Below are 72,089 nucleotides of genomic sequence, written 5' to 3' on the forward strand. Positions count from 1 at the left end.
AGTTTAATATTAATATATTTTTCTCTAATGGTCTGTTTGGAAACACATAAATGACTTATGAAAGTCATTTTTTGAATTTTTTCGTGCTAGGTTATTCATATAAAATAAAGTTAAAGAAAAATATTCGTTCTAGTCAACTGAAAGAATGTTCAAAGTGACAAAAAATGTCATCTTAAATTTTTAGTTCAAAGATATTTCCGTATTCTATATTTTCCTGTATTTCTCATCCCTCTAAGCTAATTTCCAAATCATTATCATCACCACCTATTATTATTATTATTATTATTTCCAAATCATTGTCATCACCACCTATTATTATTATTATTATTAAATACATCTCTATAAACTAATTTCCAAATCATTGTCATCACCACCTACTACTATTATTATTATTATTATTATTATTATTATTATTATTATTATTATTATTTCCAAATCATTGTCATCACCACCTATTATAACAAACACTGTTCCTACGGAGACTCGAATTCAAGACTTCTCATTTGAAAAAGTCACTTTGTGACACACCACAAGGTTAGTAATTTAGAGATACTTTAAGTAACGTTATTTTAGTTTTAATTTATTTAATAATTGATTTTTGTCAAAAAAAAAAAACATACTTTTTTTTTTTGAAAGAACCAAACTCAATTAATCAATTGAGAAATACAATGAGGGGGACACCTAACCAACTATGAAGATCAGTGTACGAACGTGCAGTCCGGGCTAAAGTGTGAGCACACACATTCACTGATCTATTGATATGATATAGCTAATGCCAAAAGTCTGGAAAAAAAAAAGAAGAGATCAAATATACTAAAAGTATATTAATTTTGTACTAAATGTACATTATTTAATAGTATACAAAATAATTTACCTTGAATATTTAAATAGTGTACCTTCTGTACAGAAATAATATAACTTTAATATATTAAAAAGAGAAAATGGCATCTTTAGTCCCTGAGTTATAGGGGTAGTGTAGACTCAGTCCCTGAGTTATGGCTGTATGCGAGTTTAGTCCCTCAGTTATTCGCAAAGTGGCGAGTTTAGTCCCTGGCCATTAAATTTGATGAAAAAATTAAAAAATATTCAAAATTTGAGGGGTAAAATAGGAAATTCACATTTTATTATTCTTCTTATATCAAAACCACTTTTACAACATTATTTTTCACTTCTTAGCCTAATTATTTTCAAGATTTTTCATTTTTAAAAGCATTTTAATAACTTTCAAATGACTTGTTAGGAACCTGACTCTCGTATAACACACTTAAAACTTAGCACAAACAAAGAAATGCATGATCATTGTATTTAGGTGTATGAAACACACTATCCTAACAAGTTTTTATCTTTTTACTAAGCAACAAATGTAATAAAATTAAAACTTTTGAGATAGGATAGTGTGTAAAAAAATCTCAAAAGTTTTAATTTTATTACATTTGTTGCTTAGTAAAAAGATAAAAACTTGTTAGGATAGTGTGTTTCATACACCTAAATACAATGATCATGCATTTCTTTGTTTGTGCTAAGTTTTAAGTGTGTTATACGAGAGTCAGGTTCCTAACAAGTCATTTGAAAGTTATTAAAATGTTTTTAAAATTGAAGAATCTTGAAAATAATTAGGATAAGAAGTGAAAAATAATATTGTAAAAGTGGTTTTGATATAAGAAGAAGAATAAAATGTGAATTTCCTATTTTATCCCTCAAATTTTGAATATTTTTTAATTTTTTCGTCAAATTTAATGGTCAGGGACTAAACTCGCCACTTCGCGAATAACTGAGGGACTAAACTCGCATACACCCATAACTCAGGGACTGAGTTTACACTACCCCTATAACTCAGGGACTAAAGATGCCATTTTCCCTATTAAAAATGTATCTTCTATTCAGGTCCACATAACTATACGGAGCATGGTAAATAGAATAATGATTCTTCGAAAGATGGTTTGTCCGTTTCTCACAATTTGGCGATAATGCTTCTTTTACTTTCAAGTCTTTTTGAATGGAGTCTTTCCCTGTCTTTCTTAAGGTATACTTTAATGAAGTGCTAGCTAATCTAATCTAAAAAAAAAAACCATATAAGAGTGAATTTATATTAGTGCTCATGATTTATGTTTATACTCCTATGTTTATTGAGTTGTATATTACAATACATATATTTGATTATTATTTTTATCAGACAAAATTACTTTAGCTTACATTGTCAAACTTCCATTAGTATATACTAAATGCTACTATAATTATATTTAATGAACATTTATTTTTACACATTGTGCATATAAAAAGTAGTTAAATAAATAAAAGTATTTGGATATATTGAAATAATTTCATTTATAAATTAGCAGAGTATTTGATTTTTCAGCTTATATTAGACTAATTCCCTTCAAAACTTCTATCCAATAGCTGTTTAAGGAAGTAAAATCGCAAGTCCATCACCTCGTTAATCCCCAAGTTCTCACCCTTTGACCTACACTTCTTAATTATATGGACAACTATAATTTAAACCATTTTACTTCAGTAACAATTTGTTAACAGGCCCATTTACTCTATTTCTTTAATTTTAGCTTCTCTAGTTTTATAACTGTCCAATTATTCTTTTGAAAGATTCATTTTCGAAACTCAAATTTTGAGAAAATAATGTTATAAATTATAATCATAAATTTGATATGCTAATATTAATTATTCTTAATTTCAGTCCCTTCGATCCAAATTTTCTCAATATCAATCCCTTCGGTCAAATTACCAGAGAGAAGTAATCGGAAATTTTTAATGGCTAAAATAATGAGATCAAATTTGTCGTTTACTTCTATTATACGGAGTATTTCTTTTCCATTTTCTCTTTTGGTATTTGTGAAGTGGCCAAAACTTTCCATTGTCTTTTACGCCCAAATGCTAACTCCTCTCAGAATCAAATCCATTTTCTACTTCACCACCTCACAAATTTTTATGCATGTTTATTATTAATATAGAGCATTTCGCTCTATTCGGACGAATGAACATGTTAGGAACATCAATTGGAAGCAATGCAAAGTATGCATGAAAATTGAATTAAAGTTTTAGTGTGATATTTTGAATTTTAATAAATTGTTTAAATTACTAAAATATATATGTACTTTGTAGTGCTTGATACAGCCAGGAGGTGTTGAGTGTGGATATTATGTCATGCGATACATGTTTGACATCATGATAAAATATTCATATGTTGATTGTTTCGATAATGTAAGTGAATTTAAACAGAACTATGTATAGTTAAATTATATTTTTTTAATTAACATATTTAATAATTTTATTAATTAAATTATTTTGTAGGCATTTGAAAGCAATATCCGTACTCTATCAACGAAATATATGAAATTCGAGAACTATGGGTAAAATACTTCTTGGAAGAGTGCGTGTAAGTTGTAACTTTTGTTTTAGATTAAATATTATCTTGTGTTGATAACTTATTATTGTGTTGAAAGTACTGTATTAACTATATTATGGTTTTGAAAGTGTATTGATAATATTGTGTTAGTTAATTTGTATTCCATATGTTGATAGTATTTGTGTTGATAATATTGTTTTGTTAGATAAATTATATTGTGTTGATATATAGTGTGTTGATAAATAAATTATATTGTGTTGATATATAGTTTATTGATAGTTATTAGTATATAGCATGCGTTGATATGGATTTTGAGTAGTACAAGAATTTAAAAAATTAGGAGTACGGTTTTAAAATAAATAAAATATTTTTTAAAAAACATCCGTGTCTGTTCTTCATCAAGAACAGACGCTGATGAGATAAACAATTTTTAACATTTTTTGCGACCGTTCTATGTGAAGAACAGCCGCGGAAAGTGAAGCAAAAAAATAATCCCCAACCGTTCTGTACTAGGAACGATCGTGGAAAGTCACAAATAAAAAAAAATAATTTGCAACCGTTCTTCTCAAAGAATGGCCGCGAATGCTCAACATTCCGCGATTGTTTAACAATATTCGCAGAAAGTCCAAGGCTTTCCTCGACCCTAGTACTGCGACTGTTGTATAATAGTTGCAAAAATCCCTTCACAACAGTCACATATTAGCTGTTATTGGTGTATGTTTTATTGAAGGAAAGATTGGGTGAAGGCATAAACGAGCATGGAAGAAGAAGACTTGTATAAGATAATGCGGCAACGAGGTGCAAAACAGAGACAGGAGAGCATCACAAGGATCAAGGGGAAGACGGAATCCGAATTTTATTTTGGGGGTGGCCGTGAGTCCCACCATGACATCGTAGTGCAGGTTTCATGCCTTTGAAGCCACGGCGGTACTTACGTCATGACCACCAGCGTGAGGTCCAAAGACAAAAAACTTAGTCCTATCACTCACGGTTGATCTCATGCCATGAGGTCCATCGTGAGGTGCTAGACCAGGTCGCAGATCCTGGGGGTCACGCTGGCAGTCACGTCGTGAATGCCAGTGTGAACCCCTGGATCTAAGGTCTAGTCTAGGAGGTCACGCCGTGAGGTCAATCGCGAACTCCTATGCTCCTTCGCCTACTGATGATGGTCGCAATGGCAGTAACGACATGACCCCATCGTGACAACACATCTAGTACTGAACTTGAGTTGGGGATTCAACCTTTTGGAAGAAGAGTTAGTTATATATTGACGGGCCATTCGAGTTGTGTACTTTGCTTTATTGCTTTAACTAAATTTATTTATATATTTAATTTAATCTTTATTTTCTTTGATAAGAAAAGCTTTTGTGAGTCATTTTAAATTTTTTAAAATTAGCACTTTAATATGCCAATCTGTATTTCTTCTTTAGTTGTTTGAATGACCTTTATCTCAATCAGGCTTTCATCTGAAATAGTGTGGCATTCATATATACATGCACATGCTATATAAGACTTAGCATCTTCCTTTGGCACACCACATCGCACCATACTAATAATGGCTTTTCCCACTCTTTATTTCTTTTCCACTAAGACTATCCTTTCTTTGTGTTTCTTCACTTTCTTGGTTCTAGCATCTCCCTTCATTTCATCGGCCTCCAAGCTACCGGGGGTAATGAAACAGACAAAGTTTCACTTCTTGAATTCAAAAAAATGATCAAAGATGATCCATTTGGTGTGATGGCCTCTTGGAATGAAACCATCCATTTCTGTGAATGGCATGGTGTTTTGTGTAGCCGCCGCCACAGGAGAGTCAGGTCCATAAACCTCACCTCCTTGAAATTGGTGGGATCAGTGTCTTCTCACATTGGAAACTTGAGCTTTCTCAAGGCTTTGGATCTCCGAAACAATAGTTTTTCAGGTGACATCCCGCAAAACATTGGTCATTTATTACAAATTTTGCATTTGAACAATAATTCATTTAATGGGTTTATACCGTCAAATATTTCTGCATGTAAAAACTTACAACTTATAGATTTTTCATATATTGAGGGCAATATTCCACTCGAGCTTGGCACCCTAACTAATCTTCGTGCCCTTTCTTTTCATCACAACAACCTTAGTGGTAAAATTCCCCATTCTCTTGGAAATCTTTCATTGCTTAATCATTTTGATGTCTCCATTAACAACTTATTTGGAAAAATACCTTACTCTCTAGGTAGATTATGTGAACTACAATACCTTTTAGTTAACCTAAATAATTTGAGTGGCACTATAGCCCCTTCTCTGATCTATTCAACCTTTCATCCATGTTGGCTATTAATGTGGCTGCAAAGTCCCACCAACGATCATTCTTTTTTGAATGAACCTTTTTCTAGTTATAGTGATCGGAATTCTAGCTATCTGACTAATGTATTTACGAGTGAAGATCCCTACTATAATCGTTATATGTATGATGCTCAATATAGTTGGAATAATCATATTAATGGTTGCATTGACAGTTATCTTCAGTCGCAAATCTGTATAGATACTACCACTGTAAGTGGTAGTGATAATGACAGTTACGACATTCATGGGTCCGTATGTGATGGTGAAAGCCGCAATAGTAGCGAAGGCGAGAGTTCCAGTAGACGAACTCATACGAAGGGTGTTGATTTAACTATAAGAGAAAGTTCTAATGAGAATGAAACAGAAAGTTCTAATGAGAATGAAAGCGAAAGTTCTAATGATCTCGATCGAACTAAAAAATATAAGGATTTGTGGGTTCAATGCGAAAAGTGTTATGGATTAAATTATAAGAAATTTTTGAAATCAAAAATGCATATTTGTGAACAATGTGGATATCATTTGAAAATGAGTAGTTCAGATAGAATTGAACTTTTGATCGATCCGGGTACGTGGGAGCCTATGGATGAATACATGGTTTCTCGGGATCCCATTGAATTTGATTCGGAGGGGGAGGAGGAGGAGACTTATAAAGATCGTATTGATTTTTATCAAAGAAAAACAGGATTAACTGAAGCTGTTCAAACAGGCATAGGCCAACTAAACGGTATTCCCGTAGCAATTGGGGTTATGGATTTTCATTTTTTGGGGGGTAGTATGGGATCCGTAGTCGGGGAGAAAATCACCCGTTTGATTGAGCACGCTACCAACAAATTTTTACCTCTTATTATAGTGTGTGCTTCGGGGGGTGCGCGCATGCAAGAAGGAAGTTTGAGCTTGATGCAAATGGCTAAAATATCGTCTGCTTTATATGAGTATCAATTAAATAAAAGGTTATTTTATGTATCAATCCTTACATCTCCTACAACTGGTGGAGTAACAGCCAGTTTTGGTATGTTAGGGGATATTATCATTGTCGAACCCAATGCTTACGTTGCATTTGCGGGTAAAAGAGTCATTGAACAAACATTGAATCAAACAGTACCTTAAGTAATTAAAGATTTAGAATGAAAGATTTAGATTAATTAGTTATTAGACGGAGACGAGATTTTACGAATTTTTTTGTTCTTTGTTCATAGGGGAGAACAAATATCTTTTTCGATGGTGAAACTTTTTCAAAATCTAATGAGCTAATGAGAAAGGGTGGTTTCGCCAGAGTCCTATATAGTGTATACTTATACTGAAGTCTTACCCCCGATTCCCGTAGAACTTTTTTTTTAATACGCACCCCCATTACAATACCCATACCCAAGACTCACACCCTTTAATTAGTTAATAGTCCTAGTGCTTGGATTTCTATGTTTATTCTGATAAGAAACAAGATATTCAAATCATTTTTTTTTTCTAAATTTTTTATTTTAAGATCGAACAACTATTCCATCTATTGTATTTTCTATTGTATTTTCATGCAAATAGGGGCAAGAAAACTCTATGGAAAAGTGGAGGATTTTTTCGTTTCAGAAGGAGTTCAAACGCAGGTGTCGGCTAAATAGCAGTCTTGGTCCTATTGAAACTACCGGTGAAGATCCGAATATAAAAGATACGGTTAAAAACATTCAGAGTTGGGAGGATCGTGACAATTCTAGTTACAGTAATGTTGATCATTTATTCGGCGTTAAAGACAATGAGAATTTCATCTCCGATAACACTTTTGTAGTTTTTGATATTGAAAATCATATTTTTGAGATTGACAACGATCATTCTTTTTTGAATGAACCTTTTTCTAGTTATAGTGATCGGAATTCTAGCTATCTGACTAATGTATTTACGAGTGAAGATCCCTACTATAATCGTTATATGTATGATGCTCAATATAGTTGGAATAATCATATTAATGGTTGCATTGACAGTTATCTTCAGTCGCAAATCTGTATAGATACTACCACTGTAAGTGGTAGTGATAATGACAGTTACGACATTCATGGGTCCGTATGTGATGGTGAAAGCCGCAATAGTAGCGAAGGCGAGAGTTCCAGTACTCAGACATGTTCATCACACTTCCCCATCTTAGTTATTTTGAAATTCATCGGAACAATTTCACAGGAAATATTCCTATTACATTATCCAATGCAACAAACATATTGTTCATCTCTGCAAATATAAATAGACTAACAGGAAAAGTTCCCGACCTTGGAAAGTTGAAAAAACTACAGAAATTTTTGGTGGGAGGTAACCATCTTGGGGAAGGGAATGTTTTTGACTTGAAATTCCTTTATTCATTGGCCAATGCAACCGGTTTAGAGAAATTGGAGCTTGGTGGTAATAATTTTGGAGGTTTCTTGCCTACATCAATCACTAACCTTTCAAGAAACCTTATATATCTTTCCCTTAGGAGCAATAAGATTTCAGGAAACATCCCAAGGGGGATTTCAAATCTCATCAGCTTGCAGACATTGAAATTGTTTGACAATAAAATCAGCGGAGAAATTCCACCTGAGATTGGGCATCTTGGTAATCTGAGAATTTTGATTTTATTTGGAAACAAATTTTTTGGAAAAATTCCATCTTCTTTAGGAAATCTAACCCTTTTATTACACCTTAGTTTTCGAGAAAACTACCTCCATGATACAATTCCTGCAAGTCTGGGAAAATGTCAAAACCTAGAGTCCTTAGATCTTTCTTACAATAACCTTAGTGGTTACATCCCAAAGGAAGTTCTTAGCCTCTCATCTTTGTCAATTGCTTTGGATCTCTCTTACAATCAGTTGGCAGGTTCTATTCCAAAAGAGGTTGGATATTTGAAAAATCTAGGTATCTTGGATCTATCTTATATATAATTCATTGTCAGGCCCTATTCCACCCGAGCTTGGTAGTTGTGTTTACTTGGAAATCTTGAATCTAACAAATAACAATCTTGAAGGCCCAATTCCATGAGCTTTGGCAAATTTGAGGGGTATGCAATTCTTACAACTTTCTCACAACCATTTGATTGGTCAAATCCCAACTTTCTTGAAAGACTTCAAATTTTTACAGAATTTGAATCTTTCATACAATGAGTTTGAAGGAGCAGTACCTACCACAGGAATCTTCAACAACACAAACTTTGTTTCGATTGCAGCAAATAAAAAGCTCTGTGGGGGCATACCTCAGCTCAACCTCCCTAGGTGCAACACTACAAAGTCCATAAAGAAGAATTCAGAAGGTTATTTGAAAATAGTAATTCCTCTGATTTTTGGGATTGGGCTAATCCTTGTTGTGTTTCTTCTATGCCTTAGATGGTTAAGAAGACAAAGAAAGGAATCATTTCCTGATTTGCAAGAAAACTTCACCTTAATAAGGGCGTCTTATCAAACTATCCTCAAGTCCACTAATGGGTTCTCTGCAGAAAATTTACTAGGAGTTGGTGGTTACGGAACTGTATATAAAGGATGTTTTGATCATGATGGAACTGTTTTTGCAGTGAAAGTACTTGATCTTTTACTCCATGGAGCTTCTCAAAGTTTTGTTGCTGAGTGTGAGGTGTTGAAAAACACCCGACACCGCAATCTTGTCAAGGTACTAACTGCTTGCTCAGGATTTGATCTTCAAGGAAATGATTTTAAGGCTATAGTTTACGAATACATGGATAATGGGAACCTTGAGAACTGGTTGCATTTTAGTCCCCAAGAGAATTCCCGGATTGAAGACAATGGGAGGTTAAGTTTAGTTGAAAGGTTAAACATTCTCATTGATGTGGCATGCGCTTTGGATTATCTTCATAATGACTGTGAACCTGCAATAATCCATTGCGATCTCAAGCCGAGTAATGTTCTCCTGGATGAAAGCATGACTGCACACGTAAGTGATTTTGGACTGGCAAGATTTGTACAAAAAAGGATTGAAAGCTCTCAGACAAGCATAGTTTTATAGGAGTACAAGGAACTATTGGATACGCGCCTCTAGGTAAGTTTTATAATTTAAACTAATGCCTAATAAAGACTTCTCCAATCTTCTTTGTACTTTCTAATGCGTTTATTCTTGTAACCTACATTTGGATAGTCACTTTTTTTTTTTTATTTTTTTTTATTTTTTTTTATTATTATTTTCATTTGTGGAGTATGGGAAGCAGGCCATCAAAAGCAGGTGATGTATATAGCTTTGGCATACTAATCTTGGAAATGCTCACTGGGAGGAGACCTACGGATGAATTGTTCAAAGACGGCTTAAACCTTCATAGCTACGCTAAGGCTGGTTTAGCAGACAGAGAAGTAGAGATTGCAGATACAAAAATTCTCCAAGAAAGAGATGAACAAATACAAATGAGGAAGAAGGACAAATTTGATGTGTGCTTAGTTTGTATGATCAAAGTTGGGGTTGCTTGTTCTGTGGAATTCCCAGCCGATAGAATGAAGATTCGTGATGTTGTTGGTGAATTAAATAAAGCAAGGAAATCCTTCTTGAAGTAATCTGTCATGAACTGAAGATTAATCTGGTTAGGTATTCTTGTAGCTAGCAAGCATAGGAGTTTGTTTCATTATATATTTTGTCTTTTCTGTCATTACAATCTGTGTTTGGTGTATTTGAAGAATTATTCTGGATATTGTTTTTAATTCTATTTCTCTATTTCCTTCTCAATTTCTTCTCTTTTTCTGCTTAGCTTCTGCAAATCATCATGCAGACGCCCAGTTCTTTATGCATTTATAATTTCACTTGGATTAGATATCTAGCACTAGGATTTGAAAGAAAACAAGATTTCTGATAAGTTCTCTTATCAAAAAAGTTTATAGATACAAGTCGGCCAAGATTACAACAACAATCTTCTTCATCAAAAATACTTTACAACAAGTGTTAGACCTTGCTCACAACAACCTTAGTGGTTACATCCCAAAGGAAATTCTTCAACTCCCATCCTTATCAATTAGTATGGATCTTTCATACAACCAGTTCACAGGTTCCATACCAAAGGAGGTTTGGTATTTGAAAAATCTGGGCAACTTGGATTTGTCTCATAATTCATTGTCAGGACATATTCCAACAGAGCTTGGTAGTTGTGAGCACTTTTTAATTATTTTAATTTTTTATTTTAATAGTTTATTATTAAAATTATTTTAAAATGTCAATCCACCGTCCACGTAAGCAAGTAACCTGATGAAATGGATGATAACTTGCTATCAGGTGAAATTGCATACATTTGGAGTATTCAATGGCCTAACCGCATTTTTTTTTTTGGTTCAGTGGCTTAATTGCACTTTGAGGTAACATTCAGTGGCTAATTTGGATCTTATTCCTAATAATAATTCATGCACCAACTTACAAAAGAGTGGAGAGCAATGCTGACAGAAAGGGCAGCAAAGAGGAAGGTGAGAAGGCTAAAAAACCATGAATTTCTCTGATAGCCATTGGAAGGGATTTTTATTAGGAAGAAGAAGGTCATATAATGAAAAGACCTATTTACCCCCACATTTAACGCCTAACTAACTGTACATAAACGGAAGGATCATTGCTGGAACAAATTCAATAGTCAAGTGTCTTTTTCGTCCAAATTAAAAGACGAGGACCAATTTTGAAAAATCAACATAGTCGGGGGACCATTGCTGGAATTAACTCGGTTAAGAATGTGGTGAAATATAGTATAAAATAAGAGTCATCAACTATCTATTCAAACATTGATTAAAATACTAGATTGGATTCACAGTTGGTGGTCCCTAGACGTCGTCGATGCTGATTACATCGAATTGGGTCAATAAATTCCGCTGTGTAATGTTTTCTTAAATACTTCTAACATTGACTATTTAGTTAAGTCTTCAACATAACCACCATTGGTTGTGCTAAAAAGTTAACTTACCTAGCCAACTTTTCAAATTTGTTTATACCAAGTTTTTAAAGTTTAAAAAAATCTATTTACCCCTCTAGATTTTTACCTTTCAACTGGGACAATCACTTGTGCTCATTCCTGTTGATGAATAATCACGTCATTATCTTAAATCAAAATGGGATAAATGCAAGTAGGTATTATAAAGCATGAGAAAATTGCATTATTATATTCTTATATACGTAGATAAATCATATAGCACAACTCTAATTGTCTTGACTCTTTATCGAATAGATAAAATTATTAATCAAACAGCAATTTCTCATGATCATTCTTGGTTAATAATCCAGAAAAGTACTCTTTGCTCGCATTACCCTAATATCATATCATTGCTTAAGTTGAACTAATATTGGGCCACCTTATGCTGAGGATACTGCAATTGGACTACGCACAACATGAGCCCCATCACTCCACGAGTACCAACCGAAGGTGAACTCATTTTTCTTTTCAAGTCCATTAACTCTAACGGTTACATGGAAGTTTTGCTTTTCTCCCTGGTTGTTGAACTTTAAGGTCATCGGAGAAATAGTAACGTCATATCCTAACGGCGATGAAATTGTGACATTGTACACTGAGTCGTCTTTTCCAACATTGGTGACTATTCTTTTAATTGTCATGGATTCTTTGAGCATGGCTATTGATAATGATGGATAGTTAAGGTTACTAGCAGAGGGTGTAGTTTCTGGGCACTTGAAAGAACTGAAATTTTTAAGATTGAAATTGCTATTGCAAATGAAGAGAAGATAGTCTTCGTGACTTGCATCATAGACCAGTCCGGGATCTGCTGATTTCGACGGTAAAATATGCCCTGTTCCATATTCAAATGGACTGGCGAGATTTCCCTTTGACTTCTCTATTGGTGCCTCCATCACATTAGTAATAGTTGCTACATACATAAAAAAAAAAAATAATAATAATAATAATAATAAAAAACAAACAAAGATAATTATATATTTAGGTAAATCTTTTATTAATTCAGTGAAAGTTAAACTTTTTTGAATTGAAATAATTGATAATCAAATTTTCTAAAAATCTAGAATCAATTGGTAAATCGAACTTAATTTAGTTTATTATCTATTAGTTGAATTAAATTTCGATTTGAATAGTTAATCAAAACCAGAACACAAACAATCCTACCAATACTAGTAAGGCAAATTATACCATGGACCAGGGCCTACTATATTGTGAATCCTAGTTCAAAATAATCTTCAGATTAATTATGTGCTGCAGTTGACATATTTTGTACCTTCAATTAGAGGCAACAATAGACACATAATTTTTGGTCCAGGGTCCAAATGCAAGATTAACCTTGGTCCATAGTATAACAATTGTACTAGCCCCCACCTCGTAAAGTTAGGAGTATATTAAGGCAAATTATGCTATGGACCTAGGTCCATGTTCACAATTTAAAAACTTTATGTTCACAATTTTAAAACTCTATATTCACAATTTTAAATCCCAATATACAAAATTATATTCCTCAATATTCACAATTTTTAAACTCTATATTAACAATTTTGTTATATAGATTCAAAAATTGTGTTATACTATTTGAATATAAAATTATGAAATTGTGAACATAGAGTTTTGAAATTGTGAATATAGAGTTAAAAAATTATGAACATAGAATTCTAAAATTGTGAACATAGAACTGAGTCCATCTTGCATGGCGAGAACTATGGCATAACAACTATTATATTAAGAAAAGGGCTATTTTTAGTATCAAATAAATTCTTGTGGATTTGGTACAAAACTATACAAATTAAGTAATATGTCAAAACACAAATGCTCAAAGTTTTTATAGTCTAATAAAGCAACGGTAAGATAGTAAAGATAATACTCCGCAACAAAATCAAGAATAGGCAAGCATATAAACCTGTGGTCATTATGGCTGATCTTATGGCTGCACTGCTCCAATCAGGATGAATAGCCTTAAGAAGGGCAGCGACGGCAGAAACGTGTGGGCAAGACATTGAAGTTCCTGATATTATGTTGTACTTCACCCCTCGAGGATCAAATGCCAAATTTGTGGGAGATGTCGCCTCACTCCATGCTGCTAATATGTTTAATCCAGGAGCAGTAATGTCCGGCTGCAAACCACAAAGTAATTTTTTTTTTTTTTTACTTTTTATACAAATAAAACTAATATATATATATAGGCGTCATCATGTGCGGCCTGGTCATTAGGTGTGGTTGTGCGGCCTATTTTCAGATCAGATCAAGTCATCAAATCAACGTGCAATATATATATGTTACAAAACACATCGTTCTATGTACTAAAATGCACCAGAGGACCCATATAACACATCATTTCACACTATAACCAAATGCACCTATTCACTTAAAATGCACCTATAACACATCATAACACATCATTTCACTACCAAATGCACCTATTCACAACACACTTATTAGAAACACATGTGTTAAAATACACATCATTCTATGTATTAAAATACACCAGAGAATGTATTAAAACACACCGTATGTAACATTGATTTTATTTATAAAAAAAATAAAAGAATAATGTGTAAATGATAATAATCATAATATGCAAACTGATGTCGTATCAATACACCTACAATATTGTTATAATAATAAACATACATTTTTTTTTTTGTTAGAACACCAGGTGTCCTGGATAGGCCCTAAGTATTGGTGGCACCTTTAAGTCTCTACCAAATTATAATTCACGATTGCACTGGGTAGGCCTAATTAAGGGGTAAAATGATGGTCATATTAGTTCTCAATTGTTATATCATGGACCAGGGTTCATATTCTATTGTGAACCCTGCTCCAAAGATTATGTGTCCATGCAATTAACATATTATGAGTTTTAATAATTTATATATCTGTAAACAAATTGAAGGCACGTAATATGTTAATTACATATACATAACATGATAATTACAAGCACATAAATTGTTAGCTACAGACACAAAATATGTTAACTACAGACAGATAAGATGTTGACTAACATCTTATGTGTTTGTATTGTAAACAATTTATGTGTATGTAATTTTCATGTTAGGTATATTTAATTACTATGTCATGTCATGTGTCTTTAATTTGTTTACAGGTACATAAACGATTAATTGTAAGTACAAAATGCATGTAAGTGCACATACAGGATATGAAGGGTCAAATAGGCCCGGTCAAATACATATGATATTTTTTTAATTAACGTATGATGCAAGCTAAGGTGACTTATGGTGTATGATACAATTGCCTAGATGTAAGCTAAAGTACTGAACAGTAAAAGAAAACGAAAAGAGTTGAGCAAGAGATATACCTTGAGAATGTTTGGTTCAATACTGTTTGGACCGCGGGAGGTGAAAGGAGCCATGACAGGTGCTGGCTTCACTCCCAGAACCGTCTCTCCCGGAAGAAGAGTAGCCGTCGGATTCTCATCGGTCCTTATGTATTCCAGAATCGCCTCCAACTCGTAACTAAAAACAACAGTTGTCGGATGCAGAAATGCTCGAACTTCTATTTCATTAAAAGGACTAAGTTGTATGGTAGCAACGCCTCCAGCTCTTTGCACCTCTTGCGATGCTAATATGCTGTCGATACTCCGGCAAGCTACAATCCTTCCTCTTACGAGGTTTTCAGAAAGGGTATCAGCTTCGCATAGCCTGCATGCAAGATTACTTGATTCAATACTCAACTTTCCCCACACACACGTACAACATATATATCTATGCAAAATTACACTTTCCATTCCTAACTTATAATGTAGTTGTAAGATTCGTCGTCCATGTTGGTCATGCTCACTTCTAGTTTTAAGTTATAACTGATGTACTAGTATCATCTTTTTTCTAACAAAACATTAGGGATGGAATTCATCTTAGTTATAACTTATGGACAAGAAATATAATGAGCACTACCTGTTAAATAAAAGAGACGAAATTTGGGTAGATTAAGGACAAGAGGTGAACATAGTAGCTCAATGTCAACTCTGTCACTCTTCTAAATAGAAGGTCACAAATTCGAACCCCAGTGAAAATATTATATGGTTGAAAAAATCGCTAGGCGATCCTCGGATGCTCGGGGAGCGCCTACGACGCCTAGGTGTGGATTAATCGGGGCCTAGGCCCTTGTGTATTTTTTTATTTTATTTTTTATTTTTTAAATATTTGTTTAAGTATTTTTAATTTTTAAAGACTAATAATTATAAATTACATAATACTTTAATAGTTAATACTAAAATATTAAATATTAACTTAAAAAATATCTAGAGTTTGTACAATTTAGGTTTATTTCGCTCGAAAAATCCATTAAAAAAGAAGTACAATAGTTAGTCGGCGCCTAGGAGGCCTAGACAGTCATCGCCTAAGCGGCCTAGGCGGTGCTTAGGCGGCCTAGGTGATCGCTTTGTCGGCCAGGCGTCTAGACCACCATTTAAGGTGATACGCTAGGCGGGATCAATCGGCGCCTAGCGCCTAGACGAGGTTAATCGGTGCTTAGGCAGGATTTTTGTAACACTAGGGAATATTGACTCTTTGGGCTTTAATAGGTTGAAAAACTATATATAAATAGATACTACATTATAATAGAGTCAATAGTACTGAAAAATCAATAAATAGGGACAAATTTTACTATTACTTATATCTTATGGACAAAAAGCGCAATTTTGTTTAAAATGAAATATATAGATTATGGATGGATGCATTCTATTTTACCCACTGGTAGTGCTACTGGTCCTTCCAGGAATTTCTACATCGCCAGCGTAAACTAGTGGAAGCATCTCTCCTCTCATATTAATAGGAGTGACTGTTTGCCCCTGTTTGTGAACAGAAACTGTGTTACAAAACATATACTCATATGTAAGTGATATTGTTAGAATTAAGTATTTGTCAATAATTAGATCAAAAGCTATACCTAAGTAGTGGATGTATAATTTTATTTTATTATATTTGCATAGTAAGCTGCGCTAAATTTTAGAAGGAGGATATTGTACCTGATTCTTCATATCTCCACCCAATAATTCACAGTTGTCGGTGCTACTAGACTTGGCCCTTTAGGGCTCCGTCCAACAATTACAAAATTTAAGGATTAAATTCATCAAAAGAAAATATAAAACAGATATTACCTTGTAAAGAAATTATGAGTATTTCAAAAATAAAATTCATGAAAAGAAAAAATAAATGCAAGAACAAAGCTGCAAGTTAGTCAAGTCATCAACTAGTAACAACAAACGACAAACTTACAAGTTCTATCCAAACTAGAGTAGCGGTCTTACCTCAATAATCATGCCGTTTCCTAGCTTTAAAGGTGACAAAAACAATCGATCGGTACTGCTTGCCCCCACCGTGATTATCCAAGGCGCCACATTACCCACCGTGGATTTCTTGGGTCCATCATTTCCGGCACTGCATGACACTACAATGTTGTTCTTCACCGCGTGTAATGCTCCGATGGCTATGGCATTTTGTGTATGATACCCTTCTTTAGGCACGGAACCCAGGGAAACGCTGATTACATGGACGCCATCGGAGATTGCTTGGTCGAATGCTTTAAGAATGTCACCATCGAAGCAAGTTCCGTCATTTTCGTCGGGAAGTCGCCAGCAGACCTTATAGATTGCGAGGCGGACGAGTGGTGCCCCGCCGGAGGCAGTCCCATTGCCGAACCCACCGAAAGCGGCGGCGTTAGCAACTCTCCGACCTCCAATGATTGATGCGGCGTGAGTTCCATGGCCATCAATATCTCTTGCCGATCTGTAGTCTATTTGCTGGTTGAGGGGACCATATGTTTTTTCGTAACTCTCCACAAAATATTGTGCTCCAATTAGTTTCCTGTTATATTATTTATTACTCTAAACATAAAATAAATAAATAAAACAATAGACGATTTGTTGGTGGAGAATTCATTGCAAAAAAGTATGTCAAGATTTCTTATGTTTAAAAAAATAAACTCTTGAGGCAATTCCAGCCAAATTAGTCTTACAATTGGCTTGATAACCACAAGCTAAGGTTACTAACTATAAATAACTTAATTAGATTAGTTTATTTCTTTGTAATTTTTTATCGGATCAATTAGGATAACAAGACAAATTAAGAGCATAAAAGGTAGCCAAAAAGCTGATTATGATTTATGATGCAAAGTAATAACTCCACAAAACAATATAATGGTTATAAGACAAAAATGTAACATCTAATAACATAATTGTACCCAACAGTAAAATTTGCAAGATACTAACGCTCTATTTGGCATACATAACTTATAAGTTAGGTTAAAGTTGAAAGTTTTAAAGTTAGTACTTACTTATTTTGAAATGCTATTTAAAGTAGCATTTCAAATTAAGCTCTTGTTTTAAGCTCTCTATATTTTACCAAATAGAGTTTATAGCTTCTTTTTTTTTTGGATCAGAGGGAGGGCGATGCCTAGTGTTATGGTTAGTTGACACCTTTCCAGAGCAGTCCTACAACGGGCAAGCAGCATAAGATTCAAAATAAGCTATTATTTTAAGCTATCTATGTTATACCAAATGGAGTTTATAACTTATTTGTAATTAACTTAAAATAAGTTATAAGTTCTACAAGACATAACCAAGCTAAGGTAGAAAAGCCTCATAAGTTTCAAGGAGCAGAGTAGTAACAGCATTTGTGGTTTTTTGGGAGATGAGTTTTTTAATTTGGAGTTATATAGAGGGGAGAGAATGTGAAGTGGAAGGGAGAGAAGAGGAGTGATCGTTATTGAAGAAAGGTGTTTTTTTTTTATTATTAATAAGTGGGGTCCACTGCTAAAAACATTAAAAAAGAAATTCACTAGTGTTGTGTGCATTGCGCTCAACAAAAGTGCTCGGAGGGTGCATGAATCTTTTTTTTTTTCATTAACCTACTTTTTCTCTCCTTATCTCTCTCACACACACACACACTCAATGAGGGTGCGTGAATCTTTTTTTTTTTTTTTTTTTTTTTTTTTTTTTACATTTCACTTATTGTTTTTCATTAACCTACCCTTCTATCTCCTTATTGTTACACGCACGCACGCATGCACACACGCACGCACGCAGACACACACACACACACACACACACACACACACACACACACACATATATATATGGAGTGGTTCTGGTGCGAGAATTTGCTCAGGTGCGAACATGCAGTTTAATTTGAGCCATTGATAAATCTAAATCAACGGCTCAAATCAATGAGAACTTAAGAAACAAAACGAGCGTCTAAAAGGAACCAAGCAACTTAACCTTAAGCATTAAAATGGTGCACTTAAGTACACATACCACGCATCTTTCAAAGCAGCTTAAGAATACAAACTACGCACCTAAAATTTTAAAAAGGCGCATCTAAATATTATAACTGACGCACCTTAAGTATAGAAATCGCGCACCTTAAGAAGGAAGGTTACACACCTAAAGCTTTAGACCGACGCACCTTAAGAATACAAACCATGCACCTTGAAAAGAACAATCACGCACCTTAAGAAGTAAAACAACATACCTAAAGCTTTAGATCAACGCACTTTAAGTTTCAAGAAAAATGTACCTTAAGTTCTCACTGAAGAACTGACGCACTTTAAGCACATAAACCACACACCTAAAGAAGGAAAACCACACACCTTAAGAAAAAAAAAACCAAGTACCTTAGGTAATCACCTTAAGTCTAACCAATACGGAAAATGCCAAATTGCCATTGTGCTTTTTTTAAGCTATGTTAAGCCTGGACGTTGATCCATTGTGCTTTTTTTAAGCTATGTTAAGCCTGGACGTTGATTTTTGCAAGATCAATGGCTCTCATGTCACAACACGTTTCACCTGAGCACATTCACGGCGTTTGAACTTGTGTATACGAACTGAAAGAAGAATAACAAGGCTATTGTGCTTCTTGAACGTACGATTTTGACTTAGGCTGGCTTTTGAGAGTGTACGAATGCAAGGAGGAAAGCAGTTATGTGTCGTGTTAATAAACACTACCTTAAAAGCATTTAGACTAGGGTAATCGTATGCTTTCGACAGGTTATACACATAACAACATGCTAAAACCTTGACGAAAAATACCAAATTGCCATTGCGCTTTTTTTAATCATTGTTAAGCCTGGACGTTGATTTTTGCAAGATCAATGGCTCTCATGTCACAACACGTTTCACCTGAGCACATTCACGGCGTTTGAACTTGTGTATACGAACTGAAAGAAGAATAACAAGGCTATTGTGCTTCTTGAACGTACGATTTTGACTTAGGCTGGCTTTTGAGAGTGTACGAATGCAAGGAGGAAAGCAGTTATGTGTCGTGTTAATAAACACTACCTTAAAAGCATTTAGACTAGGGTAATCGTATGCTTTCGACAGGTTATACACATAACAACATGCTAAAACCTTGACGAAAAATACCAAATTGCCATTGCGCTTTTTTTAATCATTGTTAAGCCTGGACGTTGATTTTTGCAAGATCAATGGCTCTCATGTCACAACACGTTTCACCTGAGCACATTCACTGCGTTTGAACTTGTGTATACGAACTGAAAGAAGAATAACAAGGCTATTATGCTTCTTGAACGTACGATTTTGACTTAGGCTGGCTTGTGAGAGTGTACGAATGCAAGGAGGAAAGCAGTTATGTGTCATGTTAATAAACACTACCTTAAAAACATTTAGACTAAGGTAATCGTATGCTTTCGACAGGTTATACACAGAACAACATGCTAAAACCTATTTATACGCAAGCTCAAATATAGAACGAATTGAAGATCTTAGGAAAGGAATAATGAATTATGAAGTTATTAATAGAAGGCTTTGATAGTTTTCAAGTGAATGCATTTGAACATGAGTTCTCTCCCTTTATATACTAATCTGTAAAGAGAATTTCAGCCATACACACCCACAAAATAAGCTAAGCCACAACCTTTAGAAGAAATCTAGCCACTCAGCGTGATGTTCAAAAATAAACCATGTAATAATTATGGACAGAACAAAAGGATAGCAACAATATATATATATATATATATATATATATATATATATATATATATTTGGACCAGATGAGAGTTTTGTGGGTTTTATGTGGACTGCTTTCCACTAAGAATTTTCCGAACAGTTCCCCACAATTTTTTAGTGGAAAGTGTAGATACTTAAAGATCATTTGAGTTGATTACTAGAAATGGTACCTTTAATATTAGTGTTGGAAAAACTTGAAGTAACACATAGTAGCATTGAGTAACTTTCTCCCGGGGAGTGGGATTTCTCTTCAACTCATCTGAGCTAATATATAAGAGCTAACTTTCATGTCAAAGTATGAAACTTGAACTGACATGCAACAATATTAACTAATTTACTACCCGGGAGTGAGTTGCCTCTTGAACTCATCGGATAAAATTTTGAATTTTTATGTGCAGGTTAACTCTAAATTCGCAAATTTTGTGCACTCAAACACTTTGACCTCGAATATTCCCTATCTAGTCTATCTTAGCATAGACTTTAACTCTGTCAAGTGTATCTCGACATAGACCACCCATTTAGGCTGCAGAGTATGTACTCATAGTTTTGGTGTAAATCTTTCCATGACTTTGTTTGACCACAGAAGTGGTATCCATAATGAATTCTTTACCTCATCGGGTTTCAAACCCATCTCCCTTGATGTTTCAATGATGGCCCTTTGATTTAGCCCTTTTGTGAGAGGATATGCTATATTGCTCTCAGATCTCACAAACTCCATTGTGATCACCCCGTTCAGCATTAACTGTCGTACAGACTCATGCCTGACTCTTATGTGTCTTCTTTTCCCATTGTAGACACTATTTTGTGCAACATAGATAGCAGTCTTCGAGTCACAATGTATCGGCATAGGAGGTGTTGGACACCCCCACAATGGCACATCTGCCAATAAATTTCGTAGCCACTCGGCCTCTTGGCATGCTAGATCTAGTGCTATGAACTCTCCATCCATAGTTGATCTAGCAATACATGATTGTTTGGCTGATTTCCACGATACAGTGGCTCCACACATGGTAAATACATATCTGCTGGTCAAGCTTACATCATCACCGTCATTTACCCAGTTCGCATCACAGAACCCTTCCATCACTGCTAGGAATCCTGTATAGTTAAGATCCCAATCTATAGTGCATCCCAGTGTGGACCACTTGGGTTGTGTGTATAGTGACTAAGCTTATTTACTACAAATGCAGTATCAGGTCTAGTATAGTTCATTAGGAACATTAGACTCCCAATTATCTTCGCATATTTTCCTGTGTCACACTGGCCTCAATATTCTTTGAAAGTTTGACACTAGTATCATAAGGGGTTTTAGCCAGGGTTACATCATAACTGTCAAACTTCTTTAGAAGTTTCTCTGTATAGTGACTTTGGGATAAAAGGTAACCCATTTCAGTTTTTGTAACTTTTATCCCAAGTATCACATCGGCTTCACCTAGATCTTTCATATCAAATCTATCACAAAGAGTTCTCTTCGCCTTATTTATAGTTTCAATATTTGAACTGAAAATCAGCATGTCATCTACATAGAGGCGTATAATAATCACAACTTTAGACTGTATCTCTTTAGTGTATAAGCAGGCATCTGACTAGTTAGCAGAGTAACCCAAGTCTATTAAGGTTTTATGAAATTTTTCATACCGCTACTTGGGGGCTTGTTTCAAGCCATAAAGAGATTTTTGAGTTTACATACCTTTCTTTCTTGGCCATGATCTATACATCCAGGAGGCTGTTTCATGTATATTTCTTCTTCTAAATAACCATTTAGAAATGTTGTTTTCACGTTCATTTGGTGGACTATCAACCTATGTAGAGAAGCTAAAGCAAACAAAATGCGTATGGTTGCAATTTTTGTCACTGGTGAGTAGGTATATAAGTAAGGTTCACCAAATTCCCGAGTGTAGCCTTTGGCTACCAACCTGGCTTTGAACCTTTCAATGGACCCATTTGGTCTCAATTTCCTTTTAAATATCCATTTGCAGCCAATTAGTTTACAACCTTTGGGTAAATTAACCAATTCCCAAGTGTGGTTCGATTGTATTGAGTTTAACTCACTTTTGATTACTTCCTTCCATAAAATAGAATCGATCGAGTGCATAGCTTCTTCAAAGGTCTTTGGTTCTTCTTCTAACACTAGTTGACAAATGAACTGATCACATAGCTCATTCAAGTCTTTCAGCTCTGTTACAAAAGTTATAAAGTCAAAACTAAAGCTTTTCTCAATTCTAGGCCTTTTGCTTCTTCTAGGCTCATCATAATCGTTTGTACTATTGGGAAACACAATATGATCATTTCTTTGCAGTCTGTCAACGGATAAATCATAAGTATTCTTTAAAGGAAATAAGTATTAAAAAAAAGCATCTATAGATTCACACATAGAACGATTCTCCAAACACATGAATCTATAAGCATCACTATTCTCTACATACCCAACAAATATGGCATCTAAAGTTTTAGGTCCCAGGTTGGGCCTTTTGAAGGACGAAAGTCCTACCTTTGCTAAGCAACCCCATACTTTAAAGTATTTGATGTTTGGGGTACGCCCTCTCTACAACTCATAGTGGGTTTGTCAAACCTTCTATGAGGTACTCTATTCAAAATGTGGTTGACTGTTAGAACAGCTTCCCCCCACAAAGAGTCTGGAGCACATGAGTTGATTAGCATAGCATTAATCATCTCTTTGAGAGTTCTGTTCTTTCTTTTAGCTATGCCATTTTGTTGGGGAGTATATGGAACATTCACCTCATGTATAATGCCATAACTTTTTGAGGGAATTTGTTTCATATTCTCCTCCCCTATCTGATCGAAGCCTTTTAATCTTTTTATCCAATTGAGTTTCTACTTCTGATTTAAAAATCATAAATTTTTGTTCGACTTCATCATTTGTTCTCGAAAGATAAACTTTTGTAAAACGAGAGAAATCATCAATAAGAGTAATATAATATCATTTTCTACCTTTACTTTTAGTGTTTTTCAAATCCGCTAAATTAGAGTGAATTAGTTATAACACAGATGTAGTATGATGATTTATAGAGGAGAAGGATTTTCTGACAAATTTGGCTTATACATAAGTTTCACATTGAGAGTATGAATCACTAGACAAGTTTGGTATCAAATTTATGTTTTTCAATCTATCTAAACATTTTGTACTAACATGTCCTAATCTACCTTGCCAAATATTAATTGAGACAGTGATATAAGTAAAGAAGAAGCATTATATTATTGCTTGGGCATGCCAATTCAGAATGAAGTTATAAATAGTCAGGGGGATGACCAACAATAGCAGGGGGAGGTCTAATTACAGTAACATCTAAGTCAAAAAGTCCTCCACGTAAACATCCCTTCCCAAGAAATTTCTCACAATGAGTCATGACTAGACAGTCAGACTCAAACACCATCTTAATCTTGACCCTATTCAACATGACATCAAAAATTAAGTTCCTACAGAGGAAAATGACATACAACACATTTTTCAATATTAATTGTTTCCCAGAATATAACATGAGTTCTATTGTACCTCTACCACTTAACTGGGAAACACTTGAGTTGCCCATGAACACTTGTTCTCTTTTAGTGATAGGTTCAAACACTTTGAACATATTCTTGTTGTTGCAGAAATGGCGAGACGCTCCTGTGTCCACAACCCACTCTTTTGAATCTCGAATGATATTGGCTTCAGTTATTACGACTACTACTACTTCCGTATTCTCTGTGTCTTCTAGTAGGTGAGCTTGGTTTTTAGAACCTCCATGACCCCTTTGCAATAGTAGCATTGTGCTGCACGATGACCTTGTTTCCCACAAACAAAGCATCTACTACTTTTTCCTTTCTTTTGTATATTTCCATTGTTGAATTGATTGTTGTTATTTTTTGGAGCTCCATTTATGGGTTTTATTTCGACCACCAGGTTTTGGCCTATCAAAGCTGACACTTGTCTCAACAATGTTAGCTTTTACATTATCAAGAAAAGTTGCTGACCTGAGCATTAGGCGATTTTTCTTTTCTATGTTTAGGCTATTTAAACTACAAGAAAAATCGCGAATCACGACAGACATTATTCCGTCGCGAATTGGTGACGCATCTGGCGACCGAATTGATTCCCTTGCAAATTCGTGACAGAAATTTATTTCGTCGCTATATTTCGCGCAATGAGAAATAAAACCCGCAAAATGTTGGCAGAAAAATATTCGCGATAGATTTTACGACGAATTTAAGTTACGTCATCCTTATAGCGATGGAAATCGCGACGAAATTTAGTTCCGTCGCGAAAAATTGATGCAATTGACGACAGAATTGCTTCCGTCGTGAAAAAGAAGAATATATTTTTGGGCTTAGTTAGGTCGCGACGGAAAATCGTGACGGAATATATTCCGTCGCGATTTATTCTGTAAATTTTATTTATCTCCGCTCTTAAACGACGTTGTATTACTGAATTTTTTTAAATTTCAGCCCTAAAACCTTTTTTTTTTTTGAAAACTTTTAATTCATGGTTTATTTTGAAAATTTTATCTCAGCCCTAATTCCTAAATTCACGATAGAGTCCGAAGCTGCACCGCCGACCGCCGACCTGTCACCGCCAGCAGCCTACTCACCAACCCACTCGTAACTCGTAAGTCAGCGTTCAAATTTGTATAGCAAAAGAAATTTCAAGAAAATTTAGAAGAAGAAAAATCTTTGCAAAGTGTTGTGGAATCGTATGTCGTAAGAAAATTTAGAAAATTTCAAGATAATTGAATTGTTTTATTTTTTATTGTTTGCATATCCCTCTGGTGAAATTTGGGCATAATAGCGGAAATCTCAAATTGTTCGGAGTCGTAGGTCGTAAGAGCAGGTCCTATGCATTCTTGTTCGGAGCAGAAGAGCAACTTATTATTGTGTTTCCCAAGTAGGTATTCCAAGGATTCCCAATCTTTTATTTATGTCAGATTTTATCTTGTTCTTCAAGTGTGGAAGCAATGGATAACTAAGTATAGTTCAATTTTGAATACATGGATGATTTGCATATGAAAATGTGTTTACGAATGTGTTTGCGAATACAATTTGAGATTTGAATTGTAAGTTTTATTAAGTTGTGAGAAACTGAAGTGTATTTGGGAATGTTTTTTGATGGGGTCCCAACTGATGTCTACTGAAATTTTATGTTTTTACTACTAATGAACCTATGCATGCTCTAAGTGATCATAAAAGCTTTGACTTACTAATGCAAATGCTTGATGAGTGTTGTACCATGCTTTCTTAATATCACAATTGAGTCCTTAAAAGCTTTGACTTAATATTACAAATCTGCAATAGGATATAGACTTGAATAGAAGAAGCCTTTCATTTGAAGTGCATGTTTTTTGACTATGCTACGGACCACCGTGTTATTTACTTGCCTAAGAGTCATCTTTGCTGTTGAAAAATTTTCTAAATATTTAATCAACCATCAATCTCCACTCCAAATCATATAGAAAGTATTTCATGAAACCTTCTCCATTACTATTGAAGGAAACAACTTGTATCCACATGCTGTGAATGGTATATTGAACCTTTTAGGTTGCTGATTTAGTTGCTTTAATTGAATTGTTTAAGTTATAAGTATTGTGTTATTGCATTTGGTTGAAAATCATAATTATGTGTTTATTGTGTTAAAATCAATTATGTCTTATTGTGTTGATTTAAAATTTTATTAAGCTGTGAATAAAAATCATTGTGATTGTGTTTGAATTGATGTTTGAGATTATAATTGAATTGTATTATATATTGAACAGGGAGATAGTCCTTTTTATAAAGGAAACTCTGCATAATTTTTTTCTTACTTTTTTCTTTAAAAATTGTTTTTGTTTGTTAAATGTAATTTGTAGGAAGGACAATTGGGTCATTATCTATCATATTATGAACTTTTCAAGCATACACATACCCAACAACACGATGGGAAAACATTCATAGTTGAAAAAGCCAAACAAATTCATGTAAGTTTAATTTATTTTTATTTTTAAAAATATATATAACTTCACATATATTTTGTACTAAATTTCTTACATATTTTAGGAACAAGTTGCAACGCAACGGGAGATGTTGACAGGAACTGGGGAGCAAGTGGATGATAATCAATTATATTATGATGTGGTTGGTGGACATGACAAGAAAAGAAGGATTTATGGACTTGGTTCATATGGTTGTTCTATTGTTAACGGTTCAACTAGTGATAACACTTTTGGCAATATGACTCCAAAATCTCGACCACCCGACAATGCTACTTCTGCAAGTGTACAAGATGAAATTCAGAGTTTAAAGGCTACTATTCTCCTTATGCAACAACGACTTGATGCTATTGATGGCGGGAGAGCGGGTACTTCATCATCACCTCCATCTCAAACCGATTAATTTCAATATGGATTATTGTTTTTGAAGACTATTACATTATTGCTTAGACTTGAATTAACTATTATTATGTATTAAATGTGATTGGATAATGTATTATTACTTGAACTTAATATGGATTGATAATATTTTAGACTTATGTTATATTTTATTTTAGAATTAATAGTGTCTTTTATATTATTGTAGTTTAATATTAATATTTTGAAATCAATTATTACTATTTAAAATACTAATTTAATATAAATTTTTAAAAAAATAATTTAAAAATTGCGACGGAATCAAGACAGAACATAAATTTTGCGACAGAATAGTTGATACAATAAATGTGATAGAATTGCGACGGAAAATAATTCCGTCGTTAATTTTGAGACGGTATTAAAATATAGCGACGGAATATTTGTTGCGATGATTGCGACGGAATTATAATTCCGTCGTAAAATAATGCGACAGAAATTATTTCGTCGTAAAAACTGTGATAGAATAATTTCGTCGTCATTTCGTGACAGAAATTATTTCGTCGTGATATTTTGCGACGAAATTTTTCTTTCGTCTATTAAAATACGACAAGGCGATAGACGACAGAATAAATTCCGTCGCAAACCCGGATTCGCGACAGAATTTGGCCCATTCGCAACGGAATTTTTCCGTCGCGATTCGCGATTTTTCTTGTAGTGTTACCAGCTATTGTAGTGTATAGTCGTGCTTTTTATGCTTCATTTTGTTCTTGAAGTCTAACCAGGAGTCAGGAAGTTTCTCAATGAGGGCACCATATAAGAAGACATCGTTCACCTTAGCTCCTTCAACCATCATATCTGCAACTAAGTTTTTATACTTGTGTACCTGTTCAACTATAGATTTAGAGTCGATCATCTTGAAATTCATCCAGTGCCCCACTGCGTATTTTTTTCTTCCAACATCGTTAGTGCCATACTTCTAGTGCAATAAGTCCCAAATAATTTTGATAGACTTATAGCCAGAAAACATGTCAAACAACAAGTTTACCATTTTTTGCAGAATTATTGCTCGTGCAGTCTTGTTGTCTTTTTTGAATTTAGCACTAACTTATGGAGGTACAGTAGCAGACTTTGTTGTAGGTGTCTATGGATTATGAGTGGCATCTAGAATGATAACCTGCGAGTCTTGCTATTCAGTTTGCGTTGAAGAAGAATTAGTTGATGCCTTATAAGATGTCGGATTAGCGTAAATAACATAGTCAACATCTTGAGCCTCTAGAAGCATGATGATCTTTGCTAACCATCTTCGATAATTTAGTCCGCCAGTATACGAGGTTCAATAACGGTGATATCAGCACTGAATTTGGCTTACAGTGACATTGCCTTGTTATTGGATAAATGCTTTTAACTGTTGAGTAATGAACCTGTATGTATGAATTGAAAGAAGAATAACAAGGTTGTTGATGACTCTATTTCTAAATACCTTTTTGCCCCTTTTCATCTATTTTTGTAGTTAAGTGTTGATACTTGAGTGGGATTTATTACTTGGTTGTGTGTTTTTGTGGTTACAGGTGGAATTCTTCACAACGAGTGGTAAAGGAAGCATTTTGGAGTGCTTTGGATCAATTTTGGTAGCTTAAGATCCCACTCAATTAAGGAGAGGAGCAGCGGAGCGCAAAATGGACCAGGAGAAAAAAATACTGGAAGAAATGAAATGGGTACCGAAATGGGCGTGTGGGTACCCGTTTCGGTCTGTACTGTTCTGTTTTAAGCGATTTTCTGCTGCAATTTTGAGAATGACGAACCCTAGCTAGTGTAAAACTTCTCTCTCTTATTTCCATAGCAAATATTAGCTTAGAATAGCTTAGATTTACACTAGAGAACACTTTGCAAGCCTCATTTAGTGGATTTGGAAGGGATTCCATCAACTTTCTTCAACACTTAATAGTAAATTTCTATTTCCCTCTTCTTCATCTCTTATTTACTCTTGCACTTTTATGATTTCTTTGCTTAATATTGCTATGTTTACTTTAGATATGAGTGAGTAGTCCCTTTTATGGGTTAGATTAGGTGTTTATTGCTCTTATTGATGTTATTTATGTGATTATTGCATAAAGGGACGAACACCCATTTAGGGTTCTTGAATTTGAGTTGGGTTATTTGTTCTATCTTTCAATGATTAAGGCGCAATGATTGTTGTTCGTCTTTGGAAAATCTTCCATTACAATGGGAATTTGATGGGAGACTTGAGTCATCCCAATCTCAAACCCAATTTCCCTTCTATGGAAATAGGGGTGGATTGGGGCTTACAAAGCTTTTGCTCTTAAAGAACTTGGATTGATTCACCATGGGAATGGGGCAACCCTTGTTCTAATCCTTGTGGGAACTTGGATTCTTTAGTGCTTGCTTCAAGAACCTAGGGTTAATGTTGATCCCCCAATTCTAGTGTTGAATGCATCAATAGAGTAATACACCTAGTCTAAGCCATCTTTCCCAATAGAATTTAAACCTAGTTTAATCTTGTTTTCCCTTATATCCAAAATTCCAAAAATACACTTTAGTTGTTAAATCTTCAACCTTAAAATGATTTGCTTGAATCCTTATGGATTCCAAGACCTTAGTGCCTAGAAGTCTAGGTAACCACTCTCTATGTACCATAAATCCCAATCATCGTAGTTCGACATTCACACCCGTTTCACCATCACCCATACACACTACATCAGTTGTGCTTCTTGAACGTACGATTTTGATTTACGTTGGCTTGTGAGAGTGTATGAATGTAAGGAGGAAAGCAGTTCTTTGTCATGTTAATAAACACTACCTTAAAAGCATTTAGAGAAGGGTAACAGTATGCTCTCGACAGGTTATACACAGAACAACATGCTAAAACTTGTTTATATGCAAGCTCAGATGTAGAACGGAGATCTTAGGAAAGGAAGAATGAATTACGAAGTTGTTAATAGAAGGCTTTGACAGTTTTCAAGTGAATGCACTTGAACATGAGTTCTCTCCCTTTATATACTAATCTGTAAAGAGAGTTTCATCCATGAACACCCACATAATAAGCTAAACCACAACCTTTAGAAGAAATCTAGCCACTCAACGTGATGTTCAAAAATAAACCATGTAATAATTATGGACAAAACAAAAGGATAACAACAATATATATTTGGACCAGATGAGAGTTTTGTGGGTTTTATGTGGACTGCTTTCCACTATGAATTTTCAAACAGGGTTAGTCTCTCGTGAGACCGTCTCACAAATCTCAATTTGTTAGACGGGTCATATTTAATAAAAATGAGTTATAACATAACTGTAGATATAATCAATACTTTTAGCCTTGCATATAATACTTTATATCATAATTATAGTACTTTAATTTATAGCAAAACTATAATAGTCAATTTGCGATAAATAGAGCAATCAATAACATAACATAATTGTAGATATCATCTATACTTTAAACCTTATATATAGTACTTTTATAGCATAAATGTAGTACTTTATAACAAAATTCTAATAAAAAATTTTGCAGAAAATAAAGTGTCATTACATAGAAAAATTGTAGATATAATCAATACTTCAAGGCTCAAGCCTTATATATATAGTACTTTATAGCAAAACTCTAGCAGATAATTTGTGGGAAATACCGAAATAAAGTAATAAAATAACATAATTGTAGATATAAAATGTAATTAATACTTTAAGCTTTATATATAATACTCTAAACCATAAATATAATACAGATTTTGTAGGGAATAAAATAATAACATTTCAAAATTGCAAATATGTAATAATTTTTTTGAAACATTCATGATTCTTTACCAGATATTGCAGATATATAATAAATATATTCTATTTATATTAGCTAAAGACTTAATGGTTGAGCGGTATAGTTGTGTGTCTCTCAAATTGGAGGCCACACGTTTAAACTTTGTAGAGACATTGACTCTTTGTGTTTCAATATGTTGAGAAATCATATACCGGAAAAATCTTGCTTTTAATTTTTCTCTTTTGACTAGAAATGTCAAATTTGATTTTTAAATTTTGAATGCTCGGATTCATCAAAATAACCCTAAAGTTAGTTTTTGTTTTTTTAGTAACCCTATAGTTAGTTTTGGTGAACTTGTGAGTTTGAATTATTGAATACTTTGTAATTTTATTTTAAATTATTTGACATTAGTGTTTTTTTCTTATATATTGAATTTAAATTTTAAGTATGAAAATATATCCTAATTTTATATATTAAGGTCTATCTTCTTTGGGACTCAGACTAGTAATGAGTTAAAAGACAACTCACCTATTGCAATGAGATGAGTTAAAGGCATGACCTTCTTTGCATATTCCTTTCCACGAAAGAGGTACTGGTTCCATACCTTCGTCACTGAAACTTGGAGACTCTGGCCACACACCTAATATCAACAATGTAAATAAATGGAAAGACATTAAAGTATTTAATTGGATGAGGATATATATGAATGAAACTAAAGAAGTAAAGAGATTTTGGGGTATTTAATCAAGGTCGGTAGATTTTTGTAAACGTTTAAAATAATCGATTTTTAATGATTTTACGTAGAAATTGTAAAATTTAATTATAAAAGTTTTAAATCACAATATTTACAAATAACTTATAAAATGATATTTTAAAATTGGGAAAATTGCATCTTTAGTCCCTGAGTTATAGGGGTAGTGTAGACTCAGTCCCTGAGTTATGGCCGTATGCGAGTTTAGTCTCTCAGTTATTCGCGAAGTGGCGAGTTTAGTCCCTGGCCATTAAATTTGACGAAAAAATTTAAAAATAATCAAAATTTGAGGGATAAAATAGGAAATTCACATTTTATTCTTCTTCTTGTATCAAAACCACTTTTACAATATTAGTTTTGCACTTCTTAGCCTAATTATTTTCAAGATTCTTCAATTTTAAAAGCATTTTAATAACTTTCAAATGACTTGTTAGGAACCTGACTCTCGTATAACACACTTAAAACTTAGCACAAATAAAGAAATGCATGATCATTGTATTTAGGTGTATGAAACACACTATCCTAACAAGTTTTTATTTTTTTACTAAGCAACAAATGTAATAAAATTAAAAAATTTGAGATAGGATAGTGTGTAAAAAAATCTCAAAATTTTTAATTTTATTACATTTGTTGCTTAGTAAAAAAATAAAAACTTGTTAGGATAGTGTGTTTCATACACCTAAATACAATGATCATGCATTTCTTTATTTGTGCTAAGTTTTAAGTGTGTTATACGAGAGTCAGGTTCCTAACAAGTCATTTGAAAGTTATTAAAATGCTTTTAAAATTGAAGAATCTTGAAAATAATTAGGCTAAGAAGTGAAAAATAATATTGTAAAAGTGGTTTTGATATAAGAAGAAGAAAAAAATGTGAATTTCCTATTTTATCCCTCAAATTTTGATTATTTTTAAATTTTTTCGTCAAATTTAATGGCCAGGGACTAAACTCGCCACTTCGCGAATAACTGAGGGACTAAACTCGCATACGGCCATAACTCAGGGACTGAGTCTACACTACCCTTATAACTCAAGGACTAAAGATGCCATTTTCCCTTTAAAATTCTATTTCAATTTTTGAAAATAGAAATTCGTTATAAAGTGTTATCATCTTACAAAACAGGAGAGGAAGAAAAAGATTGCAAAGAAAGCTCAAATAAATAAATAAATAAATAAGAAAAAAGAAAAAAGAGTCAATTGCACAAGAAAATACTATTGGACCATTCAACTAAGAAAATGTAATTGACTCTCCCAACAAGTTAGCTACCTAAAAAAGGGTCAAAAGTGGCTTGTACGTCCTCCTAGACCCGGTTATGTCTGCCTCACCCACTACTTAGGTAGGGGTGTGTTTTGAAAATTGAGGCTCGCCAAAGAACGAGCTTTTTTGACCTGTCTTGCTTAGGCTCGCGGGCTTGGTAACCTGTCCTGCTAATTAGGCTTGCGGACTTGGCGAGCCGAAGGATTTTATATATATATATATATATATATATAATGTTTGATGAACTTTAGAATTATTGTTTAATGTTTTAAAATTTAAATTAGTAATTATATAACAAGTTATTTTAATTATTTTTATTGCGTACAAATGATAAAACTTAATAAAGCAACAAAATACGGAGTAACAACTTAAGAACACGGAAAAAACAGAAGGAAAACCAAAAAACAGAAGGAAAACCAAAAAACAGAAGGTTGGGTGGCGTGGGCCCACCTAGCCAGCTGACGGGCCAGCAAAACCTATGTCCGCCAAAGAACAAACTTTTTTGGTTCGTCCTGCCGTTTCATTTTGACATCTCTAGTCCTCCAGTTTAATCGCTGATATGAAGGTTAACCTTTAATAAATTATTTTATTTATTTATTAGTTTCAAAAAAAAAAAAAAAAAAAAAAAAAAGCAGCCCAACCCACATCCTCTATCCCTCCCCTTTGACTCCGACAAGAGATGAGGCCAGCCTGCACTTCATCTCCAGCCAGAGATGACGTGCACTTCGACTCTAACCGAAGAGGAAGTATAGTTTGTCTCTAGTTGGAGATGAATTCTACAGTTTGTCTCTGACCGGAGACGAAGTTTGCACTTCGTCTCAAGTTGGAGACAAAGTGAAGTTCATATTCAGTTGGAGACAAATTTTATAGTTCGTCTCCCGGCAAAGATGAAGCCTGCACTTCGTCTCCAGTTGGAGATGAATATGTAATCTGTCTTTGCCTAGAGATGAATTCTACACTTCGTCTCCAGCAGGAGACGAAGTGCCAGCTAGCAAGGACAGTGGATAGGGTGGCTGTTTGGGGTTTTTATTTTTATTTTTTAATATTTAAAATTAATAAAATAAATAATTTATTAAAAGTTAATCGCCACGTTAGCGATTGACTTGTAAAATCGGTCAACATAATCCAATTGCAGGATTTTGACATTTTCAGAATCAATTACATTTTTTTTAAGTTAAATGAACCAATTACATTTTAGTTTGTAGCTCAACATATCCTTTTAGAGCAAATAAGCTCTAATAAACTAAAAGCTAAACAATTACAAAAATTTCATAATTATATAATATGCCTTTATAATATCAACTTTGATATTAGAATGACAACTATTTTGTTATAGGGAAACATTTCTTTCCCCTGACATCTTGATTTTTACCTCCAAACTTTCTCTCATGATGTGGCTTTCACTAATTGGGTGACAATAAATTGACTAACTCACCACTAATTAATAAATACATTTAACTACACTAAAACATATAATTAATAGCGAATATCCAACTTTATTTCATACACTTGCTTAATTGCTACTACGATATTTTGATGACAAGATATTAGACTCGGACTTTCAAGGCTTTCTCAATATATAATATATGAAGCATCGTTTTTAATAGATTTTATTTATGTATTTCAATTGAGAAAAATTAATTACATTTAGTTGACAAAAGAATTAAATTTTATAATAAATTTAAAGATAATTTCACTTCTCATCACCAAGTAAATGAAAAGTTGGTACGATTTGCGTAGGAAAAAAGAAGTATAGAGTTTAGCCGCATTGAGAGAATGTCTATAAAGTTTACAATTACTTTGGGACTTCGGGAGAAAAGAAGTTTAGACTTTAAGTAGGATAAAGTTTAGAAGTATATTTTAGATTTGGATTTTTAAGTATTTATATTTTGTATAAAAAAAAAGGGTAGTGTATAAAAATCTTTATATGAAAAGAGTATAAATCTAATACTATCAGACTTGTAAAGACTTCTTACAATTAAAATTAAATCACAATTTGAATGAAGTGAACTATCTTACCAGAATCCATGATACCCACAATCACATCCTTTCCACCACGTGCTTTGTGCAACAGTTCTTCTCTGCCCATGGGATTACCATTTATTTCTTCAAGTAAATTGTTTTTTTGCAATTCAAGTAAATTGTTAAAATCCCAAGATCTTGTAGTTTGAGGTCTTGTTTTTAAGGGACTGTCATGAAACACTGAAATAACACCTTCCATTCCTGTTGAACACCAAATTTGGTAAATAAACGAAAAAGTAAAAGTAATAGTACCATGGTCATAGTGTTATGTGTTTAGTAGGGGTGCAAACAAATTGAGACGAACTCGAACTTAGGTTGACTCGAGTTCAAGTTTAAAAAATCTACGGTGACTCAAGCTTAAGTCGATCGAGTCATGTGCCAATGTATTTAAGCTTGAGGTCGGCTCGGAACAAGCTATGCTTAAACTCGAATTGTATGGATCTCGAATAAAATTTTGACTGTGCTGCTTGCGACAGGCTCATGAACGGCTTGATTCATTTGCACCCGTAGTCAAACCTATTGAGTTAATACCCAACGCGCTCAATTTCATTCTCAATTATGTAATTGTTAACCAAAATGGTCTTAACTAGCGCTATTTTGATTTAGAAAAAGGACTATTTTAGGTAAAAATTACATAGTTAGAATGAAATTAAGTAAGTTTGAAAGTCGATGAACAAAGTGATTAAATCTTAATAGTCGAAGGACCAAATCAAGTATTAACTCCAAACCTATTTATACCTGATATCCTGTCGGCTTCTTCAGTGGTAAGCAAAGCCGAGAAGCCATTGATAACGTTCTTGTAGCTGTGAACTAGAGACGCTTTAGCTTCTTCTGTGGAACCCTTTACAGAGTTGAGAAAGGAGCAATGGTGATCTTCAATTTCTTGGAAAGATTTCCCCCCACTGTGCTCCCCAAGGTATACCACATAAAGCTGCAGATAATAACAGACCAAAAAGAACTTTCATTCAGAGAGAAATATACATTTATATATTGAGCATGAAAAGGAGAAGAAACATAAAAGATGAGACCTTTCTCTCTGCGGATGAAGTGGCTAGGACATTAAGAATCACAAGAAGAAGAACAATGAAAGAATAATTACTCATTTTCTGATTCCTTCAAATGCTGTTTGGCTCAGAATATAATTGAAGTGAGTTTAGCAACCATCTCCCTTATGTGCTATTTATATAGAGTTGCCCCGAGCCGCAATTCAATTTTTGAATTGATGGCTCTTGTATAACAGTTTACGAACGAAATCACATAAAAGAAATAAATTTTATCACTTAACTAAGAATACATTTGATAAAAATTAGACTTAGCTTGTAGCGTTCACATATAAAAGTTATACTCTACTTACTCAACCATTCATATCCGGACAATATTTGCAGAAATTTTAACTAGAGGTGAAAGGCAGATTATACCATGGAGCAAAAAAAAAAACGTGAAAAATGTGAAAACGGCAAAAGGCAGATTATACCAAAGGCAGTTTCAGAACCGTGAATATATATAAAATAATAATAATAATAATTATTCAAAAGCCAAACTGTCAAAAACGTGAAAAACGACTTTGGCAGTTTCGCACCAGAAAATGGGCAGTAGGCCACCACTGGCCACTTGGCCAGTTGGCCTGGCCTTTGCGCCAGGCGCCATAAATTGCAGGCGTGCCACCTGCAGTCCTGTACTAGCCGTTTTCTTCGGAAATTTTAAGCTTTCTTGTCGAAAATTTCTGAATTGTTTTTTTATTAAATGAACGTTCGTAGTGTATATGTGCATTCTGCACTACAAACGTTCATATTCCATGCAAACATACTGTTGGGAATTGGGTGTAGAAAATGTCGTAGTATACGAAACACTGCCTTAAAAGTGATTTGTCGGGAACCGGTCACTTTCGACTGGCTAACACAGGACTGCTACGAAATAATTCTCAATTATTTCGTACTCAATGCGCTCAAACCCAGAGAGAAATGAGAGTGAAGAGGAGAAGAGAAGAAAATGAATTGGATAATTTGAATGCTCTGGGAAAGCAGGTATTTATAGCTTCTGAAATAACTGCCTTCCCAATTCCAGTCACAAGTTTGAGCAAAAATAGTGGAGGTGGATTTATTGTAGGCCACAAATTTAAGATCTTAATTAGGACTCCACAAATAATTACTTGGTTGAGAAAAAAGCTTTCAATAATTATTCTGGTTGAATGGAAACCCAACAATCCCCCACACATTCAAGCAGGAATAGAATTGAAATCATGTCTGAGCATAGTGTGAGAGCTGATTTTAGCGTCAGTGATTAAACTTGAACTGACACGTAGTGACTTGAGTAACTAACTTACCCCTCATGAGTGAATTGAATCTTGAACTCATTTAGAAGTATTTGTTTTGAACTCAGGTGCACACACCAGCCCTTGTTGTTTTGTGTTAGAGGTCACTATGACCCTCTTTTAGATTATCTCCTTTTAGGAGATATCTCATGTTTAGTTTCTTCGGATCTCTAAGGCGCCATAACTGCGTTTGACCACCACTGTGGTATTCATTATGAATTTCTTACCTCAGAGACCTCAAGCCCCATCTCCTTTGATGTTTCAAGGATGGCCTTTCTATTTAGTCCTTTTGTGAGAGGATCCGCAATGTTCCTCTCGGACTTCACATATTGTAACGTGATTACCCCATTCGTAATCAATTGACGTACAGACTCATGTCTGACTTTTATGTGTCTTCTCTTTCCATTATAGACACTATTCTCAGCCACACATATGGCAGTTTGTGAATCACAGTGTATGGGCACGGACGGTGTATTACACCCCCACAATGGCACGTCTGCCATTAAACTTCTTAGCCACTCGGCTTCCTGCCCAGCCAGATCACAAGCTATAAATTCAGCCTCCATAGTTGATCTGGCTATACACGATTGTTTAGTAGATTTCCATGATATTGCTGCTCCGCCCATGGTAAACACATACACATATCCTTCTAGTATTTCAGGAAAACCAGTGTAGTGAAGTCCCAGTCAATTGTACCTCTTAGATAGCGTAGCACTCGTCTTAGTGCATGCTAGTGTACTCTGCTAGAATTGTGGGTATAGCGACTGAGTCTATTCACTGCAAGTGCAATATCTGGTCTGGTATAGTTCATCAAGAACATCAAGCTACCAATTATTTTCGCATATTCTTCTTGAGACACTCCTGCCTCAATATTCTTTGACAGTTTTACACTAAGATCGAATGGGGTTTGAGCTGGAATCACTTCAAAACTATTAAATTTCTTTAGCAGTTTCTCTGTGTAGTGACTCTGAGTCAGCTTGTAGTCGTGATCTCCTTTTATAACTTTAACCCCGAGAATCACATTGGCTTCCCCCATGTCCTTCATGTCAAACTTGTTGCATAGAGATTTTTTAGTTTCTTCAATTGCATTGAGATTAGAACTAAAGATAAGCATGTCATCTACATAGATGCATATGAGTACGATGCTAGACTCAACCTCCGTCGAGTACAGACAGGCATCCGACCTATTGATCGAGTAGCCTAAGTCTAATAGTGTTTTATGAATTTTTTCATACCACTGTTTCGGAGCTTGTTTAAGTCCATATAGAGATTTAATGAGTCTGCATACCTTTTTTCTCTTGCCCTGGATCAATGCATCTAGGTGGTTGTTCCATGTAGATTTCTTCTTCTAGATTACCATTTAGGAAAGCCGTTTTCATGTCCATTTGATGGACTATCCACTTGTGAGATGAGGCTAAGGCAAACAGGGCACGTATTGTGGCTATTTTGGTCACCGGTGAATATGTACAGAAGTAGTCTTCACCGAACTTTTGCTTGTAGTCTTTTGCCACTAGCCTTGCCTTGAATCTTTCAATTGATCCGCTTGGTCTCAGTTTTCTTTTGAAAATCCACTTACACCCAATTGGTTTAGTCCCCGTGGGTGGATCAACTAGCTCCCATGTGTGATTGGACTTTATAGAGTCCAATTCACTTTGTATGGCTTCTTTCCAGAAGACAGCATCCATTGAACGCATTGCCGCCTCGAAGGATTTGGGTTTATCTTCTAGGATTAGCTGACTTACAAACTGATTAGAAATTTCATTGTCGTCATTTAAATCAGTTAAGAATGTGATGAAGTCTCACCCGAAGTTAGTTTCAGTCCTTTGCCTCTTACTTCTTCTCGGTTGTTCAGGAGTATTATCAACCTGAGAGGTAAGAGGCAATGATAGCTCACTCTGTTGAGGGCTACCGCCTGTTTGTTTCAGTGGAAAGATGTGTTCGAAGAACTCTGCTTCCCGAGTTTCGCACATGGACCTGGACTCTAGGTACATGAACCTATAAGCAGCACTGGTTTCTGCATATCCCACAAATACCGCATCTGATGTTTTTGAACCAAGGTTGGGTCGTTTAAAGGAGGGAAGCCCTACCTTTGCTAAGCACCCCCCACACTTTAAAGTATTGTAAGTTTTGGGCATATCCTTTCCACATTTCATAAGGAGTTTTTTCATACCCTATGTGAGTTACTCTATTTAGAATATGATTAGCTTTAAGTGCAGTTTCTCCCCATAGTGAGGTTGGGGCACCTGAACTGATAAGAAGAGCGTTAATCATTTCTTTGAGAGTTCGATTTTTCCTCTCAGCTATGCCATTTTGCTGTGGGGAGTAAGGCGCAGTAATCTCATGAATAATTCCAGATTTTTCACAAAGAGATTTAAAAGACATAGATTCATATTCACCACCTCTGTCAGACCGGAGTCTTTTTATTTTCTGATTAAGCTGATTCTCTACTTCAGTTTTGAAAATCACAAACTTTTGTTCTGCTTCATACTTAGTTATTAACAGATAGATTTTGCAAAACTGGGTAAAATCATCTATAAATGTAATATAATAATGCTTTCCGCCTCTAATTTCAGTGTTTTTGAAATCAGCTATATCAGTATGAATTAGTTCTAGAGTACATGTAGTGTGATGTTTAGTATTGGAAAAAGGTTTTCTAGCATACTTTGCTTCTGCACATATTTCACATTGAGAAAGAGAATCACCTTGCAGATTTAACAACATATTCATGCTCTTTAACCTGGTCATGCATTTGGAATTCACATGTCCTAATCTACCATGCCACACATTAAAAGACACAGCAATATAAGCAGAAGCGCCAGAACCACTAGCAAGGTTATTCATAAATGTCTCAATATTTTTGTTGGTAAACGGAAACCCAATGGAAACCCAACACATACGACATTACAATCCATACTTTCACTCTATAAATTAAAGACTTCAGTATCTTTTTTTTTCATACCCAACTCAACAACTCTAATGGGGTGTTTGGTTTAGATAAATTTGGGTGTAAAGGAATTGCATTTAAATGAATTGTCGAATTACACTGTTTAGTGCTTTAGTCTTGTCTCATCCGGATTGGTTGACTCTTCTTACCGAGCGAATCCGAATGCATTTCGAGTAAGAAGTAAAAAGTTGCGAAGCAGATTCCTTACCCTATTGCGAAAGCATTATAAAGGCGAGAAAGGGGGCTTAGAGGGAAGAGAAGTGTACCAAGAGAAAAGCAAGGAGGTCAACCACTAAAAAGAGATTGAACATGTGAGAGGATCAGAACGAATTCTACTTTCATTTCCCCCGTATGGAACACTAAGTTACTATAATCGAAGTATTGATGTTAGTGGTCAAAGATCTCAGAGTTTGCTTTCGAAGGAAGCCCGATGACTACACCCAAATGCATGGGAACCGTGATTGAATTCCTCTTCCCCTTGGGAAAAGCGAAGCGAAACGGTACTTCTTATCATAAGTAGCCAAATATTTCAATAATAGAATACCATCAAATTTCCAAATGAAGAGGAGGGCAATTTTGTTGGTGTAAAGACAATTTTGCCCCTCCTCCCATACCCCTTGTCTTATCATCATCATCATCATCATCATTACTACTACTACTACTACTACTACTACTACAACATAAGGGCATTTTAGTCATTCTCTTGCTTATTATTTTTCAATTTCCTAAACTCCTATTCCTACCTACCAAACACGGTAATTTCAATTCCTACCTTATTCATTAAATTACAATTATTCCACCGAATTACAATTCTTTTTCCTCCTAATTCCCTCCTCCCAACCAAACGCCCTGTAAATTCTCAAAGTTTCAATACTCTCATTCAGTCCTTCCCTGAAATCTTTATGCATATACTCTTACAATTCTGATCTCAATACTCTCATTCTATGAACTCTCAATACTTCTCCATTCCTAGTTTACGTTTTTATTTATTTCTACAACTCTACATTTCTACTCCTATCATTTTTAATTTTGGGAAAATGGTAATTTATGCCCCTCCATAATATGTCTATTATCAATGTCATCCCTGAATTATTAGTGGTGTAAATGTTGCCCCTCAATTTTCAAAACGATACATATATTGTCCCTCCAAAGTGTCAATTTTGCCCCTCAATTTTCAAAACGTTACATATGTTACCCCTCCCGTACGGTACAGGAGGGCAATATATGTACCGTTTTGAAAATTGAGGGGCAATATTTTCACCACTAATAATTCAGTAGTGACATTGATAATAGACATATTATGGAGGGGCATAAATTACAATTTTCCCTTTAATTTTTTTTATACTTTCAAGTGGGTAGTTTAAGCATAGAATATGACCAAGCTAGTAGTAGTCGTAGAAATCGTGACAAATCTCCTTCTTTTGAACCTCCATGATGACATTCGGTTCAATGGATTTCCAAAAGAATCTTCTTCTTTTGAACGTCTACGGCATTCGATTAATGGGTTTCCAAACGAATATGAATACCATGAATTTTTACAACAATAGTCATACTACCAAGACTTAAATACAAACTCCCAACTAGTCATAAATGAACCTCAACCTACATCTTTTGCTTTTCAACCTTTTCATTCTTCTTTTAATTCTAACAATGCTACTTTCTCGCAGGACAATGAAGCCAAAGGAGTTCAACCTTCCAAAGAAAAATATGATCTTTTTAGGATACACATAAAGAAAATTGAACATCCTGATGGAAGAAGTACAGTAAAATGTAATTATTGCGATAAGGACTACCAACGGTCATAATCCGGTGGCTACGTACCGTAAGCATATAAGCTCAAAGCATCCAGACAAAGAGGTAAATACACAATCTCAACAACAAATTAGCATGTACGCCACTAAATCAAATGCTTTATTTCGTTATTCAGATGAATAAACTAGACGTAAGTTTGCTGAAATGATTGAAATTTATGGATTATCTTTTAGTTTTGGACAAAAGGTTGGTTGTAAAGAATTTTGTTGGAGTGCATTAATTCCTCAAATGTGTGAGTTACCTCATACATTTGCTACTCGCCATTTGTACAAATTATATAAGGATACAAAAAATGAATTGATTTCTTGTTTCGAATCACATTCTAGGCGTGTAACTTTATATGCTAATATTTGGAGCAATCATTGGAGGGAACATTCATATTTGGGGTTTACAATATCATTGGGTAGATAATGATTAGGTGCTACATAAAAGAATTCTTGTTTTTCATTGTTTTGATGAACAACACACTGCATATATTATTTATTGTAAGTTACAAAGTATTTTTTATGAATATAAAATTGTAACACCCCGGACCGGCTTGGCTTGCCGTACATCCGGAGGAGTTACCGCCACACCTAGAACGAGTTCTATCTTCTTTTGATAGACCCCACTCTAGGTGCACAGGCTAAACGGAAACTTTTACTTAACAACAACAACCACCCATCATAATATAATATTGTAACACCCCAGTTTTCACATCTTGGATTTATTACAAAATCCTAATAATACAATACATTGCGGAAGCGTCTAACCAGCAGAAAACTAGGTGTTACCGCCACGCTTAGGTATCACTCCTATACCCAAACGTTAAGGCTAAACTTACAACCTCAAACAACCTCATCAACATTCTAAAGTGTACATATGGAACTAATCCTTCCAGAGTGTCTATTCTAGGATAGAGTAGTCCTCAACCTCGACTCCCATCCTATTCAGAGCTCATCGGCCATAGGGGCCCACGCTAGACTGCATCTAATAAAGGACACAATGAAGTGTAGTTAGCGCGACGGCTAAGTAAGGATATCCATGATCACTCGAAAATAAACAAAGGTTTTCGAAACCACAATTAGTAATACAATAAGGTAAGGTAAACGTTACCCAGCAATCGCAGTCTACCTGCAAGCAGTCTAACAACAAGCAAATTTCACATTACATGTCAGTAATTTCGGCACATAACACAGCCATTAATTCACCCGTGGGGTACACAACGCCCACACAACTGTTAGGACACCGACAGTTAGCTCTCGCACATCACCCGTGGGGTACACAACTCCCCACCATTAATTCACAGGTGGGGTACACAACACATCCACCTTTAATTCACAAGTGGGTACACAACACATCCACTTTTTTAATTCACACGTGGGGGTACACAACACACCACGTTATTCACATGGTGACACAACACATCCACGCTTAATCACACGTGGGGTACACAACACATCCACTTTGGCTACACAACAATCCACGTTAATCACACGTGGGGCAGCAGAAAACTAGGTGTTACCGCCACGCTTAGGTATCACTCCTATACCCAAACGTTAAGGCTAAACTTACAACCTCAAACAACCTCATCAACATTCTAAAGTGTACATATGGAACTAATCCTTCCAGAGTGTCTATTCTAGGATAGAGTAGTCCTCAACCTCGACTCCCATCCTATTCAGAGCTCATCGGCCATAGGGGCCCACGCTAGACTGCATCTAATAAAGGACACAATGAAGTGTAGTTAGCGCGACGGCTAAGTAAGGATATCCATGATCACTCGAAAATAAACAAAGGTTTTCGAAACCACAATTAGTAATACAATAAGGTAAGGTAAACGTTACCCAGCAATCGCAGTCTACCTGCAAGCAGTCTAACAACAAGCAAATTTCACATTACATCAGTAATTTCGGCACATAACACAGCCATTAATTCACCCGTGGGGTACACAACGCCCACACAACTGTTAGGACACCCGACAGTTAGCTCTCGCACATCACCCGTGGGGTACACAACTCCCACCATTAATTCACAGGTGGGGTACACAACACATCCACCTTTAATTCACAAGTGGGGTACACAACACATCCACTTTTTAATTCACACGTGGGGTACACAACACATCCACGTTTAATTCACATGTGGGGTACACAACACATCCACGCTTAAGTCACACGTGGGGTACACAACACATCCACGCTTAAGTCACACGTGGGGTACACAACACATCCACGCTTAAGTCACACGTGGGGTACACAACACATCCACGCTTAAGTCACACGTGGGGTACACAACACATCCACGTTTAATTCACCCAACACTCAACGAATAGACTTCTCTCTGCAGTACCGATTAATCGTACAGACTCCCTCACCTTCATTAATTATTACCACATGACTCCATAACCAATATACTTATTCAAGTATATTTCCCCAACCCACATACTTAGGTTAGTGTTAGTCACATCACAGAAATTCAAGTACAGGAGTCACAATAATGTTCAAAACATAATTATTTTCCACGTTAATATAATGCACAAAAATAATATTTGTCAAAATTGTTTCTAACCATCCTTTTTCAGAAAATTTCAGCTTGGCGCAATCCGAAAGATTGAGCCGGTAAAAATAGTTCCCGAACTCTTTTTCACTTGAAATTTTTATGGTAGAACCCCAACTTATAGTACTTGATTTCCATAAAAAGTTTTGGTCATTTTGATCCACGAATAGACACAGAAAATTACATTTTTGCCCTTGGCAGTGTGCTGTCCAGAATATTTTTCTCTCTGGACCAGTTTTGGAAAAAAATTCGAAAACCATACTTATACTACTCCGATCATTATGAAATTTTATATGCGGGTTCTACACTTATAGAACTACATGCCTTAAAAAAAATGGGATCAAAATACCTTACCGATTTTTCCCAGTAAATCTCGGAAGTTACTGCCAGAGACTATCCTTATTTCTTTTCACTATTTTCACAAGTATAAGCCTATATGGGCATAAATACAACATATACATGCATAAATTAGCTATGGACATGCCTAGTAAATTTCCCAAAAATCAAGGTAGAGAATTTGAGCCAACTTTTAGATCTATAACATAGCACATAATTTTCATGTAAAAATTCCTAATCATGGAATTTCCTAGCAATTGTCTACCTTCAAGGGATTGGGCCAACTTAAGGGATTCCTTACCTCAATAGAAGATTTCTAGAACCGTAGAAGTGTTAGATCTTCCCTCGAATCCAAAGCCCCTAAAAACATCACCATAACAACAATATTTTCATGCACTAAACATTGACACTTAAGTTCTAGAGATGAATAAATCTAACAAAGTCTAGGATCTTACTTACACTTAATCCTTGAGTAAGAAAAATATTTTGGTGCTCCTTGATCACAATGGAAGACTAAAATTATTTCTCTTCTTCTTTCTCTAAGTGTAAAATCCGAAAATGAGAGAGAGATAGGTGATCTTGGTGTGATTTTGTTCTTGTACTACAAGTAACAAGTGCAACTAGGCCATACTTCCATTAATGCCTCATTAATTGCTCAATCCAACTTAGATTTACTTGCCACATGTCAACACTCCATGAAGTCCTTACAAGATCTCAAATCTAATTGGCCAGTTTATGCTTAACTCAGATGAATGTTCGGAGGATTATAACTTAATTCGGGAAAATTCTAATACCAAAATTATCGTAAAAATATTCCCGTCGCAAATCACCAATTTTGGAAATTTTCCGGTAATCCGCCAAATCTAGGTTCAGAGTCCGTAACAATTTATCCCTTACAGTCCATTTAAGATCTTCCTTGAACTAACTAGAAATTCAGGCTTGATCGTATGATACTTAATAATCCCAATTCTAGAAAATTCGAACTGAATCTATATCCTTAAAATTTCTCGGTTCGAGACCGGTACGTAGTTCGCAGCTTATTGATAACTAATCCAAAAATTATTTTCGAGCACCAAACAGTCTTCTCTTAAATGTCATAGCTTAAAAAAAAATTTACATCAATATTCTCGAACCTTAACTTTGTCGAAAAAACCGAGGGGTTACAAATATATATATCTACATTTATATATACATAAGTTTGCCCATCGGGCTAAAATATAAGTTAAAGGTCATCCACGACCCAACTAGTTAAGTTAGCTACCACTAAGGCTACAAAAGGCATTTACACAAAAGAATCTTCCCCAAAGCATCTCCCAAGACGTAATACCTAGTCTATCATGCGGTACACCGGACCTATGAACTCGCCCCAGACTAAATGCCACTCCCCTTCAAACCATGTGAAATGGTCTAGGAAGCGAGAGGTGGTATTAACCATGGACCATTCGTCACAATACTCGGGTGAACCAGGGTTCCATGGGTAGGGGTAATACACGATAAACTCTAATGGGTCACTTCCGGTCAACACCTCAAGGGGATAAAAACCATTGGAGGCCTGAACATCTGGGCCATCTTGGACAGAAGGAAAACTATCTGCAACTTGAGAGCTGGCTGGAGCGACGGCTAAGTAAGGGGATCTGTGGGTGACCCAAAATTAAATAATGGTTTTACAAGCAGGTATTTAAAAACCTTTATTACCCTTACTCTACATTGATACTTTACCTGCAAACGAGTCATCAAGTATAGTTTGCACAAGTAATAAATAAGAATTGAAAAACAGTCTAAGTTCTTTTGATAAGTGATTGCTTACCAAAAATGTATTATTCGACGCATCAATAATCATCTACGCATATAAGCAAGTAGTGGAAAATTATGAACTTCACGTTTAATCACAATCATGTACTTGAAAAATCTTCCTCACAGGAAAATTCCACCAACTTTTATCTCAAAGAGGGTTCACCGACACCCTTTTTCGCTTAAACAATCATCGCATCCCTCTTTAGCGTAGCTACAGAGTAACTACATTTTCATACAAAATTTTCCACTTAGTTTCTTAGTAGAAAGCGTGAGGCCTTTGGAGTATTCTCTTAATTCCCTCTCTGACCACTTGGATCATCGAACTCGGGTTCAGTGGTCCCTCTCTGACCACTTGGATCATCGAACTCGGGTTCAGTGGTCATCCCCCGGCCACTTGGATCATCGAACTCGGGTTCAGTGGTCATCCCCCGGTCTAACAGATCATCGAACTCGGGTTCAGTGGTCATCCCCCGGTCTAACACTGATCCCCTGGACGTAAGGTTCGTTAGAATGATCCCTAGCTGGCCCTACTAGGTTTATAAAAACGACACCTACCCGGACTTCCTAGAGTAACTATACTTTAAGTGTGCACACCCCCGCAGGAATTCCTCATCCTAACGAGTTATATAGTACACGGCGAATAGACTTCACCCTTCAGTATGAATGATCATACTATATAGCAACCATGGGCAAGGACACTTTAAGCCACACGAAGGCTAATCAAGGTTCTCCTCAACTTTACTAGAAACTAAGGGTTTGAAAACATTTTTCCTTCTTCCTCATCTTCCTTGAGTCAAAACCACTTTTTGGACATATTCAACAAAATCAAGTCCCAACTTGAAATCAATCAACATTCTTAACCTAGTCCAAAAGTTTTGTTTCTCAAAACATTTTGATAGTACACTAATTACCATACACTGTGGTAATAAAGTGTAACTATCGCACAATTTCCATCATCACATTACATATGTACATAACACTACATATATGTATATATGCATACAACATAACACCTCACACATTTATGCATACTTACATAAGGTACACATACTATATATATACATAGTATAAATTTCCCATAATACTCATACATATATGTATACACGGTTAACATACATACCATATATATATACATAATACAACACCTTATATTACTTATACATACATACATAATACGCATATAATATATATTACTATACTTACACGTACGTACATACACTATATAATATACAAAGTATTTCTAATTTAGATATTTAGACACATTAACAATCACATCTTACCAACACGACATTTTGTACATATATATTATGTAAAATACAATTACATATATATTATACATACCAACATGTACACAATAATTTCACCTAAAACTCATCATATTTCAAATAAACTATCAATTATCTAATTTTAAGTAACCTTAACCTACTTAAGGGATTCCTTACCTTTCGGGAGTGTACTAACACCGTAGGAGGAATCTTGAATCTTTTCCCCAAATTTTTCACTCAAAACCCTAAGAGAAATTTAACATCATAGCAACAATTATTAAGAATCTAGGAAGGAAAATAAAGCTTTCTACCGAATAAAATTAAAGTTTTACCAAATAGCTTGAGACTTGTGAAGAAGATTTTAGCTATGGAAGGTAGAGCTCTAAGGAAGAAGATAATGATTTCTCTCTCTTTTTCTTCTTTGTTTTTTTCGGCCAAATGAGGAAGAAATGGGAAAACAATGCTTTATAATTCTACTCCTCACTTGGTTGACTAGTCTTACCTAAACATGTGGTAAAAATTGTGACAAGTGTCATTTGCTTGTGGTTAAGTCTTGAAAAATATCTTAGCTAGACTGATCGGGATTAAAACAGATGAATTCTCGGTAGAAAATAATCTAGATAGAATAATTTTCGAAACCAAAATTTATCCCATACTAAATCTCAAAATTGGGCAAGGTTCGGTACACCGCGAAGTATAGGTTCAGAACATTATGAGATAATTACATTTGGGTTTTAGGAAAGAAAAGAATGTGGGTTAAAAATTTGACCCAAAATAATAATACAAGGTTTACAGGTTTCTCTCAGATAGACTTTTGGATTAAAAATTTGGACAAATAAATTTATCCAATAAATAAGGTTTTTTTTTTTTTTAAATTAGGAACTTTTAGTAGAAAATATTTTGGGGTATTACAAAAATTATTCACAAAATCTTTACAATTGGTTTTGATAATGCTTCCAATAATACTGCAGCAATCCATGCTCTTCTAGATTTATGTATTCCAAATTTTGGAGGCAAGTTTTTTCATCAAAGATGTGTATGCGATGTTTTAAATTTATGTGCTCAAGCTGGTTTGACTTCACTTAGTAGTAGTACTGGACCCATTAGAGATGTAATTTATTTGTGGAAACATCCTAATGCGCAAAAAGAATTTAGTACGTAGATTTTGTAAAAGAAATAATATGCCTCCAAAAAGATTTTTTCGTGATGTTTCAACTCGTTGGAATTCTACATTTAGTTTACTTAGTAGTACTATTCAATTCAAAGATTTTTTATGCTCTGAAAGTTGTCTTTTTAGTGGTTAAATTAGTGAGTTTCGTCCTCTAGGAATGGCTAGATAGGACTTGAGTAGCAAGCGGCTAAACACAACATCATAAAGTGTTTGAAATATAACCAAATTGATATATTTGATTGCTTGAGATAATGATAAAATAAGTAATTGATTTGAGTAATAAACAGTGATAAAGAAGATGATTTAAATCAAATAGCAATGCACAAATGTTTCTTTAATTTTCTATGATTCTAGGCTAAACAATATAATGTTTAACAATGAAGTGAGGGAATCAAGTCAATGCCAATGCCACTCTCATGGACATTGGCTACCACCAATGTTCTAATCTCATTCTGATAGTGATCTGATTAAACTAGGCGAGGCACTTAATCAAATACCTTGGGTGCATCATCCCTTCTAACTCCGATCCCCTTTCTCAAGGGAAATTTAGAAATGTGAAAGGGTTGGCTATTTTGAATCCCTATTCTCATAGGTGAAACACCAATTCCATACATCTCTTGCATAATTGGGCGCTAACCTAACAAGAGTCAAATAATAATTCCATAATTTCACAATCACATTCATCCTAAAGACAATGAAAAACATAGATTAAACAATTCAATTCGTGTAAGCATTCATACAACACATAGGCTTGATTCCTTGAAGTATAAATAGTCATGCATAGGCTTTATTTTCAGTTTATCTTGAAAATAAAACCTATGGCTATTTATACTTCAAGGAATATAATCAAGCCAAGAAACTGTCACTAGATTGCCTAGTCATGATGACCAGCATCGGGACGAGGCAACAGCCTCGCAGGTCCTAGATGTCACTTTGTTGGTCACGGCGTGACCAGCAAAATGACAGTTGGGATCTGCAAAGTTGTCAGGGAGGACACTGATAGTATCCTATCACTTCGAAGTGGCACTTGTATTGCACTCATCTTCGACATCACCCTCGGGCTAAGAAGGCCATCCAACGCGGCAAATTATTGTATGGACCATGGTCTACACAGTGTTATGTGGACCATAACAAAAAATACATTTTTAATATACTAAAAGTACATTATTTGTGTACTGAATTTACGTTATATAAAATAATGTACTTTTACATGAATTCTTCAATCTTACAAATTCATTGATCACATGGTTACCCTTTTTACGGACCAAAATATTGACCCAATTTAACCTTGATCACATGGTTACCCATCATGGTACACACAACTGTGTGGATCATACTATCAAATAATATAATTTTAGTATATTAAAATTGTACATTGTATTCAGGGGATATACATTCACTACACAAATAATGTAATTTTAGTATATTAAAAATATAATTTTTGTTATAATCCACACAGCACAATCATTATTGGGTGGACCATGGTCCACACAGCTGTGTGGACCATACTATCAAATAATGTATATTCAATATAAAAATAATGTATATTCAATATAAAAATAATGTACGTTGTATTAAGGGAATATACATTATTTGTGTACTGAATGTACATTATTTTTATAGTAGTACAAAAATAATGTACATTTAGTACATTAAAAATGTACATTTTATTATGATCCACACAACTATGTGGACCATGGTCCATACAATAATTTGCCCACACCGCATTATGTGGACTACAATTTGCTTTTATTTTGTACTTAAAACAAATTATAGTGGATTAATTGGGCCATAGGATGCGTGACTTTATTTGCAAATATATGAGGATTTTTTTATTTTCAAACTACCCAAGCAAATTTTGCATTCTATATATATATATATATATATATATATATATATATATATATATATATATATATATATATATGCTTTTCTTTTTATCATTGCTTAGTTTATTTTTGCAATTTTTCTATAAGATATCGAGTAAACAAATTAATAACACAAAACTAAAATATTGATTACAAACCATCACTCTTTATTTTGAATCACAACTTAAAGCAAAACACATGAAAAGTAATAAAACACTACAGTCTACAGGCCATCCACTCTTTATTCGAACTAGACCATTAAAAAAAAAACAGAACATTAAAGAAACACCATCATCCGATCCTGATCAAGTACATTCTTTTCTTTCCTTTTGCAAGTTCACATGATTGGATTAACCAGCATGGAGGTAATGAAGTCCTTCATCATGGTATTGGAATGTGTATATGAATCTTTATCATCATATATATAGTGTAAAGCTCTTGTAAGGTTGAGAATTCGGGTGAGTATAGGCATAGGAAAAATGGTAGGCTTAAGACATTCTTGATTAATGTCTTTCCATGCATTTGTGACTTGTTCTAGCAATTCCTTGACGGTCTCTTCTTTGGATTTCCCATACTCTTTCATATAGATTTCAACTGCAGAATCTATGTGCTCTCTTTGTTGTTCAAACTACAAAATATAGTACAAAATCCATATGAAAATTTTAAATTGATAACCAATTGAAAATCATGAAACTAATATGAAATTGTTAGTATTTTCAAGAATGGAAAATCAAAATTAATACCTCGTGTCCAGTTGTGTCATCCAACAATCTGCCCATGACTGAAGAAGCATGAAGAATTAAAGGCATGCTACTCATCCAATCCAAAACCTCTTTGGTTACAAAATCTTCTTGCATGCCTACTAAGGAAGCTGTTGCCAACATCGGATAACCAGCACTTAAGCTTGCAAGCTTAATGTATTCATCAAATGTTGGATTATGACCATCATGGTACCACTTTCTTTCGTCAAAATATGCTCCCACTAATTTTTTCATCTAAAATCATATGGAAATAAAAACCTTAATAAAAATTTATTATTATATATCCTCAAAAGTTTGTCTAGTTTTTCTTAAACTATTATAATTAGTACCTCAATTCTGGCATAGTTGACACGGTATGATTCACCTTTATCAACTAACTCTTTCTCTATTTCAGCAAATGCATCGAGAAGATAGATGTAGCAAAATCTCATATATTCTGGTAATTCATTTACTACACTAGCATCCCATCTGCATGGCAAAAAAGTACATATGTATGTGCTTATGAACACTCGGTTTTCAATATAAATATAAAATGGAAGTTTCAAATAATCAAGAATGATAATATAAACTTGAACCTTTGGACCGCATCTTTGAAAATCTTGAGCTCATCAAGGGTTCCATAAATATCATAAATATCATCAATAATTGAAGTGATACAAAAAAGTTTAGAAATGAATTTCCTTGCAAGATAATATTTTGATTCAAAATACACTCCCAATGCCCAAAAGTAACATTCCACCAATCTATCTCTTGCAAAAGGAAATTTATTTGGGACATCTAATCCTTTCCACCACCTGACAATAAATATACAAATTGTTAAATAATTTCTGAAAAGAATTGTCCTTCTCCGATCCCATTTGACACAGTTATATATATATGAAGCTAATGGAGTAAGTAGCACATTCATAATCTCAAAAACTTTACCTTGTAAGATTGCCAAGCTCCCATTGATGCTCCTTCTGCAACAAGTTGAAGTCCAATTTTGCAAATTTCAGCAATAAAGCATCTTGTGTTCCATTTGGCTCAAAAGTTGATATGAATTTTTGTGCGTCTAGCCTTATTAATCTCTTGTGAATCGGCTGCTTTAGTGCTTCACTAACTTGTGATCTAAGAGGATTGGTCATATTTGGTAGCATGGATTCTAGGTGAGAAGTGGTAAATGTTAGTGCTTCCTCTAAGATCTGCTCCCCATGCACTCTAAGATGTGATGCTTCATACAAGCTCAACATTGCTTGAACATTGTACATGTTAACCAATGATTCCTTGAACTTTCCATTGCTATTCTTGAACTTTTCAAACACATCTGTTGAAACATTGAATGAAAAATGTATTAATTAAAACTCTAAAGAGCATAATCTAATCTCACTCGTTTATTCAACATATATATTTAATTCATATACTTAATTCGTTAGGAGTATTTCATTTTACACTCACTAGCTGATACGTGATACCCTTCTTGTCTAAGTAGTCGAAAGCGCAAAGATACAATAAAAAGGTCATTCTCATCGAACTCATCATAGGCCTTGAATATGTGTTCCAATGAAGTTTCAATCTCCTTTTCAAATTGATAAGACACTCCTAAGCGTTGAATCTTGTTAATCAAGTGCAATTTATGGGAAGAACTGTGTGTGGCATCCACAAGCATGTTCTTCAGCTTTTCTTTTAGTTGTTGATGCTCTAGCGAATCTTGTGTATCCACTTCCTGCATTGTGTATGTATACAACACTTTATTTTTCTTAACTAATAATATATTACTGCACTGATAAAAAAAAAAATTTAGATTAGGCAACTAACACAATTATTTAAGGTGGAGATAGGGCTGATGGGAAGACTATATCTAGTTAGTATTCCACTCAAACATAAATATTTGAATTCACAAGCATATCAGTGTGTGATGAGTATTAGGGCTCATTTTCAAAACATAAGGGTGTGTTCATTAGCTGGAAAAAAAAACTTTCCATTTTTCAGATTAAATTTGGAGAAATGAAAACATATATATAATGTGTTTACTTGTATACTTCACCAATTTGAAAATAGATATAGTGGATAATGAAAAATTGGAAAAATTAAAAATTAGAGGTTTCAAAAGATTTAATTTGTAGGTTACCTTGGGTTGAGAAGAATAAGTCAGGAAATAGTCTCCCCAAACACTTGGATGAAAATCAGCAGAGCCACGGATAACTTGATTTATTTTTCTTTGGTTTGATAATGGAAGAGCTAATAAGGGTTGATTAATGCCAGCCATTTTTGGTAAGAAGTAGAGAGATCAGAGGTGATGAAGAACTTAAGTAAACAGCAAACAAATCAAGACCAAAGAAGAAGGTTTTACATGTAAATATATTTTTGGAGGTTCCTCTCCATTTATAACATACTTTTCTTGCTTGACCCTTACATTGTTGTGTAAGAAACCTTAGCTATTGGATATGATGAAGCTAACTTTTTCTTCTTTTGGAAAATAAAGTTGTAAGAAACTGACAAATTGCTTTTATTTAAATGGCAACTGCACAAACTATTGTGACAATTATAATATATATCAACTATTAAATGAATGTTTTTTTCAAAAAAAAAAAAAAAACCTATTAAATGAATGTCTTGATCTAATGCCCTTATTAAATGAACCACAGTCATCCACCAACCCCCAGAGAGTACCCTATAATGTCTAGAGGATGATAAGTCTGGTCTCCCAATTTGGAGACAACTGGAAACTGAAAGCTTGGGTGTTCCCCTTTCTAGATAAAAAAAAATGCCCTTAATTAATGATTTATACTCCATACATGCATTAAGTCAATGCAATAACAAAAGAGTGAATGAACAACTTCTTAATGTTGTGACGAATTAGTTTTATTAATTAATTAGGATGATTATTTTAAAATTATTTTAGATTTAATTTGTTAGAATTATATTATTATTTATGTTTATCTTAGTTTGTTGGTTAGGATTAGTTTATTTTATTCTTAATAATTATCTTATTTGTGTGATTGTAATATGCTTGTTAAGGGCTACTTAAGGTCATCATTGCATGTGAAATAAAATATATAGAGTTGAGAATTTTTGAGATAGAACATATATTGAGTGTTTTCTAGAACTTGGGATGAGTTCGGTCATGATTTAGTCATGACAAACCTGACTTATCATGTGTGGAATTGTTTCTACTCCTATGTATCACCTCATAACCAGGTGTGGCCGATGAATTATCAAAACCCAAAATTAGCTATTTTCTAGCCCAAGTTAAACTTCCATATTCGATTTCACTAGAAGATCGGGTAGTGTGGTCACATGAAACTGGTATTTGTTCATAACTACTTTCTCAACATACTGAAGCACAAAGATTTAATATCGCCTCCACTGAGGCTCGAACTCACCCCCTTCCATATGGGAGTGCAACCGGATGCCACTATACCACAAGATTTTAGCAATTATTTTAGATTTAGTTTGTTAGAATTATATTATTATTTATGTAAAATACTTGATAGATAAATATATAATATTATTTTGTATTATAACTTTGATATTTAATTACAAGATAGTATAAAAAGAAGATAATGGACAATGTAAGGAATATCAATGGATGAATTTGAATGTAAAGAATCTTTGCATTCGAGAAAATAAAGACAATATAACTAATGAAATTATTTCTTTTATTTAATTTAATTTATTGATAATGAATAATTTTTTCAAACAAAGGCATTGTAGACACATAATTCTAAATTAAAGAAATACATATGTATCATTTTTTGTTGTAGCTACTAATTTATTTCAATTTAATAAGAGTAAAATAGAGGAAGGAACTTAATTATGTCAAATTTGATTCAAATGTGGTTCGAACCTAAGACCTTTCTTATTGAAATCAATGAGTAAGTTAATAATTAAGGATAACTTTGCAAATCTCAAGGAAAAATAAAAATCTAAATAATCTGAACCATCCATTTGATTTAATAATTTGACAATCATTTTTTTCCCATTATAGGTCTAACTTTTTTTTGGCTCTTATTAGTATATATAACTAGTTTTTCACACGCATTGCGCGAATGAGATAATGACCAATGTTTATTATTAAATAAGTATTTTCAAAGTATATCAATGCAAGATTATATAGAAGATGTTCATGCATATGTAATTAAATGTTGAATTTGTTTATTTAAAACGGTAATTCAAAATTTATGAATGCAAAATAAATGAAAGATCGATTACAATTGTCATTAAAATAAATATTTACAATTTTGTAAAAACGCTAATCTAAATACTTAGTCTACAAATTATTGTATAAATAAATACTACTTTATCGTTTGAATTTCTCTAAGCCTTTTTAATTTTCTTTCGGGTAGCATTGTTATTGCCTTTATCTTCAGTACTTTTTTTTAAATTTATTTATTGGTATTTGGTAATGTGTCATGTGCAATTGAGTTATTGTAGTAGTATAGAGGGCAACGTCATGCAATGAGATTATGATGTAGGAAGTTGTGGATTTGTCTCGTTGTGTTTGTATATATGACTGAGATCTTAGTTGTACTATAAACTCTTAATCTTGCAAGCGCCTATTGATATTTGACAATGATAGTTTTTCTCCTTACATATTTCATGTGCTGTGAGATGTGTGTTGTACATTCTCATGTGAAAGTATTGAACAAAATATTAATATTTATTATATTTGTAGAAGGTTAATGAGTAGTACATTTTTGTTCTAGTTTCATAACTTGTTTACTTGATAGTAACAACAATAGCTTTGCAGGTAGTCCGAATACTGATGCCTCAATATGTCTAGTTTCATCAACAATTTCTATATCTATTTTGCACATGTTTATTTTAAAGTTCATATTTTTGTAATTAGTATGAATGAGTATAGTACTTGATTTTGTGTGTGTGTGTGTGTGTGTTTTTGTAAAAAAATTTTTTGTTGATTTGATACTAATCTTGGAGTACCCACTGTTGCCTTTTCATCACAATTCATGCAGTTAAATAGTTTGTCACTTTGTGCATAAATATTTTTAAACAGTGGCTAATCCTATACACCAATTATTCTTGTTGTTAATTAAGATCGATATTGACTTTGTCTTTAATCCAAACAAGTTCATTGTAGAAAATGAAATGAATTGTAAATTTATATTAGTTCTAATATATTTAAAGAATGCACAATAAATATTTTACATACAAGATTAATGAATTCTACAACGTTAGCTATTTTTCAAATTTCTTTTTTTTTTCTCTGAATTTGAAAGATTGATTCCAACAATGTTGTAGTCTCAGCATCTTTTCAATGCATCAAGTGTGTCACAATGTTCTATTGCCCTACATTGAAATTTTTTATAATGAGTTTTAAATCAATTTATTGGGTTATTTGAATGTCTTCTTTGTCAACAAATCCTCCATAAGTGGTTAATATGATTGGCTTCAAACTGTTTTTTTTTCCATGTTATTAACATAATACTTGGTAAATAAATATATAACATTAATTTTTAGCATAACTTTGATATTTAATCACAAGATATCGTAAAAAAATAATGAACAATGTAGTAAATATAATTAATTAATAAATTTGAAGGTAAGAAATCTTTGTATTGCAGAAAATATAGACAATATAACTAATAAAATTATATCTCATTTTAAATTTTTTGATAATGATTTTTTTTAATAAAGACATTGTAGACATCGAATTTAAATTAAAGAAATGCATATGTATTATTTTTTTGTTGTAACTAATAATTTATTTAATTTAATAAAAGTAATAGAGTGGGTTACTTATTTTTGAATAATATACTCTAATATATTCGTAGTATATGTTCAACAATTATGCCAACTTTAATTGGGATGAGGTTCGAACCTAAGACATTACTTATATAAATTAATGGGTAAGTTAAAAGTTAAACGGAATATTAACGGAAAAGATAATATTTAATGGAGAACTTAACGGATAATCATATAATTAAGGATAAATTAAGAAATCTCAAGGAAAAATATAAATCTAAACCATCTGAACCATCCATTTGATTTAATAATTTCACCGTCATTTTTTCTACCAATTATAGGCCTAACTTTCTTTGGCTCTTATTAGTATAGTAGATATAATATAATATTATATATATATATATATATAGTATAGTAGATAACTGAAATTCTTTGGGAAATAAAGTTGTAAGAAAATGACAATTGCTTTTATTTAAATGGCAACTACACAAGCTATACCTTGTGGTCTAGTGGTACCCGGTTGCACCCCAACATGGAAGGGGGTTGTTTTGAGTCTAAGTGGAGGCAATATTGGCTCTTTGTGCTTTGAATAGATAATACTACATTGTAACAGAGTCAGTAGTAAAAAAAAAACTATATCTCTAATGCTCTTAATTAATGATTTATATTCCATACATGCAATAACAAAATTAACATATAAATTAAACCTAGTTCACTAAAATTATTCTTATTGAGGCTCCAATTTAAAATCAAGCCTTTATAGTACAATTTGCTTGCTCGAGCTTTGCTTTGTTGTTGGAGAAAGCCTTAGCTATGGTACATGGAAACTAGTTTTCTTGTTGTAAAATGTAAGCTTATAATAAAGTGATAATTTTTCTTTTTAATAGAGATGGTAAGTGCTCAAATGATTTGTTGTAAATACAATATCAATTATTTTTTGATGAATATCTCTAATAGCATCAATCAATTATAATCAGTGTAATAACTAAACACAATATCAGAAGAGGAAGAGCAATCTTATAGACAATAATTATATATTGTTTTAGCCCAAAAAGGAGTGTTTCAGCGTGTGAAGTATTTTTTTAATCTACCTTAGAAATTAAAATTAAAAAGTATACTAACGAATGCACCACAATTACTCCACCAATGTACCATACTCCTTCAGCACGCCGGACTCCCGGCCAGATATGGTACATTCCTTCAGTTCAGTTCGTACAGTTGGTTTTGAAACACTTATATGTTGAGTTTTTATACAAATAAAGTGATTATTATTTTTGTAGTGTTGAGTTTTTATACAAATAAAGTGATTATTATTTTTGTTAAATTTGTTGAGGTAGTAATTAATGTTAAATGATCATTTTGGGATTTGATTTGCACCCTTGCGCACGAAAGAGAATCTCTATGCTATATAATTTAATATATAAGCCTTAGAAAAGTTCTTGTATAAATAGCGGTGCAAATCCATTTTCTAAACTAATGTGGGACAAAAGTTACTTAAAAGCTTTTTTTCCCTTCATTTTTCCAACTCAAATAAGTTAATTTTGAGAATCAATTTCTCATTCACCCATTATCTGTTTTGAGTGTACAATATATCAATCTCTTTGTCTAACTAGGAAGAACTCAAATCCACTTTGACGCGATCCATATCGAAAATAGACACATATATTTATACCACAAAATAACTACTTAAAATGCCATTTTATTCTATTTTTCCAACATAGTAAATGTCATCCTTATATAAAAAGATTATTTCAACCAAACATGTTAACATTACAATTTGTTAGGAACATTTGTAATTTAGATTTTGAGTATACCAAAAATTAGGAATTTTAATCCCCTATTTATTTTACCTTTAGACTTAGGTTATTTCTGCTCAAATTCGAATAGTTCGAATATTAACTCAAGAAGTCACGTTTTGGATAGACAAAACAATTCAAATGATAACTCGAAAGGTTACGTATTGGATAGTCTCAACAAAGTTCAAATAGTAACTCGAATGGTTATTACCTTTCAAATAGCTTGAAGATGACGACCTCGAAGAGTTGAAAACTTGAAGAGTCCGAGATGAAGATTTGAATAGTAGAAGATTGCAAGACCGAAAGGTTGCAAAGGCCGAATGGTGGAAGGACCTACCTTTCAAAGTTAAAGGTGTAACACATGGTAAAGTCAACCATTCGTACCTGATAGGTTGTAGAGTGTTAAGGTTCGAAGCGTTAACTCGAATAGTAGTGACAGTTAAAAATCTATTCAAGTCTATTTCATCCCCTTCTAGACTTGAAATTCCTACCCACCGGGATAAACATAATTAACCAAACACAAACATTCACATGGATGAGAACTGAATGTTTGTATTCAATAGAATTCAGTAACTATAATGATACAATGCAAGACATGGATATATATACAGGAAAAGTCTTAAGCGGAGTAGAATTAATAGTCTTACAGTGACTCAGATACATAGAGTTCTAATACTCCCCCTCAAGCACAGGGTAGACTACAAACCTATAACTTGTCTCTAAGAAAAGAAAATCTAGGACCTGGTAGGGCCTTTGTAAATATATTAACAAGTTGATCTTTCCCATTTGTGACTTTATCCCTGACAAAGTGGTAATCAATTTCAACATGTTTAGTACGAGCGTGAAAAATCGGATTAGCACACATGTATGTTGCACCAAGATTGTCACACACAGCCTCGAAATAGGAACATTAAGAATCTTGATCTTTCGCAGTAGGGACAAAATCCAAGTAACTTCAGCACAAACATATGCTAGAACCTTGTATTCTACTTCTGTAGAAGATCTAGCAACTGCTCTTTGCTTCTTACAGACCCATGAGATAAGATTAGTGCCCAAGAACACAACAGAACCATTGGTAGACTTTCAGTCATCAGGACAACCAGCCCAATCAGAATCAGAGAAGGCATGAAGCTCCCTAGATAGTGAACGATTTACACGCAAGCCATAAGTGAGAGTTCCTTTGACATACCGTAACACTCGTTTCAATTGCTCCCAATGAGACACCACAGGTGCATGCATGTGCTAACAGAGCTAGTTGACCGCAAAGGACAGAACAAGACGCGTTACCGTGAGATATTGCAGAGCCCCAGCCAGATTCCTCAATTGCGTTGGGTAATCGTATGGATCTGCATTAAAGATAGAGGAAGAGACTTTCGTAGTAGAGATAGGAGTGGCTAAAGGTTTACACTCAGCCATACCATCACGTTTTAATATATCAGTCATATACCATTGTTGGGAAAGAATAATAGCATCACCACTTTTTACCATCTCAATACCCAAGAAGAATCATGGTTCACCAAGATCCCTAATCTTGAAAGCATTTGACAACTTTGATAGCAAATCATTCACAAGCTTAGGATCATTCCCCATCACAAGTATATCATCAACATAAACTAGCAGATATACAAAAGCAGTATCTTGAGAGAAATAGAATAAAGACATATCCGTTTTAGAAGCTACGAATCCCACAGATAGCAAGAATGTATGCAAGCGATTAAACCAAGCCCTATGAGCTTGTTTTAAGCCATACAGGGATCGTTTCAATAAACAGATCAGACATGGTCAGGGAACTGAGTATCAACATAACCAGGTGGTTGGGTCATGTAAACAGTCTCAGTCAGGATACCATTCAAGAAGGCATTATGTATATCTAACTGGCGTATAACCCATCCAGAAGAGATAACCAAACTCAAAAGCAATCTAACAGTGGTTGGTTTCACAACTGGACTGAATGTATCAAAAAAAATCTTGATCAGGTACCTGATTAAAACTTTTGGCCACCAATCGTGCCTTGTGTGTTTCTATGAACCATCAACTTTCCTTTTCGTGCGAAAAACCCATTTGCAACCAATAATGTTCATGCCTGAAGAGGGAGGAATAAGAACCCAAGTGTGATTGTGCAAGAGAGCATTAAATTCTTGATCCATAGCATCACGCCATTCTGGAAACTTAACTGCTTGGGTATAACACGTAGGGTCAGACGGACAGGCCAGAGCAGACAAGGCAGTGTGTGGCACCACAAATCGACTCCTAGTAGCTATGTCATGAGTCCGAACTGTGGGTCTGGTGGAACGCCCACGAGGACGGCCTCATTGTCGTGTTGGTGCAGCTGTAGTCGCAGTAGGACCAGGCATGGCAGGCACGGATGGAGAATTAGCGGGTAGCACATGCAGGACGGACTCAGTCCAAGGACACGGCTCAACAGAGGAAGAAGGTGACACATTATTGTGAACAAAGGGAAACACCTGCTCATCAAATTTCACATGCCTGCAAACATATATTTTGTTAGTCTGTAAATCCATTCATCTATACCCCCTGAACGACTCTGGATAGCCTGGAAAGACACACGGAGTTGATCTGTAAGACATTTTGTGACGATTATAAGGATGCAAATGAGGATATCAGAGACAGAGAACACACGAAGAAAGGAATAAGACGGAGGGGATTTATGCAACAAAAGATGAGGACTAGAATTGCGCAAGACAGCATAAGGCATCTTATTAATCAAATAGACATCAGTTTCAAAAGCATAATCCCAGAAACAATAAGGAACAGACGCACGAGCCATAAGTGTGAGGCCAGTCTCAACAATATGTCTGTGCTTCCGTTCGACACAACCATTCTGTTCATGAGTGTAAGCACAAGACTGCATGTGATTGATTCCTAACTTATCAAACAACGAATGCAACTTTTTATACTCAGCTCCTAAATCAGATTGTATAGCCTTAATTTTACGATTGAAAGAACGCTCAACTGAGGCACGAAAGCGATCAAAGATAACATAAAGATCTGATTTTAGTTTCATAGGAAAAAACCACGTATAGCGAGAATGATCATCAACGAAAAGAACAAAATATCGATAACCATTCAATGACATCACAGGAACTGGTCCCCAAATATCAGTATATATCCAATCAAGAATAGTCAAACTAACAGAATCAGTACGTGGTAAAGGAAAACGGGTATATTTGCCCAATTAACACGCTGAACAAAAACTAGAAGTACAACGAGTAGCACTATTCAAACTAGTAATAGAACAAAAAGGAAGAATGCGACTTAAAACCCGTTGGTGAGGATGACCCAGGCGATCATGCCACACCGAAGAGGAAGCACGAGAAGAAACAAAAGCACGAGGACCAGACGGTGAGGATGGGACAGGCAACGTATAGAGCCCTCCTGAACTACTGTTGTGTAGAAGAGTTGCCCTGGTGGTGATATCCTTCACAACAAAGAAAGAAGGGTGAAACTCAAAGAAAACAGTATCGTCACTAGTGAACTTTTGGACAGATAATAGAGACGAAGACAAACCAGGAACGTGTAAAATACTAGACATCCTAAAAACTCTAGATGGGATAACAAAAGATGCATGACCCACACGACTAATAGGGAGGCCCTTACCATCACCAACTCTCAATGTGTCACCCCCTGTATATTCCTCGGTCGAAGATAGCGCAGCAATGTTAGGAGTAGCATGGTTCGTTGCTCCAGTGTTAGGAATCCAAATATTAGAGTCCGAATGAAAATCTGGGGCATTATTAGAATAAGTAAAATTTGCCTGGGGCTGTGCATGAATAAATGAATAACACATTGGGTCATTGGGGCCGTATGACCAATAACGCCATAGAGCTTGCATTTAGGTTGCCAACCATTGTTGCAAGAACTCCTGCCGCCACACGTTCTGCTACCCCATCCTCCACGAACAGCAGACTGACCGCCTCCACGAAGCACGCCATCACCGCCGGCACGAGATTGCTGCCCGCCTGCACTGCCTCGTTGCTGTCCACCTGCACCACCGCGCCATGAACGGTGACTACCGCCACGGTGAGTCACAAAGGCGGAGGGCACCATAGCCGCCGGATCAGAACTACCGCCCGTAACAAATTCGTGAGACCCAAGCAGGTCCTTGATTTCCTAAAGCGACACGGGTTGGCCACGAACTGCTAAAGAGGCAGTGATGGGATGGAACTCCGGGCGCAATCCTCGGAAGATATACAGATTCTGATCCAACAACGAAACATACCGGTCGGCAAGCGCAAGATCCTCCCCCACAACCTGCGCGCGTGCGATGTAATCGGCGACCGAAGAGTCACCCTGTCGGAGCGAATGCAATTGGCCGAGGAGGTGCAACGTGCGATAATGCGAGGTCGAAGCAAGCGCCTGCTCAATGGCAGTCCATAAAGACTTGGACGTATTTCGGCCTATAACAAGGTGCATAACCTCCGATGACAAAGAAGATATCAGCATGCTAAGAACACTCTGGTCTTGTCGCACCCGGGGGCTTAGGCCGGGTTTGGTTGAGCGGTCGCAGCGTCATCAGCAGCATGGAGGAAAGCCAAGGGCATAGGATTCGATCTGTTAACGAATCCCATTAAATCATGTCCACGAAGAAACGAGACAACCTGAGTGCGCCAAAATAGAAAATTCTTGATGGTCAGTTTGACACTAACAAAGTGGTGAGCAGTGGAGAGCGAGGTTACGGTCGAAGAGACCGAAGAGGTAATAGCATCTAAGACAGTCCGTTTGGAAGAATTAACAGACCCGTCAGCCATGAGGAAAGAAACCTAGGCACGCTGATACCAGATGAGAACTAAATGTTTGTATTCAATAGAATTCAGTAACTACAATTAATGATACAAGACAGGGATATATATACAGAAGAAGTCTTAAGCAAAGTATAATTAATAGTTCTAGAGTGACTCATATACATAGAGTCCTAATAACATGGATATAACATTCATAGAGGGTGTTTGATTATGTAGGATTTTTAAGTAATATAACATTTTTGAGAACTCAAATAATATAAAGGAATTTGAAGAATGAGATTCGATCAAATAGGACAAAAATTATCTATAAATGAAATTTGAAAATCTCATAATTGGTATATTTTAAAGAGACTCACATTCCTTTAATTTGAACTAAACAAAGCTAAGGCATATTACATCGCAGGCCAGTATTTATATTTTAGAGGTTATTTAATATAATTTGAACTTCATTTATAAATCAATCTCATAATTGGTATATTTTAAAGAGACTCACATTCCTTTAATTTGAACTAAACAAAGCTAAGGTATATTACATCGCAGGCCAGTATTTATATTTTAGAGGTTATTTAATATAATTTGAACCAAACTCACAATTAAACTAAATTAGATGTACAATTTTTTACATGACACAAAATAACGGATATAGATTTAATCTTAGTGTCCTTTGTTAATGTATTGTCATAATAATGACCCGCTTAGTTTCGAGTTCTTAATTAACAAGTTATCTCGTTAAGACATGATATGGGTATGTTTAACAAATTAAAATTATTCTGTTAACACCATTTCACGTGCCTATTACACAAAATGTTAACAACTTGTTAATGACCTATTTACTATATATTTAAGTACTACTATTTAAAATAATAATAATAATAATAATAATAATTTTATTATTAAAATAAAAATAAAAATTTCAATTTTATTTATCAAATTAAATAACCTTTTAAACTTTTGATAATTCATAATAACTTTTAATTTGTACCTTTTCACTGTTAAATACAACGAAAAGGACAATTACTAATTATATGAAACTCTAGTTTTAAACGCGTATTGCGCCAATTGGTTAATGTACAATGTTCATATTTAAATAAATATTTGAAAGTATATTAATGCAAGATTATATATGAGAAGTTTATACATAGGTAATTGAATGTTGAATTTGTTTATTTAAATATGCAACTCAAAGTATATGAATCCAAGATAATATAGGAAATTCATTATAATTGTCAATAAAATAAATGTTTGCAACTTTGTGGAATCGATAGTCTAAATACTTGGTTTAAAAACGATAGTCTAAATAAATACTACTTTTGGTTTGGATTTTTCTAATTATTCTTAATTCTATTTTGAGTAACATTGTCATTGTCTTCATCTTCACTATTTGTGCTCTTCCTTTTTGTTGGTAGTGTTTTATTTGCAATTGAGTTACTGTTGGTAGTATAGATGACAACATCATGCAATGAGATTATGATGTAGGAAGCTATGGATTTTCCTTTAGGTGTTCTGCTCGGGGTTCATTTGGTTCAACCATTATTGTTTAATGAGTTATTGTGGATAAAGAAATCCATAGTTTAAAGAATAAGATTAGATAAAGTAGTAAAAATTTGAAAATTTTAAATATGATGTAGTCCAAAGATATTATGGGGTAATTTCCCGCTTTAATTTGTTGGCTTATTTGAACACTCTCACTGTCAAACATGGTTGAAAAAATCGCTAGGCGCTCGGGGAGCGCCTAGGACGCCTAGCCGGGGATTAATCGGCGCCTAGGCGCCCGTGTATTTTTATTTTATTTTTAATTTTTTTAAAAATTTGTTAAGTATTTTTTATTTTTTAAAGACTAATAATTATAAATTATATAATACTTTAATAGTTAATACTAAAATATTAAATATTAACCTAAAAAATATCTAAAGTTTGTACAATTTAAAATTATTTCGCTCAAAACGATATTGTTTTGAGTGAAATAACTCATTAAAAAAAAAAAGAACAATAGTTCATCGACCGACTAGAAGGCCTAGTCGGTGCCTAGTCAGTCTAGTCGACGCCTAGGCGGTCAACGCCTAAGCGGCCTAGGCGGTGGTTTGGCGGCCTAGGCGGTCGCATAGCCGGCCAGCCGCCTAGACCACCATTTAATGTGATACGCTAGGCGGTCGACCAGCGCCTAGCGCCTAGGCGGGGATTAATCGACGCCTAGGCGGGATTTTTGCAACACTACTGTCAACAAATCTCCCAAGTAATTAATATGATTGGATTAAAACTATTCTTTTTTATTTTTTTTCAAGTTATTAATAAAATACTTGGTAAATAAATATATAACATTATTTTTATTATAATTTTTATATTTAATTACAAGATAGTGTAAAAAACATAATGGACAATGCAATGAATATCAATTGATGAATTTGACTATAAAGAATCTCAACATTATAGAAAATAAAGACAATATAACTAATGAAATTAATTTTCTTATTTAATTTATTGATAATGAATACTTTTTTTAAAAAATAAAAAATAAAGACTCTGTAGACACATAATTCTAAATTAAAAAAGTGCATGTGTATCATATCATTTTTTGTTGTAACTACTAATTTATTTAATTCAATAATAGTAAAATAGAGTAAGGAACTTAATTATGCCAAATTTGATTGAGATGTGGTTCAAACCTAAAACATTTCTTATTGAAATAAATAAGTAAGTTAATAATTAAGGATAACTTTGAAAATATCAAGGAAAAATAAAAATCTAAACAATCTGAACGATCTGTTTGATTTAATAATTTGACCGTCATTTTTTTTCTTATTATAGGCTTGCCTTTTTTTTTTGGCTCTTATTAGTATACTAGTTTTTCACGCGCATTGCGCGAATGAGATAATGCCCAAAGTTTATTATTAAAGTATTTCAAAGTATATCAATGCAAGATTAACCCACTGTTGCCTTTTCATCAAAATGCATGCAGTTAAATAGTTTACCACTTTGTGTATAAACATTTTTAAATAGTGGCTACATCCTATATATATATGTTAGGGAATGAATTAACAAGCACTGCGGAAGCGGGTACGGTGATCGCAAATTGAGAATTATTGCAGGAAGTAATAATATGGGAGAAATATAAAATGACAAATAAATGAGATATTAATTTTGGGGAGATTGAAATATAACTCACTAAATTATTGTAAAGGAAATATTACAATAAATAAATTGCTAAGCTTTAAATTGGAAATTAAAGAAAGCTAGCAAATGAAAGAAAAATTCCTACGTGAGAATGAACTAGAGAGAATGAAGAGAGAATTGATGTTGGGATGCTTTGTTCCTGCAAATGAGCTCTATTTATAGTAGTTTGAGGAGGAGCAAAGCCTGATGGTGATTAGTTGTCCACATGAAGGTGAGGTGTCCACATGGGTTAACAACTCATGCATGTGAGTTGTGATGTGCAGCCATATGTAGAGAAGTGGGCTGCCATGTGAAAGCAGAATGATTTGGCCACTTGCATAATTATTCTAACAATCTCCACCTTGGACAAATCAACCAGGAATTTAACAACTCGAACAACCAACTAAATTCAAGCAATGTTTGAATTTAGCAATAGGTAGTGGCTTGGTAAGCATGTCCGCTGGGTTCTCCAAAGTGTGAACTTTCAGAACAATGATATCTCCTGCAGCTACAACGTCGCGGATGAAATGATATCTGACATCAATGTGTTTGGTTTTGGCGTGATATGTATCATTCTTGGTGAGATGAATAGCACTCTGACTATCAGAAAACACAGTAGTCTGACCCTGTGAAACACCAAGTTCCATAACCAAACCTCGTAGCCAAGTAGCTTCTTTGACACCCTCTGTTGCTGCAATATATTCCGCTTCAGTTGTGGATAGAGCAGCAATAGACTGAAGCGTAGCTTTCCAACTGATAGCACAATTACAAAGAGTGAAAATATAACTAGAAAGCGACCGGCGTCTGTCAAGATCACCACCATAATCAGAATCCACAAAGCCCATAATGTTAGTAGATACAGAAGAATTCTTATCAAAAACCAAACCCAAAGAAGATGTACCCTTCAAATTCCGTAAAATCCATTTAACGGCATTCCAATGTTCCTTACCAGGGTTATGCATATATCGGCTCACAACACTTACAGCATAAGCCAGATCAGGTCTAGTGCATACCATAGCATACATAAGACTTCCAACAGCACTTGAGTAAGGAACCTTTTTCATATACGCCACATCAGCTTCTGACTTAGGGCATAATTCAGAAGACAGCTTAAAGTGTGCACCAAATGGAGTAGACACAGGTTTACAATTTGACATATTAAATCGATCAAGCACCTTATCAACATACTTTTTCTGGGATAGAAAAAGTTTTCCAGCTTGACGATCCCTGTGTATCTCCATGCCAAGAATCTTCTTTGCTGCACCAAGGTCTTTCATCTCAAACTCATTGCTTAGTTGAGACTTTAACTTATTAACAAGAGACATGTCAAGAGAAGCAATGAGCATATCATCAACATAAAGTAATAGATAGATAAAAGACCCATTAGAAAATTCTTTAAAATAGACACAGCTGTCATATTGGCTTCTTGAGAAACCTTGCCCTAACATAAAAGCATCAAACCGCTTATACCATTGCCTTGGAGCTTGCTTCAACCCATAGAGTGATTTCTTCAGGTGACAGACACAATGTTCCTTTCCAGGAACTTCAAACCCCTCAGGTTGATACATGTAAAGTTCCTCATCAAGTTCTCCATGTAGGAATGCAGTCTTTACATCAAGTTGCTCCAACTCCAAATCAAACAGAGCAACAAAAGCAAGTAATACACGTATAGAGGTATGACGAACAACTGGAGAAAAAATCTCATTAAAGTCAATACCTTCACATTGATCGAAACCTCGAACAACCAACCGTGCTTTCCACCTTGCTTGATCGAAACCTCGAACAACCAACCGTGCTTTCCACCTTGCTTGATCGAAACCTCGAACAACCAACCGTGCTTTCCACCTTGCTTTCTCAACCCCAGGGATGCCTTCTTGTGCTTTCCACCTTGCTTTCTCAACCCCAGGGATGCCTTCTTTCATCTTGTACCTTGCTTTCTCAACCCCAGGGATGCCTTCTTTCATCTTGTAAATCCACTTGCAACTCAATGGGCGTTTACCTTTAGGCAACTCTACCAGCTCCCAAGTCTCATTCTTGTGAAGACTTTCAATCTCCTCTTGCATAGCTACCAACCACTTGGACGAGTCGACACAGGAAATAGCCTCGGAATAGCAAGATGGATCACTATCAACCTCCTGTGCAACTGAAAGTGCATAAGCAACCAAGTGGGTTTCATCATCATACCTAGCAGGTTTTGTAATTATCCTCCTAGGTCGATCTTGAGCAATCGAATACTCTCGTTGTGGCTCGACGAGAGGTGCGGTACTAGTAGATGCATCATCATTGACAATAGTAATATTGTCATTGGACCTCAAATCGAACTCCACCTTCTCTCCAGTACTCTGCTTATCACCTGTACTGGGTATAATAGAATCTTTTCCAGAAGAAAGTAATGCATTTTCATCAAAAGTGATATCTCGACTCAAAATGATCTTTTGAAAATCAGGAGACCATAGACGATACCCTTTTGACTCAGAAGCATAACCAAGAAAAAATGCATTTGATAGCTCTCGGGTTTAATTTACCTGTACTGGAATGAGCATATGCAGGACATCCAAAAACTCTTAAGATAGAGTAATCAACAGGATTACCTGACCAAACTTCTTCTGGAATTCTGAAATCAAGAGAAGAGTGTGGAGATCTATTTACCAAGTAACATGCAGTAGAAACAGCCTCGGCCCAAAAATCACGTCGTTTCCACAACCCAGCATTAGAGAGCATACAACGAGCTCTCTCCAGTAGAGTCCTGTTCATACGTTCTGCAACACCATTCTACTAGGGTTTACCAGGCAAAGTCTTATGCCTGGCGATTCCATTGATTGTACAGAACTCATTGAACTCTGACTCACAGAACTCCAGTCCATTATCTGTCCTGAGCTTTTTGACCCTTTTCCCTGTCTGAGTTTCAACAAGTATTTTCCAATTTTTGAAAGTAGAAAATGCTTGATTTTTGTGTTTCAAGAAATAAACCCAGACCTTTATAGACATAAAATATCTACAACCTCCTAGAGATTGGACCTTAGTCGGTCCCCATAAATCAGAATGAATATATTCCAATACATCTTTGGTACGGTGTGTAGCAGTTGAGAAACTAACCCTCTTTTGTTTCCCAAAAACACAATGCTCATAAAATTGTAATTTTCCCGTACCTGAATTTCCCAAGAGGCCTTGCTTGCTCAGGATATGCATGCCTTTCTCACTCATATGCCCCAGACGCATATGCCATAGTTGAGTGAGATCTGCGTCGTCAACCGATGATGAGACTGCTGCTGAACCTGTCACAGTACTGCCATGCAACACATACAAGCTTCCAGAACGAGAAGCTTTCATGAGAACAAGAGAGCCTTTTATCACCTTTAGAACTCCACCTTCAGCTATGTACTTACAGCCCAAAGATTCCAAGGTGCCCAAAGATATCAAGTTTCGTTTTAAGTCAGGAATATACCGAACATTGGTAAGAGTCCTAACAACGTTATCATGAGTCCGAATCTGAACACTTCCAATTCCACTAACCTTACATTGGGTATTATTACCCATCAAGACAATTCCACTATCAACTAGTTCAAGAGAGATGAACCAGTCTCTATGAGGACACATGTGGAATGTACAACCAGAATCTAGAATCCACTCAGTTTCGCTCCGTTTGCTACCGGAACTAACAGATAACAAAACGTCACCCTCTGAATCACTAGCAACAACACTCGCTTCTGCGGATTTCTTTTCTCTCTCTTGTTTATTTTTCAACTTAAAGCATTCAGACACATCATGTCCATGCTTCTTATAGTACTTACAGGATTTGTTGGACTTACGACCTTTGGACTTAGATCTAGAATTTTTACTAGTTCCTCTTGTATCAACTGAACGACCCCTAACAGTCAAACCCTCGCCTTTCTCCTCAGATTTAATTTCTAAGTCAAATTTTTCTTTTGACAACAGATTTGACTTAACATCATTAAAAGTAAGGGTTTCCCGTTTACCATATAACATAATTTCTTTGAAATACTTATATGATTTAGGGAGAGAAACTAGTAACAAAACAGCCCGATCCTCATCATCAATCTCAATATCAATATTCTCCAAATCCAATAAAATTGAATTAAATTCATCTAAGTGAGAATTGATAGAAGTACCTTCCTCCATACGGATTGTGTACAACCGCTCCTTCAGGCGTAACGTATTTGCCAGACTTTTGGTCATATAAAGCGAATCCAGCTTGGACCATAAATCTGACGTAGTCTTCTCACTTACTACCTCACGTAGAATTGCTTTAGATAGGCACAATTGAATGGTTGAACGTGCCTTGTCATCTAGATCTTCCCATTGCTCATCTGTCATTGTAGTCGGCTTCTTGTCTTTCCCGGCTATTGCTCGTTTCAAACCGTTCTGGGTTAGAACGGCTTCCATCTGAACCTTCTAAATGGAAAAGCTAATTTTCCCATCAAACTTCTCGACATCAAACTTAGTGACAGTTGACATCTTTGAAAATAATTCTCAATTAAACCGCTCTGATACCACTTGTTAGGGAATGAATTAACAAGCACTGCGGAAGCGGGTACGGTGATCGCAAATTGAGAATTATTGCAGGAAGTAATAATATGGGAGAAATATAAAATGACAAATAAATGAGATATTAATTTTGGGGAGATTGAAATATAACTCACTAAATTATTGTAAAGGAAATATTACAATAAATAAATTGCTAAGCTTTAAATTGGAAATTAAAGAAAGCTAGCAAATGAAAGAAAAATTCCTACGTGAGAATGAACTAGAGAGAATGAAGAGAGAATTGATGTTGGGATGCTTTGTTCCTGCAAATGAGCTCTATTTATAGTAGTTTGAGGAGGAGCAAAGCCTGATGGTGATTAGTTGTCCACATGAAGGTGAGGTGTCCACATGGGTTAACAACTCATGCATGTGAGTTGTGATGTGCAGCCATATGTAGAGAAGTGGGCTGCCATGTGAAAGCAGAATGATTTGGCCACTTGCATAATTATTCTAACAATATACCAATTATTTTTGTTGTCAAGATCAATGTTGATTTTGTCTTTAATCCAAACAAGTTAATTGTAGAAAATGAAATGAATTATAAATTTATATTAGTTCTAATATATTTTAAAGAATGCACAATAAGTATTTTACATGCAAGATTAATGAATACTGCAAGGGTAGCTATTTTTCAAATTTCTTCTTTTTTTGAATTTGAAAGATTGATTCCAACAATGTTGTAGTCTCAGCAT

The 72,089-nt window shown here is 34.7% G+C and overlaps 2 protein-coding genes, 1 long non-coding RNA gene and 1 pseudogene across 4 annotated transcripts; 2 read left to right on the top strand and 2 right to left on the bottom strand.

Moving 5' to 3' along the window:
• Positions 1-7,231: 7,231 nt before the first annotated feature.
• On the top strand, positions 7,232-9,979 carry LOC116020166 (annotated as a pseudogene).
• Positions 9,980-11,811: 1,832 nt separating this feature from the next.
• LOC116019377 (subtilisin-like protease SBT5.6) lies at positions 11,812-35,933 on the bottom strand. The gene is made up of 9 exons (XM_031259559.1): positions 35,690-35,933; positions 35,400-35,592; positions 34,659-34,862; positions 31,162-31,273; positions 16,834-17,389; positions 16,274-16,374; positions 14,884-15,226; positions 13,468-13,681; positions 11,812-12,477 (listed from the first exon to the last, which is right to left on the bottom strand). The coding sequence occupies exons 1-9, from the start codon at positions 35,762-35,764 to the stop codon at positions 11,951-11,953; spliced, it is 2,325 nt and encodes a 774-aa protein (XP_031115419.1). The 5' UTR covers positions 35,765-35,933; the 3' UTR covers positions 11,812-11,950.
• On the top strand, positions 26,414-26,674 carry LOC116019378. Its single transcript, XR_004098706.1, has 2 exons — positions 26,414-26,495; positions 26,575-26,674. It is a non-coding gene; the product is annotated as an uncharacterized LOC116019378 (long non-coding RNA).
• A 14,878-nt stretch (positions 35,934-50,811) lies between the features above and the next one.
• Positions 50,812-53,771, bottom strand: LOC116019445 ((-)-germacrene D synthase-like). Of its 2 annotated transcripts, none has more exons than XM_031259641.1 (7): positions 53,569-53,771; positions 52,896-53,163; positions 52,386-52,764; positions 52,037-52,255; positions 51,791-51,929; positions 51,444-51,695; positions 50,812-51,328 (listed from the first exon to the last, which is right to left on the bottom strand). In XM_031259641.1, exons 1-7 carry the CDS (start codon positions 53,704-53,706, stop codon positions 51,038-51,040), a joined length of 1,686 nt encoding a protein of 561 aa, XP_031115501.1. In that variant the 5' UTR covers positions 53,707-53,771; the 3' UTR covers positions 50,812-51,037. The 2 variants fall into 2 exon arrangements, with proteins under 2 accessions (XP_031115501.1, XP_031115500.1); XM_031259640.1 differs by having other exon boundaries at positions 52,896-53,220.
• Between the last annotated feature and the right edge of the window lie 18,318 nt (positions 53,772-72,089).

Source organism: Ipomoea triloba, chromosome 5, assembly GCF_003576645.1.
Source record: "Ipomoea triloba cultivar NCNSP0323 chromosome 5, ASM357664v1".
In the NCBI taxonomy this organism is placed as follows: domain Eukaryota; kingdom Viridiplantae; phylum Streptophyta; class Magnoliopsida; order Solanales; family Convolvulaceae; genus Ipomoea; species Ipomoea triloba.

Bases quoted from the DNA above. Each gene is read 5' to 3' on its own strand.
- LOC116019377 (XM_031259559.1), bottom strand. From the start codon at position 35,764: ATGAGTAATTATTCTTTCATTGTTCTTCTTCTTGTGATTCTTAATGTC. The intron at 35,593-35,689 runs GTCTCATCTTTT...TATTATCTGCAG, and splicing joins CTTCATCCGCAGAGAGAAAG to CTTTATGTGGTATACCTTGG. The intron at 13,682-14,883 runs GTATATCTCTTG...TGTGGTTTGCAG, and splicing joins TTGAACCAAACATTCTCAAG to CCGGACATTACTGCTCCTGG.
- LOC116019445 (XM_031259640.1), bottom strand. From the start codon at position 53,706: ATGGCTGGCATTAATCAACCCTTATTAGCTCTTCCATTATCAAACCAA. The intron at 53,221-53,568 runs GTAACCTACAAA...TTTTTTTATCAG, and splicing joins CTTATTCTTCTCAACCCAAG to TGCAGTAATATATTATTAGT. The intron at 52,765-52,895 runs GTGAGTGTAAAA...ATGTTTCAACAG, and splicing joins AGGGTATCACGTATCAGCTA to ATGTGTTTGAAAAGTTCAAG.